At 45.2% G+C, this 72089-nt stretch overlaps 1 protein-coding gene and 1 long non-coding RNA gene across 2 annotated transcripts in view; both read left to right on the top strand.

Annotated features, from left to right (window-relative positions):
• Positions 1 to 14684, top strand: part of LOC138297006 (guanine nucleotide-exchange factor SEC12-like) — a 26000-nt gene extending 11316 nt beyond the window's left edge. The window contains exons 3-4 of the mRNA XM_069236524.1: positions 9586 to 9806; positions 14589 to 14684. Of these exons, the coding sequence (XP_069092625.1) occupies positions 9586 to 9806; positions 14589 to 14684 (317 nt within the window). The remainder of the gene's footprint in view (positions 1 to 9585; positions 9807 to 14588) is intronic.
• Positions 14685 to 22821: 8137 nt separating this feature from the next.
• LOC138295468 (uncharacterized) lies at positions 22822 to 44885 on the top strand. The gene is made up of 3 exons (XR_011203605.1): positions 22822 to 22931; positions 42556 to 42729; positions 44822 to 44885. It is a non-coding gene; the product is annotated as an uncharacterized lncRNA (long non-coding RNA).
• The last annotated feature ends 27204 nt before the right edge of the window (positions 44886 to 72089 follow it).

The following is a 72089-nucleotide window of genomic DNA, read 5'->3' as shown; positions in this document are numbered from 1 at the left end:
AAGGGATTTTTTTTAAAAAAGATTTGGCTTCGATGGCGGATGCGCCATTCATTGTAAATATAGTATATTCTATACTTAAGGTGCTTGGAGACAACCCCTTTCAGCCATTGATTTGTTTTGTTTTGGGACCTTCAGCCATTGGCTTGCTATATTGTCTGTCACATCTTGAATTAGTCCACAGGAGTATTTTTCTATTGGCTCTTCATGCGTGTCCTTCCTCTTCGATTAGAATGCTTGAGGGACTGTTTTATAGTCCATGAGAGGCGTGGCAGCACTGGGCAGTGAGCTACAAAATCAACTGAAAAGTTATGCTTAAAAAAATAAGCAACGATCTTTCTGTAGCATTGATTTTCTTTTTTTTATTATTTTTCCTTCAGAAGCTTGTATCACGCAGTACAGTTATCAAACATATTGGCTTTGCTATATATTATTTTTGTTCTTGCCGCTTCATTTTGAAATCAAATGTCAGTTTAGCTGTTCTTTCTTGAAAAGCACTTTAGTTGTCATAAGGCGTGTAATACAGTTTTTGTTCATCTTTAACATTGCCCCTTATTCAACATATAATCACTTTTGCTGCTGATTTTGGACACCATGAGCCAAAGAAAACCAGTTGACCTCTGTGCACTTTATAATTATAGTCTAAAAGTGCACTATTTAAGCAAGTAAACAAGTATTAGCTGTCAGAAAAACTCCATAAATAGACTCTTAGTGAAATGTACAAGGCACGTTATTTCTGCACTATTGCCGACAAATCTACACGGTATGCCACTGAATGCAGGTGTATGCTAGGCATTCCTTACCTTAGGTGCAGCAGCCTCAGAGAACACACGTTTTTACATTTCTGTACTTTTTACTAGTCCCTTAAACCCAAGCTAATATTTGGGGCCTCTTGCACACATTTGATTTAGCAATAACCTTACAAAATTAGAAAAGGAACTTTTGTCAAATTTTGTGGCAGCAGTGTCAAAGCCACCTATTTGGATCAAAATGCCGGCTAACACAAGGGAAGTACCACTATGCTTTGTGTTTTTTTATTAAGACCATAACATATTTATTGTTCTTGGAGTTCGAAAAATCCTTTTAATGCCCAGCTCCCTTCTGATATACCCCGGATCACATGAAATTTGCATTTCCCCACATTGATTACCCCATACAGTGAATTTGGAATCTTGGACCATATACGCCTTGGTCTGTGCTGCTAAGTCGTGTCCTTCATATGTAGCCAAACCTAAGCCAGTGTCCTGCTGCCTCTTGTAATCTCACTGCTTGGTCGTCCACCAGTGCTGGCAGTCCTCGTGTGACGGCTGCCAGCTGACTGTTCTATTAGGCTTGCCTGGAGAACCTCTAGGTGAAAGATGGCCATCGGCTTTGAAGTGTACCTACCACAACGTTGAAGTCGCTTAAGCCCCACCATTCTTTCTAACAGTTCAGGTGAATCATTGTATAAGTGGAAAACGGGCTACTAGATTTAAGAAGGGGCTATTATTTGTAAAGCCAGATGTGTCATTGTCCTAGCCTAGTGCTTAATTTGTGTAAGAGAGAGCGCCAGTGCCCAAAGCTCTGCTCAAAAGCCTGCAAGTGGTGCAACAAATCATCAGCCAGTAGTCTTTAATCCATTGCCAAACACTGCTGGCCCTTTTTCTTGCCCTGGTAGGTTCCTGCTTTATCTTTGTGACGGTTTTGCCGTCTTTCTCTTCCTCTTCCTCCATCTTTCCAATATGCATATTTTCCCCTCTTTTGCCGTCAGTAAATATCTGCTACAGGAAAAATAACTCCCAGTCCCCAAAAATAAGTGCTGGTGCACCCCACTGGCAACCACCAGCTCAAATTAAGCACTGTCCCAGCTGGCCTATTGATTACACCAACCAGTTGTGAAATGCCCGTGGCTTTACTATTAGGCAGTCCAGCTTTGGCTGTATAGGAAAAGATGTTTCCAAAACCAGATGATAACAAGGCCTCGTTTTGGACTCCTGGATCATCAAGTACACGGAGACAAGGTTTGTTTTGTTGGATGGCCAGTTCCATCATTGTTGAAATTGGGTGGTAGCGTGCTCCGATTCCAACATGGCATGGTGCTGATTTAGCATTGCTACAGGGTGGCGACTCAACCCTCCAGGCCTGAGTGGATAGGATAGCCCATGCCCTTTCTTCTTCTGGGGACTCAGGGAGTGCCAAGATTTTCCTGTATGGCTTGCCAAGCATCTGCCGCCAGCTTAGAGGAACATCTGCGGACTGTGGAGTGCGAGACAGTTCTCAAAGTCTTTGTACCATAGAGCACCCAAACACCCTAGGATTGCTGAGGTCCATGGACATGTGTGTAGTTGGGTTTGTGCTATAGAAATACTACGTACATAAATAAACGGCATTAGTCTGTAGCACAGGGTCAAAGACAAGCATAAAGTCAATGAAGGATGAGAGGTAGCTAGTTTGTGGACTGTTAATGCATTGTGATGTAGCGTGCTTTAAATGTGTGTGTCCTAATCAGGATCCCGCAGGTCCTGTGTGTGGTGGCAGCCCTCAAGTGGTGACTGCCAGATCATTGTTCCGTCAACTGGCCCTGCGGGGCCTACAAGTGGAACATAGTAATCACCATTGAAGTGCACGTACTGCAGTGTTTGGTATCGCTGGTCTGCCATTCCTCCACCACAGGGATTATCCTGCAAGTGGCTGTGGCAGGAGAGTGGTCAGAATGCTGAGGTGGTGCCTCTCACCCAGGTCTAAAAAGGGCCCATTGTGGTCTCACATTCCACATACTGGCCTGCCCAAATACTCTTTAAATTGTAAAATAGTCAAATGAAGATTAAATCAAGATTGTTAAATAAGTGCTTCTGCCCTTCATCAATGAGATACTGCTATGCTCAAGCTTACACACCATCTTACGTTCTTGACGCAAGAGTTGCTCTAATGGAACTGCAATTAGGTAGTTTAGCACAAATGCTGGGAGCCGAACCGAAAGAAATCAAGAGGATAGAAAGTATTTTTAGAAAGAGTTAAATTACTTAAGATCATTTTTATAAAGTAGGCTTGGCATGGCCTGTCAAACATTGTGAGTTTTTTGAAGTGAGGCGTAAACCTAGGTAGCTTTTCAGTTTGTAATTTATTGGAATCGTTGTCTGAATAGATCACTTTCACAGTCAGACTCATCCAAGTCTGGTCAGATGGCTAAGACCAGACTCGCTAAGCAGTCCTCCGAGGCAGGGCTACAGGTCCCTGCCTGTCTTAGTCCTTCGCAAGGCTTTACCTACAGATCTACGGAGGCCACGTGGAGATTCGCTTTCACACTGGAGAACATCAGTTTTCCTACCTTATCCTAACAACACTTCTTGTATCTCCAAACTTCATGTCCACTCTCTCAAGACCCTCGGTGGTGGCCACAAAATATCCATAAAATTACATAGAAGAGAAATATTAATGGAAATAAAACCATCAAGCCTCTGACCAGGGGCAAAATGTGTGTAATTCTGCTTATTACTCTAAACAAACTATTTTTCTTGTCACATAAGATACCACAAAAAGTATATTCAGTTTCTCATTATTTTCATATCTAACATCTGTATGGTTATTTAGAGATAATTGTTCTGACTTGGGAGGCAGATTCAGGAGAGGAGAAAACAAATTTAAATTAAACTGGGATAGTTTGTTGGTGTTTTAAAAAAAAAAATGGAATACCAATATCTTTGTTTATAAAGTGCACAGCACTCCTTACGGAGAGTTTGTGTGCCTTACAGGGTTGCAGCAGCACTGCTGTTTTCCAGTTGCTGTTTTCCACTTTATTTTTTATTTTTTATCACCTGAGAAGGATGGTAGCCGCAAAATAAGGAGTTGCATGTCTGCAACCTGTCTACAGCGCTGATGGCGGAAAAAGGTTCTTGCTCGTTCCCAGTTCGTTTCATATTTCCTTTTGATCTTTTTTCGGCTGTTATTGCAAGTAAGGACAGCGACACCTGGAAAGCAGCTTCTGCAAAAAAGACAAAACCACTAATTACGAATAGAAAATAATAACTTTATGCCAAGTTTTGAAAGTTAGTGTCGCATATCTTTATTTATATTTTTCAGAAGGCCTTGCACAAACTGCTTTGCCTCCTTTGCTGTAAAGCCGATGAGACTGAAATGGCACAGCTCTGTTGCCCCACTCCCCCTCCAAATCAAAAGCATAAATCCCTGATGATGCAATCTATTATTTTGTGAACAAAAGATAAACTACTTGGGGAATTAAGATAACTAAATTCAATCTTCACTGAGCACTGAGGGGTCATAGTTGAAAAAGATAGACATTTCATTAGGCCATAGACATAGCAAAGGAAAAGAAGTTGGTTTAGTCTGTCTGTTATTGTGGAGAACAGCTTCACCCGTTCCTAACACAGGCGAGTTTGTCACTGAGTAGTGACTTCATCTTATAGCCTTGTTTAGACCATTTCTGGTCTGTTAGCTAAAGTGCTAAATTGTATGTTTTGGTTGTGTTTGATTGCTTACTATATTGCATTATAATTTTGTGATGTATTTTATTATATAACAATCAGGATTGTCTGTCGGAGAATACAGCCTTAAACTGTGCTTATCATCTGCAACAACATCCGTGCACTTTTTGCATTCACTGTTTTCATGTTTTCTTTTACTTGGTTGCTGTTACATTGTGCTCTGTGAGCTGGTTTGGTTGAGGTTTGTGATGTTAGTTATGAATATGGCTGACGTCATAGCATTCAGGCCCATATTTATACTTTTTGACGCTAAACTGCGCTAACGCAGTTTAGCGTCAAAAAATTTAGCGCCGTCTAACGCCATTCTGAAGCGCCATGCGGGCGCCGTATTTATTGAATGGCGTTAGCCGGCGCTACCAGACCAGCGCTGCCTGGTGTGCGTGGAAAAAAACCACGTACACCAGACAGCGCCGGCGTAGGGGGAAAATGGCGTATGGGCGTCTTAAAATGGGGCAAGTCAGGTAGCGTCGAAAAAATCATCTTAACCCGACTTGCGCCATTTTTTAACGACGCCCATCCCCCATCAACATGACTCCTATCATTGTAAAGATAGGAGTCATGCCCCCTTGCCCAATGGCCATGCCCAGGGGACTTCTGTCCCCTGGGCATGGTCATTGGGCATAGTGGCATGTAGGGGGGCACAAATCAGGCCCCCCTATGCCAAAAAAAATTATAAAAAAAAAAAAAAAAAATACTTACCTGAACTTACCTGAATGTCCCTGGGGTGGGTCCCTCCAGCCTTTGGTGTCCTCCTGGGGTGGGCAAGGGTGGCAGGGGGGGTCCCTGGGGGCAGGGGAGGGCACTCTGGGCTCATTTTGAGCCCACTTGTCCCTTAACGCCATGCCTGACCCAGGCGTTAAAAAGCGGCGCAAATGCGCCGTTTTTGGCCACGCCCACTCCCGGGCGTCATTTTTGCCCGGGAGTATAAATACCACGTAAAGGCCTGGGAGTCATTTTTTAAGACGGGAACGCCTCCCTTGCATATCATTAACGCAAGGAAGGGGTTCACGCTAAAAAATGACGCATACTCCGGGCACTTTGGCGCCCGAAGCGTCTAACGCCATAGTATAAATATGGCGTTAGTTGGCGTTAGTTTAGCGTCGAATTTGCGTCGAAAAAAACGACGCAAATTCGGCGCAACCAGAGTATAAATACGGCCCTCAGTTCTTTCTGCAACAGTTGCTGACTGGTCTGTTCGAAAAATGTGCCCCCTATATGGTTCTTATTTCTTTGTTGTAGAGCATTGACCTGTTGCCTGTTAAAGTATCATACTGAATCTTCCTAATATTATATCAGAGATGGTGCATTTTTTTAAGTTGCCATTGAAGATGTTATAAAATGTTGATTATCACCGTCTCAGTGAGACTTAAGGCATGTGTTCACTGTTGCCTGATGCCCATATGTAAACATTTGACCCAGCTCCTGAATATAGTACTTTTTACTCTGTCTTGTTTCAGTGTTTGCTATATTTCTGAGATTGTTGCCATACCTGTTGATCTGGCTTCCTGAACAGTGTATACACATTGCTAATCCCACGGTGTAATTATTCCCATAGTTTAATTTATGGATTTTGTATGGGATTACAGACGCAATGTTAATTTCCTTAAAGAATGTGCGCTTTACAAGTTTCTTTTATTTTTTTCCAGGTATGGTTTTATTGCTTAGCTTTGTTTTAGGGTGCATCTATACATACAGAGGGCAGGGAAAATAATACAACCAATGACATTCCGTGAGATGATTTGAAGCATATAAAAAATATGTTTTCAGTTTTCAACCAAGATATCTTTCGTGGTCTTCTAATACAGATCAAACCTTTATTTCCCTGGCTTAAAAAAAATACACAAAGGCCTTTTTATTTCACTACAGCTCCCAATTTCGGGATTGTTTGTTTGGTATTGTCAGTCTTCCTCAGATGTTCTTAAGTTTCATTTTGCTTCAGTTTCCAGTCTCATTCTTTTCATTTTGACATCAACTTTGACATTTTCCTTCTTTCTGTGAGATCCTACTTGTGGTGTGTTTGTAGATTACTCACCCCCCTTTCCCGAAAGGGTTCTCTTCACCCCAATTTGTCATTGCCCATATTTTTTGTATGTCTAGCATGCCTCATTTAAATATTTGCTTCCCATGTGCAAATATCATTCATTGGGAGTGTTTCCCCTTGTCCCTTTCGTTGATGTCTGTAGCTTATGTTTGTTTTTCAGATTCCTGCCATGTTGTTACTTTGTTAAAGTAGTGCTAATTTTAGAACCTCATCTCATTCTCATCTTGTGCCAGACAGTATAAAAGCTTAAGTAATCATTTATGACTTGTTTCCTAATGCCTTTTTTTTCCAAACTAGGACATATCCGGCGCCCCTCCTCTTTAAATTCAATAAAACATATGTATTTTGTTCTGACCCTTTTTAACCGTATCAGATTACAAGCTTCCATTCCGGGAGTGCCAGTACCCCCAAGAATCGTTCTCTTTTACCAACACCCTCCATGTCCCCTCAAAACAAAACCAGCTTTTGAATTGAAGTTCTTTTCAGCCCTTTCTTCTCTGCCCATGATGCAGATCTCTGTTAAGTCTGAGTTGAACTGTTTTATACTTCAAACTCCTTGCATCTCCTCAGCTTCCGTTGTTGGAATCTAAAAAAGCCTTCCTTAGACTTGCCAACGGGCACCAGGTAACCAAGACATCTTTGCCCAGCTCTACTATTTAGGTAAAAACATTTTGTGTGGTAGGTGTAGCCCCAGACCTGTAATAGAAAAATCATGTGTTCATGTTTCATTTTAAACTCTTAAATATAGTGTCTTTTACTTTAACTTTGAGTGGCCGAACTTTGATCCACAATGCTGTTTTATTATTTCTCAACATTTATTAGCGAAAAATGTAAGATTGCCGTTATAGGCTGACAGACAGAGTTGGAAAAGTTTAACCCACCAATAAAAGAAGACCATGTTGCTGGCATGTTGTGTACAAGCGATGAAATACCCACATGCATTTGAGGGGATTTTCTCACCTCCCTTTAACACTACTTTCTCTTCATGCCATCTCCATTGTTTGTGGCGCTTATCTTCAGTCTTCCATTTCATACTTTTTCTCACTTTTACTTTAAGTGATAGTCTTTCACTTTCTTTCTTGATCTCTCACACTTTTACTCTCCCCAACCCCTTTCTGTCTGTCACACACTGTCCCTTTCGCCCTGTCTTTCTCACTACCACTGTCAATTGCGTGGTGAAATATTGTTCAAACCAACAAGGCCATTGATGCCTTTGAGTTTCAACAAAGTGTTTTTGGTAGGGAAATGGAATACATATTTCTACCCTAACAGCATATTTTATTATCTGTGGGGGAAGGAAGTTGTTCCACCTGTATTTCTTGTCATGATGGATACAGTGAACATTCCTGGGAAATAAAGAGCAGCTGCCGAACAGGGGTTTCTGAGATCTCTACTTTCAAGACCGAGTTTCTTCAGCAGGGACTTAACCCATGCCCGTTTCAGTAGTTTGTGAAATGTACCCTGAGAGAAGTTTACATTTTGCTGGTGTAAGTGGAGATCCTGCCTACTTGATATTCTGGTGTTATGAACATCCTTACAGTGTCGACCATTAAACCATAAACAATATCATCACACGTCACATAGGTTGAGTTGCTCCTGAGCCATCTAGGTGGACTTACAAGATCTCAGCTGCTGCCAGCGCGCGGGTGTTGTCCCACTGAGCTCCACCCTTTCTCCACTGAATCTCAACCCTCACTTGAAACCACTCTGAAGCTCCCTCCACAACCACAGAATCAAGCGTCACCAAAATGCGAACAAGGCGATGTGTACTTGAAACAGCTAACCTCCTCAGGGAAAATGTTTCCATCATCCAATGATAGTATGTGCCTAATCTGTATCCAGTGTAGACAGACTGTACTTTCATCATACATGGTATAAAACAACTCCAAATCTTTCTCTCCGGTAACAAGGAGGAAATATTCACTGCACAGCTTATAGCAAGCCAAGTGATGTGGTGTTTTTCTGTAGATTTCTGATTTCTCCTTGAGCTCTATGAAGAGTGTTTTCCATGTTGGTACATTTCTATTCAAACTACTCAAGAAATTGTCCCTTTGTAGGTGCTTTGCAAGTGGCAGATGATGATGATTATGAGCCATCTGCATTGCTACCCCAGTGCCCCTGATTTCAAGATGATCTTTAAAACATGCTGCATCATACACAAAGCAGCAGCAAGTATTTCACCCTCCAACCAGCCTTTAAGATCATTTGTAGCCAAATATATCAACAGACTAGAAGGGAAGTGCTTAAAAGAAAGAAGCCAGAGGCATGCTTTCTGTAGTTTCTTTAGTTCAGGACAGAACTTAAGGCACATTCCTTGAAAGATCATGTCATTGATCATCACTAGGGGCTTCCAAGCTCCCACATGTACTATTCCGATGAGATTTACTCTCCATTCTCTTTCAAGCATCTGATTTACAATCTCGTTTTTTCTCCTCAAGTTGTGCACCTATTTCTTCATCACTAGCTAGATTTGTGCTATGTAAAAACGAATACACCCGTACACTCGAAATAATCAACATTTTGCAGCTCTCCAGCAACTTTCAATAACTTGGTTGGTGAATGGCAAGCCATTCAAGATCCACCACTAAAAAGAATAGTGTACAAATCATGCCTTTAACAAATGATGTTTTAGTTTGTAATTTGTCCTTGCCTGTTTTTTCTGAGAACAATGTATACAGATCTCAAAAATTCTCATTGCAAATGTATATTGTTTCTGTGAATTTGTTGCGTAAATGTAAAATCATTTATCCCGCAGGTGCTTGATCAGTCAGGTTATTTCCTAATGGCCTACCTTTTGTGACTTGTCACCTTTATTTTGTACAAAGGTGCAAGATAGGCTAAGACTATATATACTTGGCAGTTGTATCCATGCATGTTACTGTGTGCTGTTTGACATGCTAGCAGAAGAACACAGTATGAGAATAAGACAATATTATGTGGCCATACCAGATCACATAACAAAAACAGGCGGAAAATATTACTACCTGTATGTTGAATCAAACAATTATATTTCAAAATTATATTTGTTTCCTGGGAACCACTTAGGTACAATGTTTCTGTTTGCAGGAGGGAAAGAGAAAGGGCCCAGGAAGAGAAAGCCATCATCTAGCGCTGTTAAAGATGGTGGAGGAGACACAAAGAATGAGACTACTCAGGTGACGGTGGAGGACTTGCAAGTGGTGCAGACTGATTTCAGCCCCGATTCCTTGCAGAAGTCTGTGTGTTTCAGCCCCGACCGTTCCATGATTGTCACCGGAGGAGTGGATGGCTTTGTTCTAGTCTGGGAGGTAACTGTTTAGTTGTTTATGATCACATTTCATTGGCTTAGAATGTATTTCTCTAAGAGCATGGTGTTATATCATTCATGTAAATGAAAGACTGGTATAGAGCTTTTTCGGTAATAAGTAGCCTTGTACACCCCTGCTGTCCTCCTTCAGTTTCAGCTAGTGCCAGGCTTTCATGGCACATTGATTTCTATGTTGCTGCTGTGTAATGCTTGGTTAAAGTTTTTGAGTGTGTTTCAAACCCTGTATTTTGTAATATGCTTTACTGTGAGCAGGCGGAAAGGACTGTTTAGTCATTATGGGATTTCCTCTGGTATTTGTAAATAGCAGAGTAGCTGTGTCATATGCGGATTACCATAACACATTTTGAATTTTGAAAATGATTTGAATGGAAAAAAACAATAATTTATTTTATTTTTCCTTAAAAATGCTCATGGTACCTCTATGTCCTTTACAAGGTTTCCAAAAGCCCTGCTGGTATTCAGTTGATAACGTGAGATATGTTTTATCACCTGAAAAGGTAGATAAGTGCCCTGAGGAGGTAGCTGCACATTTTTAACGTCTCCAGTCATGCCAAGTCCGTCTTATTAAAGCGCATTTGTCAGAAAATGACATCTAGGAAAATCATTTGAAGAAGAAGAGGGAAATCTTGCCGCTGAAAAATGACACTGTCCTCTCATTCTCAGCAGGGCCAGCAAGGTAGTTTGTTTTTTTCACCTCTCACTGTGCAGGAATTTCTTAACACAGCAGGCTTCTTTCTGGATTATATTTGACTGAGAAGTGACTTTGTGAGGTAAGGTAGTATTTGTGTTACCACCGTCCTTCACTGTTTCAGCATTTTTTTTGAAAGGTAGTTGCCTTTTTTGTGTTTTTCTGTTGAGGTGTCTCTCGCCTTTCTGCTGCTAAGACTCCACGGCAGCTCCCTTTGACAAGTGACCTTTTTTCAGATGGGAAGAAGCCTTAAAGGGGAAGTATGACATCTGTGTCATCTGCTTTCCAGAATTTCATACCACCAAGACTTGCTAGGTCTGTCATGGAAAACCATGCTTTGGACAGAGGGATGGGAGGGCTTGGCAAAATTATTTATGGGCCAAACCCATACTCACTGATGTGATGAACTTTAATGCCCAGATTTAATGCCTTGCTTAGTTCCCCCATTGCATCCCCTGGTTTCATGCCACTTCCATTCAACTTTGCCTTGAGGGTATTAGAAGCTGTCAAACTCTCTTACCACCAAGATCTTGCTTGATGTCCAGTTCTTCTGTGTCACTCAGGGTGATGCAATCGATATCTGTGACATTAAGAACCCATTTCTCAAAGCTGAGCATCAGGTCTTGGGGAAAAAATCAGAAGTATTCACATCTCTGGTGCTTACTAAGTTCTCTACTGAGTTGTAGAAGTTGAACTCAAAGTTAAAGGGTCATCCAGCACCTTCCCAGCTGTGTATGCAGAGTCTAGCATCATAGAAACGATGTAGCCACCTATAAATGTGCCACAGACTCCTTTCGTTGCAGTGTTTTAACACAACAGCGAGTAGCTTGGGAGCTGCTAGTAGCTCACCAGCACCCTTGAAGTAAAACTCATAGATGTAGCCAAACATAGCAGCTCAATTTGAGGTTGTGTGTTTATGAAAGAAAGCAGCTTTACTCAGTTAAGAAACCTTAGAGTTTGATTTACCCAAACCTAAAAGATAAGACAATATGGTCTCAATAGCGTTCTATGGTCCACTTGCTTCAAGGCATAACAGACGAGAAACTTCAACCACCAGGGGAAAGTAAAACATTCTTCTGAGAAATGTACTAATCCCAGACATTTGCAGTGTGATTGCCTACAGACTGAGTCATTATTTTTTCTAAGTATTACCGCATACAGTTGGACACTAGGAAAGATGACGTTGTGGGCCAAGGTTCCCTATATAATGTCAGTATTTTTGTAGACATAATGATAGAAGGTCTTCCTCTTCCACAGTAAATGTTAAGTTTACTATTGTGCCATTTATAAATAGAAATAACACACTTTGTAGAAAGAAAAATTACTTATCTCTGATCCAAGATTTATTTCATGGATATTCTAAAATCATTAACTGCCTGCCTGTCTTCCCTTAGGCCAGAAACATAGTTTTGGGTTAGAAGTCTATGGTGCTTCCTATAATTGACCTGCAAGAAATACCCGCCAGAATGCTCATGCAGGGCATGATGAGGCAGTGCAGCTTCTGGAACATCTCATGTGTCAGCTTTTACTCTTAAGTACAGCATAAATATAGGGACATCAATCCTGTTGTTTGCTTTACATTTTAATTGTCTTTTTGGGCTGGTGTTTCCAGACAGAGGTCTGTTATGATAATATTGCTCAATACAGGCATATCTTCATTAGTTAAATAATTATCAGACTGGACTGGAAAATTACTTTTGCAGAATGTCTACCAGGCTTCTGCACCTGAGTCGATATATTGTATTGTTTATGACTTCCATGAGAATAGTAATGATAGAAACCTAGAATTACAAGGAAGAGCCTGATTTCAAGTTTGGCAGAGGGGCACTGTGTCATAAATGTGATGGATTTCCTGTCTGCCTTATTATGAGTGCATTAAATTGTCATCCAAATTCTAAATTCTGCTCTAAGTGTAATTGGCGTACTTCTGGATAAAGAGGTTCTGGTTGTCCCTCAGAATGACATAAGTAAAGTGTTTTTTTCATTTAAGAAGATTAAGGAGTTACCTGCACTTAATAATTAGACTTCTTACGAACAGTGTTTTTCCTGATGACGGCTGTAAGAAACGATAGGTAGCCAAAATGCTGTGTAGACCATTATCCTCATACAATATTGGACTGGTGGCATCTGGTTGAAAAAAAATGATTGTACTGTGTCTGTTGCAATAACATCTTACGGACAGATAATATTTTGATTGTAGAATGTTAGGTGCTTTGGAACAAGGTAATAGGTTTAAGAAGATAGCGTAAATTAGTAATAATGAATGTGTATTTTGATAGATTTGATGCTGTGAAATTTCTGTAAATAAATTGATCATACAAAAGAATAAAAGATGGGAATAACTACTCTGATGAGACTTGACAATTGGTCTGAGTGCTTCTAAAGTAAACTATCTTTCACTGCATCCCATTTCCCCTCAATCTCCGGATTGTGCACAGTGACAGCTTGATATAGCAGGGCTATCTGCCGTGATTACTAGATGGAATCTGTTATTGTAACCACATTAATATTTGTTTAACAGAGATTTCTCAAAGATTCAGACCATAGTTAACTGAGTGTCTTTACATGCACATAACCAAGATGAATGAGTGTGTTTTAAAGGACGAAGATGGAAGATAGAGTTCGGATCGGCTACTCCTGCAATGTACACAGGGGCATATTTATACTCTGTTTGCGCCGGAATTGCGTCGTTTTTTTTAACGCAATTCCGACGCAAAACGAACTCCATATTTATACTTTGGCGTTAGACGCGTCTAGCGCCAAAGTCCATGGAGTTAGCGTCATTTTTTAGCGTGGACACCTACTTTGCGTTAATGAGATGCAAGGTAGGCGTTCCCGTCTAAAAAAGTGACTCCGAGGCATGTGCGCCGTATTTACACTCCCGGGCAAAATTCACGCCCGGGGAGTGGGCGGGTCAAAAAAAATGACGTTCGGCCGCTTTTGCGCCGTTTTTTAGCGCCTGGTCAGGGCAGGCGTTAAGGGACCTGTGGGCTCGGAAGGAGCCCAGAGGTGCCCTCCCATACCCCCACGGACCCCCCCTGTCACCCTTGCCCACCCCAGGAGGACACCCAAGGCTGGAGGGACCCATCCCAGGGACATTAAGGTAAGTTCAGGTAAGTATTTTTTTTATTTTTTTTTGTGGCATAGGGGGGCCTGATTTGTGCCCCCCTACATGCCACTATGCCCAATGACCATGCCCAGGGGACAGAAGTCCCCTGGGCATGGCCATTGGGCAAGGGGGCATGACTCCTGTCTTTGCTAAGACAGGAGTCATTTCTATGGGGGTTGGGAGTCGAAAAAAATGGCGCAAATCGGGTTGAGGCGCAAAATTTGCCTCAGCCTGACTTGCCCCATTTTTTGACGCCCAAGCTCCATATCCCCCTACGCCGGCGCTGCCTGGTGTACGTCGTTTTTTTCCACGCACACCAGGCAGCGCCGGCGGCTAACGCCGGCTAACGTCATTGCTTAAATACGGCGCCCGCATGGTGCTTCAGAATGGCGTTAGCCGGCGCTAATTTTTTTGACGCAAAACTGCGTTAGCGCAGTTTTGCGTCAAAAAGTATAAATATGGCCCTCAGTGTTGCAGCTAGGGTGATGCTAAAGGTATCTCAAGGCTCATGCAGTGCTACCGAGATAGCATTGATCTGTGCAATACTGCTCTAGGGCTGCCAGTGTAACCGTATAATATTCTGTTACACTTAGCTGAATTAGAATTAGCCTAAAAAGAGGCACCTATATTAATTTATATTAAATTAATCTGTGTTTCTTTATTTCATTGTTTGTCACATATTGACAGATTTATAGTTGAGACTCTAAACTAGTTGCTTTCATGTCTATGCTTTTCAATACTAGTACTCTAGTATGGTTAAAAGTGTGGTACCAGAAACGTCTGAAGAAGCACATATGATCAGTCTTTTGACTGAAAACCATCTGACTACACCAAGTGGAGGCATTGGTGGACCTTGAATTGACATTGTGAGTGTTTTATTATTTGGTCAAATGCTTCTTATTGGCTGTGTGATCACTGTGTCTAGTATTCTGTCTCAGCTTCTCACTCTGTGTTTTTCCATTCAGTATCCCAGTATGAAGAAAATGCTGGATTTCAAAGCGCATAATGGGGAAATTGAAGATCTTGCTGTAGATCCAGGAAATAAGGTACAACCGCTTTAATGACAACTCCGCGCTTCACATAAAAGGACTTCATGAGATCCTCTAAAGTGGCAGGCTGCTGGAACATTCACTGTTCCTGGATGAGGTTGCAGAACAGTGACTTTCCATGATGGCAGTTCTTTTCATATTCATAACTATCATACTATACCTACTTCTGTTCAAATTGAGATATTGCTGTAAAGAAATGTTCCTGTTTAAAGGCAAATTGCTCTTAGATTTATCATTTCACCTTAGAAAATCCAGTAGCACTTTTTGACAAAAGGGGTATCCTTTGGACAAAAGGAGAATTCTGGGAATACATTTTGGAGATGATGACTCAGAAATTGAGTTTGCACGTCAATGGTTGAAAATCGCTACCGGCGGTCCATAGAATTTGCAAACCTTGTTCAGTGGGTGTGGAGTCCATTGTTGCAAACTTGTTGGTAGGTATTCACAATTAGTATCTTGCTGATAGTTCTCAGAGAATAGAACACCTACCAACTGATCATGTTCAATTAAAACTAAAGAGAGTATACAAGTGAAAGGATTAACGTATGAGGTCAGGTAGCAGTACCAAATGCCAAATGGGTCATTGTAAACATTGTTTTTGAGGGTGTGTTGTATCACTGGATTGTTTAGAGAGTATATCATGGTGGTCAGACCCTCCACTTAGGATTCTTCTAATGCCTTGTCATCACTAGAATGGTCCAAGTGTGTCTTTGTGCCTCACCCTATCATCTTGTCATGGAATCACCCTAATCATGTCTGTCCTTTATATTCAGATTTACAGGCAAGATGTCTTATTCCATTATATGAGTGGCAGCAAAACTTCTTTGTATTAAATTCTTGATTGTCGTCAAAGTTAGGGTGACTTTGATCAAAGTTCTTGGGTTTGTTGGGCAGAGGACCAAACCATCTTGAACAATGTAAGCTAAGTTAATCATTCTAAATTGGTAACATGACTGTTCATTTGTAACAATTTGGTCCATTTGGTGAGTAGCATGTCATCATAATTTGCAAAAATAGATTGAACAAAAGAAGGGGGTACTTTAGTTGCTGACAGGATAAAGAGATCATCTGGCTTATCACAAATGGTGTATGTTAGATGTTATAGTTACAACTAAGCTAGATCAATAAGGTTGTCTTGATTCAGATACGGGCAGAACAGCCTTGAAAGAAGCCTTGCTCTCATTTCTCCTAATCTACTGCCCTTCGAGTCTTAGGGGTAAGGTTAATGAAAACATTGGGTTGCTTGAAGCGTGAGTATTCTTTCAGGTGCCTCTTCACCCAAGTTCTTCCTGACTCGAACAGCATTATTACTTGTGGAAGATGATGCAGTCTGTGTTGCTACATTGTTGTTAGTAGAAGAACAGGTGAGTCTACAACAATTTTCCGAATATGGAGTAGCTATGTACTCACAGCACTGTAATGTGAAGTAGGTCGAAGAGACTTCGGTTTTCATTACATGTGATTAAAAGTATCAGTAACTATGTTATTGCCCCTGGGAGTGTTGTAATCCATTTGGTACCTCAGACCATCAGTTTCAAATTCTTCCTATGATTCAGCCCCTAAAGCTTCCCAGCATAGTCACTTAAATTGAACTGGACCCCTTCCATTGATACACTTTCCACATGCCCATCACTGGGGTGGGTACCTTTATTCATGTAGGTGGTGGAAATAAACTTGGCAAGTACTACAAGTTTTTTTATTTTATTTTATTTTTTTATTTAATTTATCCTGGTTACCAAACTGCTTATAGTTCAGTGTTACCAGTGACAGAAGTACCAGATTTCGTACACCAACAGTTGCTGGTGCAATGAAGTCAGAGGTCCACTTATCATAATTAACCAAGGTGCTTTCTTTATGTTGGATACGTTTTAATTCTTTCCCCCAGGAAGCTTCTATCTCCAAAAGGATTGTGTGCTTCTCAGCAGCTATAGATCAATAGCTGTCAGTAACCGTGATAAAATCACGTAGTTCACACAAGAATTGACACCCATTGTAACTTTATATTTATGCACTCAAATTAACAGGTATATCGCATTTGTTTGTCAATGAGTTCAAAAGCTCATCCAGGAGCGGTTTAACTCAAATGTTATAGGATTAATATTCCGTGTATTTGTCTTTTCTGATGTCCTGTTTTGTTTTTTTCCTCACGTGATTCATCCAGTGTCGCCGGATATACAGGGTTACTCAGGTCTGAAGGCTTCGGAGGCAACAATAGTCAAGAATAAGTCCTTCTTCTGAGTGGGCTAGCTGGCTACTCAGATAACGTTTGCTACATCAAAGTAGACAACCCAATACTACAGAGCTGTTCTATTCCATGTTCAGGCAACGATGCAGGCAGATATTTCTTTTGAGCACTTCCTCATGCATGTGGCCCCCCATGGCTGCTGACAAAATGGAGTGTTAACTTAGGACCTCAGTCCTGCCCCTTAATAACTCTTTCGGTTCCTGCCAGCAATTTACCATGTATTCATTCTAGACCACTCCTTGGTGTTTGAAGCACAGTGTAAACACTTCTTGTCTGCCTGTGCATCTTTTCAGAATATTAGAGAATTGCTACCAACTGTGCCTTCTCACTATTTTGTGGTGCCTTATGGTGCACATACCCCTGCTTGAATGCAGATTCCACACAGAGATCCAAACCTTTCCAGGCAACACAGTTTTATGGCCTTTATGAAATAATAGTCCTTACTGAAGCTCCACTGATACCCTCATGCTAATTCCAACTACGCTCATTACATTTTGTGATATGGTGAATGTTCAATGACATGTAAAGCATTGTGTTCCAGTCGCCAGATCCATGGCCCTGACAGTGGCTGTTTTACTCTCCTGCTGCAGTTTGCAAAATCCCACAACATTTAGTAGCATTTAGCATCATACTGCTTTTTTGAACCATTTTGTATTCTGTAGACAACACAATTGTATATGTCCATGGTTCCGCACCTTTCAGCGTGCAGCATTTGGTGTACTCAGCGCACTCGGTCCCAAGTCCTGCAAGCTGCACTGGGTGGCACCTACTTCATCCCACAGGTCATGTGCTTGTCAAACCATCTTCTTGGGGGTGGGTGGTGGGTAGGTGGTGGGAAGGAAGTGTCTGTGTGTCTGCTAGGAATGCCCACTCAGAGGTAAATACGCATCCATGTCTAGCTCTTCCAAAGTATGGAAAGAGGAAAACAAGCAAAAAGAAGATCTTTGTAATTCTTTTTATCCATCTTGTGAAAATTATTATTGGTCCTAAGTCCATTGCGCATTTAAATAAAATGGACATGTGCATGGATGAGAAGGCTAAACATTGTCACTGGGATATCTGTATTTCAGATTGGGGTATTGTGGCTTAGTAAGATGAAAACCTAAATTCAGTAATGATATAAGGACAGAAGGGTAACTGACTAAAGTTGGTAATGGAGACAATATAGTTACCAGATGTTATTTTAAAAATTTGTAGAAAGTGCAAATACCCTAAAATGGCATTGTGGTGCTTGGGTTAGCGTAGCTGTGACAGTTCCTCTAGACCTTGGAACTGATTAAAAGATTACTGTTTGAAAAAACAGGTCTCCAGCTTTTTGCGAAATGTGAGTGGACATGGTGTGATTCTAAGCTAGGGAGGGAGAATGATTCACAGCTTAGCAGCAAGATTGGAAAAAGTTTACCTGCCTCATCTGGAGTGGAGATTTGTGAGGTAGAAAAAGGATAAGAGACCAGTGGCATTTCAGTTAGTTTGAAAACGGTGTACCAGCAATGGCGTAATGAGCTCCGGGGCTCCACCCAGCTTGTACCCTGGCCTGAGAGCTCCTGACTGAGTCTGGGGGGGAGAGACCCTTCCATGTACTTTGAAGAGGGGGAGCTCAAGTTTTGTTACATCACTGTGAACCAGGCAGTCAGGCAATCCAAGATAGAAAGAGTTAACATGGTCCAATCTAGAGGGAAAATGTGTGTTCAGGTCCCCAAGATTTTGAGGAAGTTGGTTGGTAGGGAAAGAATTCCTTTGATAAAGGAGAGAGAATCATCAATGAAAAAGACAAGCTTTTTGGTAGATCTGACTGGTTGGGGCCTTATTCTACTGTCCACTAGAGAGGAGAATAAGGCAAGGTTGACTTGCCAAAGACTTCTGCCTCTGTTTTGTTGGTGTTGAGCTTTCAGCAGTTTTATTTCATCCACTTGGCTTTTGACATGCAGCTGGAGAATTGAGGATTGTTGGATGTGGTAATGATAAATTGTGTGTCATTGACATATCATATATAGGCGGTCATTCCAACCGCGGCGGTCGCCGTCCGCCATGCGGTTACCGCCGAATGACCGCGGCGGCCATTCTGGCTTTCCCGCTGGGCCGGCGGGCGACCGCCAAAAGGCCGCCCGCCGGGCCAGCGGGGAACCCCCCCTCAACAATGAAGCCGGCTCCGAATGGAGCCGGCGGAGTTGTAGGGGTGCGACGGGTGCAGTGGCACCCGTCGCGATTTTCAGTGTCTGCAAAGCAGACACTGAAAATCTTAATGGGGCCCCCAGGGGCCCCACGACACCCGTTCCCGCCATCCTGTTCCTGGCGGTAAAAACCGCCAGAAACAGGATGGCGGGAAGGGGGTCGGAATCCCCACAGCGGCTCAGCGCCGCCATGGAGGATTCCCTGGGCCAGGGGTAAACCGGCGGGAAACCGCCGGTTGCCCTTTTCTGACCGCGGCTTTACCACCGCGGTCAGAATGGCCCAGGAAGCACCGCCAGCATGGACTGCCAGGGTCGGAATGACCCCCATAGTGTTGAAGACAAAGCTGCGTTCTGAATAATCCAGAGGAGAGACTTATATGTTAACTGTAGTAGGTCTCAGGGAGGAGCTCTGTGGTCCCTCGCAGGTAAGATGGGATGGATCTGAGAAGTAGGTGCGGACATTCTTTCCATCACGGAGCAAAGCCATATTGCTTATTCCTAGGTTAAAGACTCTGGCGAGGAGGCTGGAGTGTGATACCGTATTGAAGCAGCTGATGGATCTAAGATCTGAGTGGAGGAGCCACACCGTACTAGGGTCATTCTGATGTTATTGATGGCAACTTGGTGTTGTGCAGGGCACAAAAACCGGAATTAAATTGTTATAGAAGAGTGCTATATTCAAGGAAATTGGGCAGTTGCTTATTGACTAGTTTCTCTAGAATACTGGAAGAAAATCAAGTTAGAGATAGTTGCTCAGTTGTTTGGGGTTGGCATTAGGTTTCTTCAAGATTGGATAACATGACTCCTTCCAAGCTAAAGGGATGGTAGGGGTGTGTGTGTGTGTGTGTGTAAAGAATGTGTGAGTGGTAGGGGACTGAGAGGTAGCCAGACTCGATGGATATTAGAGCAGGAATATATGTATTCTTCAGTAAGGGGCTGGAAGACTGTGGGATAATTGAATGAGGACACTATTGGGTCTTATACTACAATGGGAAGAACTTAGGTATAGGACCTGGCACACCTCTTTGATGACTGTGTGACTACCAGACCATAAGGTGAATGTCACCCTGGATAGGTTCAGCTGAAAACATTGAAGGTAGGAAATCCTTGTCTTACCTGGTGTGATTTATCCACGTATCTCTAGAAATAGGCATTACTTTACAGCTCTGAAGAATGCCCTGACCATTTATATGGCACATGGATGAGAAGAAACCTTTTGCACAGCAATATGATGCTAGTGTTATTGTACCATTAAGCATCCACAGATAAATGTTTTTATCTTTTTTAATCAAACCAGAGGTACCACCTACTAAAGGGCCTTTCTGTGTTATATTCTTAACTCTAACTGGATCCTTGTCTTATCCAGTCATTAGATAACTTAAGAACTCTTTCATAAAGGAGTTCTATCTTACCTGAGTAGTACGAGGTGGCCAGTGGTGAAGCATGCACCTCACATGGGTGAGGTCTCTTCATCCAAATATGCAATTACTTTTTGTATTTTCTGCCCCTAGGTATTTGGGATAGGATAGGGAAATTATACCCTTCCTGCATTTTCAATCACTGTAATTTTAGATATTAAGAGGAAAGGATGTGCCAGCAGTAAGATTTATGTTAGTGAAAATAGGGTCAAACAAATGACCTGCAACATGAGATGAGCAGTGACTATTTCAGCAGAGCCAAGGCGCGACATAGAGTCAAACTCAAAACATCATTATTCGGCCAAGATTTGACCATAAGAGAAAATACATACCATTTAAAAGGACATTATAAAACAATAAATATTGACAACCAAATAAAAACATAATTCACATTTTGTATAGTAGCAGCATTAATAATCATAGCAGCATGCTAAAGGACTGATAGCTAGCTGGCTATTCCTGAAATGAGCAATAAAAATAATTCTATAATTTAAAAAAAAAGTAAAACATTAGATAATTGCAAATGAAGTATCACTTCTCTCCATTTATGGTGCCCCAGTTCATTTAATAAGGGTTTAAGAAAGTATCTGAACTGAAGGTTAAAAATGTTTACAGAAAAGCATAAAATGCAGCAACATTTGGTAAGCATGACCATCAAAAGGACAAGGCGGAACTGTACGCCTGAAAGGGCTGCTATCGCCCCAGAAGCACAGGAGCCACCAAACTGTGCCTGCGCTAAAACGAAAGCGAAGGGACTAAGAATCAGAAAGCATGATGGTGTTGCAGGAGGGCGTATGACCAGGTGAAAGTTAAGGTTGTCTAGCATAGGAACATGAGAAGCCTTAAGAGCAAAAAAATGCAAGATAGTCTATTAAAAGTGAGCTCCAATTGGCTCTAGTGCCTATGGGCCTGCAAATAAGCATTTTGAAATTACGTCGTGGAGGCACTGAATTGGAGATTATATAAATGAGGCCTCCACACATAGGTAAGTCATTGCTCTCTGATAGTAGGCAAGAGAAGGGGAGCGAAGGACTGTTGTGAGGCTGCCTTCACAGCTGTAGACGCGGTTGCTTCAAATAGTGAAGTAGCTATGAGAAATGGCTAATGCCCGTGTGGAGGAAGAGCTCTCCTGAAGCCAAGTCTCTGTAAGAAACAGGGCGTTGGGTTGGTATTCCATTATAAAATTGGCCATGTGTATTTAATTTTTAGGGAGCGATCACACATTGATCAGAAAGCCGTTAGTTTTGGTAATGGAGGGAGTTTGTACAAATAATGGGAGTGGATGGGGCAGGATTAGGGTTGGCAGGGAGGGAGGTACGTCTGACATAGGGGAGGGAGATAGCCTAGTTGCATTTATCACAGGATGGAGATTTAGAAGAGGCCGATGGAGGGGAAGAAGAGCTTTGCATTGCTTTCCTGGAGACTTGAGGTCAAGAATTTGGCTCTGCACGTTGCCTGAGCCTGACCTTTTACGAGAGGTATAGGTGTGCTGGCCTTTATAGATAGGACCTGTCTGGTGATGTGCATATACCATTATTTGTACATTATGCCTTGTAGAAACTTTGTAAGCACTGTGGACGTTTCCCCCTCCTCTGGTAACATGCATCCCTCATTCCTAACCCATAACTTGCTGCTGCAGAAAATTCCCAGTATTGATGGATTTATTAAATACTAATTCTGTGAATCACAATTTCGGAATTCCAACCTGAAATGCAACTTTTTGCAGGCATACTGTAAGTTATACACACAAAAGTTTATTTGTGACCATTATAAAGCATTAATAGAATTTTATACATAATTTTGGAATTATAGCTAAGGTTTGATTGTGTTTTTGGGTTTGACCCGTAATGGGAATGTACCATTCACACAAACATACTGTATTAAACAGTACTCTAAAGGATTTGGTACCACCTCCTTCAACCATTGGCTTCTCTAGTGTTAGGATCTTTTAGTCTATTGTTTGAGAAATTGTCAACTACATCTTGGATCAGTCTAGAGGATTATTTGAGTTTAATCTTCTGTTGGTTGTTTGGTCTATCCTTCTGTGTCTATCGAGATGCCTGCGGGACATTTTTATAACTGACAAGTATGCTCTGTTGTCACACTTTTAATTCTTTCTCATCCATATGTTATCTACCCAGAGCAGGGATTTTTATTATTTTGCCAGTGCTCGAGTGCCAATGTTTGCTTATTTCATTCTCTTTCAATAAAGTTCCCATTTGATCTGAATGAATGCATTCACTTACAGTCAGAAATATGAACTTCCGTCTGGGAGATCTTTATCAAGCAATGTCTGATATTGCCACAGATCGTCTCATGACTTCCAATGCTGTGTGTGGAAAAAGGATCAGCTTGTAACCGCTCTTCAATGGAATGAGAACCTTCCCGCAGTTCCAGACAAAGCGTACCGGTACCAAGCATGCAGGTAAGCATCTCATGCTCAGTATCAAACAGATTCAGACCTAATTCACCTTTTCACTGCCATTGAGTCTTCCTGCCATAGTGAATAACCTTTGTGATCAGTTGGCCATAATGATGCACATTGTATCCATTAGCCAAGAATTTGCTCGCTTGACCTCATTACGCCTGAGACAGTATCTGACTTCTAAGGCTTTCATCTTTAATAAGCTGGCAAATTGATCTGCTGTTCTTCTGATTTTTATTTATTTAAGAACTTGTAAGAAGTCTGGTAAGTGGTCTGATTTAAAGATTGGCAGAGTAAGCATGTTTCACAGTTTTTCAAACAAGACATTTTCTTATTCCATAATAAATGGGCAGGGGTCAAACACCCTGGCCTGGCCACACTAACATAATGGGGTAATGTAAGTGAGCCAGTTCGTCCTTCATAGTGGGAGACCCTAACCCATTACCATACTGTATACTTGGGATTGTTCAGGGCAAAGCTGGTTTGTTCATTTGATAAATCCAGGGGTAATCCGAATCTTAGTTAGAAGTATGGCACATTCTCAACGAGATGCATCAGATTGAATTGTATTTATTTCAATGCAGATAGATCCACAAAACTCGCAAAGAAACTCTCAGTTAAGAACAACCAAAACGTGTTTCGCCCCTTACTGGCATGGAAGCCTGGGGCTTTTTCAAGGCTGTCAGTACATATCACATATTAAAACACAGTACAAAAAAAACACTGAAACAGGAAGATAATATTGTATCAAAATCCAAATATACCCAGAACCAGGAAAAAAGAAGGGAAAGATCAATGGGCAGATCGAGGAAAAAAGAGAGAATGACAGTAAGAAGAAAGGAGAAATAAAATAAGACATTAGAAAAAATGTACAATCCGTTACCAAAATCATTTAGGAATGAATGTAACAGTAGATACAATTTCCAAGTAAGCACAGTACGGTAAAAAACATACCCGGAGCACCGGAATCAACCATGTGAGTCAGAGTATTTTTTTTAAGACAAAGGGCACCCATCAAAACTGACCAATAGTATCACATCTAATCATTTTCTGAGTCTAGCCAACTGTAAAACACACAGTTCTAAATCAGACAACCATAATCAGTGAGTTCACATGTATTTTGGCGTTCCATAGTTGAGTAATATCAAGAAGATTTATGTAAGTATATAAATATGTAAAATAAGACATCCAGTCATACATGCGGTCCCATGTGTAGCCCAACATGGTATGAATGATGGTGTACGGTATCCAGTCAAAAGTGATAAACAAGCATAAACATCACAGAGACAAAAGAAAAATGAAGAGTTGCACATGTAAGTATAGAATTGTCATATTGAGTCTGCGGGCAGAGGGGGGGAGAACGGGGGAGGGAGAAGGAACCTGAAGGTTTGTCAATCCAAAAGTGCTGGATCCGGATCACCACGGTGAAGTGAATCATTCTTTGTATTAGGCCCGTGGTCTATAAGAAAGTAATGATGATAGTCCTCAGTATCCATGTAATCTTAGCAATAAATTATGGGAAAGGCTCAAGGGAGCAAGAAGCCACAAAGTTTACTGCCTGGTGTTAAGCGCCGCAGAAACTACGGCATTAAGTCAGACTGGGCAAAACAGAAAGGGCCAAACACTGCAACATAGAAAACAGTATAGTTGTAAGCACAAAAAAAAAAGCCACATATAAGCTGCACTGGTATTACGTACTGGCTGGTCCGGAAGACATACCTTATGGCTAGACAAAATACCAATGCTGTCTAAAGCAACACTGCTAAAGGTTACAAGTCCCACAAGCCTAGAGAAGAAGGGTAGAAGGGGGAAAGGAAACATGCCTTACTGAAAACTGTCCCTAGGGGAATCGAAGTGGAAAAGGAAGTGATTAGGATCAATCAGCAGCCAGTATGTGTGGTCCATGAAGTGACCTCTAAGGTCCTAAAGCCACTGCTTCCAGTTCTGGTAGTTTAAAGGAGGATGGGTGTGATGACTTAAAGATGGTGGAACTACCTATAGTGAAGCAAAGCACTGGAAAACCTGGTGTCAGTGGACTTGAAATGGAAGGTTCCTATTGGTGTAGAGGTGGGAAGGAAAACCAACATACAAAGTAAGGCGGCAGACAAGAAGGCGTTCGAAGTAGTTTGAACTTGTATTGCAGCCTCCTACAGTATGCAGATATTGACCTCCGTAAAAATCCCCAAAGCATGTCATGTATAGTTGGCTGGGCTTTACTTGTGTATACATCGTAAGCTTCCTTTTACAGCATGAACAGTCTGCAATAACCCAATATGAAGAATTGTCATGTAATAAGTTAATGTGTCACATGGATTTCCACTTGGTAAAACATTATAGATTAGATACAAGTGGGTGTAACAGAAACACTATGCACCAGACTCCATGACGTAGGAATCCGCGGAACAGCCCTGAAATGGATCCACTCCTTCCTCTCCCGAAGTACTCAGAGGATCAGGCTCCCTCCCTACACATCTAACCCACAGGAGTCAGCTGCGCAGTTCCCCAGGGATCCTCTCTGAGTCCAGCTCTTTTCAACATATACATGACCCCACTTGCAGCCATTGTCAGAAATCACGGAATGGATATCGTGTCATACGCCTATGGGACACAACTCATTATTTCCCTCACCGAAGACTCGGAGACGGGCAAAAGGAATTTCCACTCGGGGATGGAAGCGTCACCACCTGGAAGAGAGAAACCTGCCTCAAGCTCAACTCTAAGACAGAGCTCATCATTTTCGGAAACGCCATCTCAGCATGGGACGACTCCTGGTGGCCCACATCTCTCAACACCCCGACTTCACCAACTGAGCACACCTGCTCCCCTCCCCCTCCAGCGCATTGAGACCCTCACGGGTGAGTAGCCACACTCTACAAAAACTGATTGATTTAAACAGCTGATGATGATTATTCATAATTTCACATTCATAAGCCACTTTTTGCTGTTTCTTTTCAATGTGATGCAAAGTGGATTATTATTTCTAGGTTTTCAAAACTAACAGCAAAATGTGAATTTAGAGCACCCGGTTTATAAAGCCCACCTAAAGAAACTTACTTTCTAAATCCATGATAGCAAAACCTACTAGTACTACATAGTGTTCTATGAACATTGAAGGCAATTCAGAACAGATGGATCTACAACAATTTTCCAAATACGAAATAGGAAGGTATTTCTGTGGGGGAATACTTGCATTAAATGGACATTGTTCTGGAGAGTGCTTTGGAGACCACAGGCAATAGTTGCTTATTATGATACATTTTTGTTTCCATGCTAACTATAGTCTTTAGATGTGCTTAAAACTAAAGTTCCATCCCCACAGTGTTGTGTAATTAACAGTCCTGTTCCTTTCAATGAATGAGTAAACAGAATTTGAAATGTCCTTGCACAGTCTACTTAACTGCATGTCGACCTAGAGCTACAGGAGAAACGATGGCTACCCTAAACTAGTTATTACAACTCCAATTCATTGACCAAAATCAATATTGGTGCCTCATTTAGTGGCCGTGGTTCCCAAAAGAACCTGAAAATAAGTCGTTAAGTTATTTAACATTTCTATTAAAGCATCGAGTTATCTTTTGAGTCTCCTGAGTTTCTGAGGCATTGAAAGCAGATCACTTGTGTCGCTATTTCCAGAAAAGGTTAACATTGCAAAACAGTAAATATGCCGATTTTCCCTCTTTTGCGATGCCTGTTTTCTAGTAAGAAGCTTTACAGAATGAATGTATGACATCGGTTTAGCTTTCATAGAAACATTGGGGATTTGGATCACAGTTTTCTAAGCAGGGCTAGCTCCTAAATAAAGATTTGGGGGAATTTCAACCACAAAGAGGCACAGAATATACTCTGCTTTTGGACAGACTTAGGAGAATGATGAATATTGATTCATTCAGTACCACTGACCAGATTCACTGAGCTGGTGTTCGAAACTGTGATCTCAAGTGGTTTGGTTCCATATTGGGTAGCATGATACAGTCAGCAGATCAGCTACTTGGCAGTAAATGGTGTTGCACGCAGAGCTCCCTGAAGACAAACTCTTTCTTATATTTATTTTCCATGTTATTCAAGTCCTTTCTCTTGCCTAATCGACTCACCACTTATTCTTATTGACACCCAAAGAGTCCTCTACATGGATGCATCTGCTTTCCACTGTGTCTGTTGCTAACACAGATGAGCTGCAATAGACAGGACCTCAATCTACTTTATATCTTAGCAAATCGGGTTTTTTAACATTGGCTTGCATTTGTAGTGGGCAGTCATAAGCCAGTAGCACAGATGAGTTAGTAACTATTTGTATTCAATTAATTAAAATCTTTCAAAGGAAAAACAATGATTAAAATTCATAAAAGGGCGAAGGTATAAAACATCAAACATTTATGCTATTAAAAATTAAAATACAAAAGAACACGAGTTTGCCTAGTGACCTCGCCCAGACCTGGTTTAAAGTGCAGGTGTATAACTAAAGTAGATTCAACACACTGTTCCATAAAACTTGATAAAAGTCAGCAAATGTCTTTGTGTCAAACATGCAGCTTTGTCTTGGATTTCCAGAGTGCCAGGATAGCCCTTGGTATTGATAATTAGTAACTGTGCCCCAGCTAGCACCCTATTGCGCTTATGACCGCTTATTCAGAGGACCTCTGGGGGCCATAGGTGACTTAAGGTTCAGACCTGCAAAACAGATGTTTTAAGTGCATAGGTGCTGTCTGGTGGTTGCCAAGCCCATGGCTTGACTAAAGGACCCCAAGGACCTACTTCAAAGTGCAAATATCCAAAAAATTTAAATGTTTAGCAAACAGTTTTAAATTTGTAAAACATCACACAGTTGTTATCAAATCCAACATGCAACTTTGTTGTAGAAATCCAGAATGCCAGGGCCAGGATAACACAGGGTTTAATTTAAGAGTCTGTTCCGCCGACTAGAAGCCTGGTCCAAGGTTTATCATACTTATATTAGTGGACTTTTCCAGGGAAAACAAAGGGACCAGGATAGCCTGGAGATTTGGTGTTGGGAACTGATTCCCAGCTGACTGCCTGGCCCAGTTTATTTTGATTTTATCAACAGGGACCCAGGGTGCCCCAGGATTTGGATGACTGTGTCCAACCCTTTACTTTCTTAGTTAGGTTTTGTTCAAATGTATTTAAAAATGTCAAGTAACTGCAGTTCAGTATGGGGTCGTCTGGCTCTAAACAGGATATAACGGCTTGCCTACATGTGGGGGTGCCTCCTCTCCAAAGCCAGCTCTGAGCAAATGCAGTTCAGGTACAGGAGGTTCTTGTTGTTTGTGGCACATAAACAGCAGCCTCTGTTTCCGGGATTCAGCCATGCTGGTTTTTCCGTTAGTGAGGGTGGGCAACCCAGGCGACGCTGCAGCAGCTTAAGTGTCAGATGTGGCGAATATGTGCAAGCTAGGTATGCCGTTCGCATTAATTTAGAGTAACTGTTGATGACCATTTAGGCATGACCTCTTTTAGCAAATTCCTCTTTATCCTTTAGAAATGAGATTTTGGCAATTGCAGAGTTCACTAATGTTTTAAAAGCATTATGTGCAGGTGACAGAGCCCAGAGGTTTTCAAGGTGCTGCTTCTTCAACGATTGGTCCAAGTATTCTTTGAGGCTGCTGCTGGGATTGCAGCTACTGCCCCTGTTGTCAATTGCTAACCACAATGTTGTTTAAAGTGTTGGGTTCAGCATATTTTAATTCGAAGCAGCCCTTGACTATTGCTCCCTTCCACCTGATAGATTGCCTTTTGACGCCGAACTGCAGCCGAATTCGACTAGGAGAGGAATTATGTGTTAAATGAAATACATAGTGGTAAATTTTTGTTTGGAGTTTGTTCATTAGGGCAGAATAACCGCTGTAGAGGGCCTCATTGCCATAAGATGAGCAAGGAATGCTCACGTTCGATTTGAAGCTTGGAACCCCATGTCCATATAGTATCAAACAGCTGCTTCTCTCTTTTCTGCTTGTTTTTCACCCCGCTTGACTATGGTAATGGTATAATAATTTACGGTATAATAATTTATTGTACAGATAATAAAATCCAATACAAATAAGCAAAGCAAAAAATAAATAAAAAATTAATAACAATCGAAAATAAGTGCCCTCACAAACTGAGTTCAAGCTAAAAGCACACCATAAATTGCGCATGCAACATATTAAAAGACAAACCACCCAACCTGGAGCCCGCATAAAACACAAAGCAATGTACATAGGCACAGCCCTAAAGTGCATGGTGCATAAAATAATATTTGCACTAAACATCAACATATACTGTTAGTGTACCTCATCCTAACCAATGACGGAAAAAATGTCAAGAGCTTTGAAAGAGTTCCAACTAAACTTGTTCATTGCTCGCAGTGCCATTAAATTTAGATTGTGCAATTTTAATACATTTGGTCAGTAACACATTTAACATTGGATTGCCTGGGTCCAGAGACTGGATGATTGCCTGTCGACAGGAGCAGATTCCCAATTCATTCCATTTACTCCGGAACAAAAGTCTACGTTCCTTTACTAAAACTGGACACAGGCAAACCACACGATCAATGGTTCCATCCGCATTGCTACAGCCTCTACATGTCACACTGTCCCCAGGGGATAGCTGCCATTGGGATAGATGTTTTTAAAAAAAAACAATCACCCATCCTTAGGGCCAAAAAGGCCTTTTTCAACCAAAACCTGTATGTACAAGAGAAAAAACTGGAGGACATACCTGGCTTAAAAGAACCAATTACTTCCCAGGCATGCTTCCTATGGACAGAAGAGAACGGTCTGAGTAATAAGAGTACAGTTAAATAAGCCTTTTAATCTCTGATTTAAACAAGGAATAGAGAGGGTTGCTTTCCCAAAGATCCCCTACATCCAGTCGCCGTTTACATTCAACCAAAAATTGGGAGTAAATGCCCTTTGGTTTTAGCCCTCTAATTTCTTGCCACAGGACTGCCTCCAGGTGGCCGTCCGAGGCCTGACGCAGTTTGTAACACAGCTTCAGGAAAGCACCAGCGTCAACTGCCACCAAATCCAGAAGCCCGAACTCTAGCCGTACCTGCGCGGGTGATGGCAAATGCGGAACATGAAAGACTCTTTTATAGATTTTATTAACCAACCTATTTAATAGGCACAAGCCTTTGCCCAACAGAATTTCTTGACCATAAGCCAACGAAGGGGTAATCTTTGTTCTCATGACTTTCATTAGGGGCAGAAGGGTCGGCCCCTTTAAAACTTTAGCCAGTTTAAAAAGGCCACCTGCAAGGCCACAGCTTTAAGTTCGATTTCCTTTTTATGTTTAACAAAACTGCCCCTACTGGTCAGAAACAATTTTATGTTTTTTATAGTACCAGCTGAAGCCCGAGTGTTTTTTTCCTCCCAAAGGGGACCACTTTTGTTTTCAACAAGTTAACTTCTAATTGGTTTGCGGAAGTATACATCGCGAGTTCGTTAAGCAACCGTTGAAGACCGATCTTAGTACAACTAAACAAGGCTAGATCGTCAGCATAAAGCAGGTGACTAAGCCTGAAGCCACCAATCTTGGGGGATGTGAATTGACGGCGTCAAGAGATGTTGTCATATCTGCAATAAACAAATTAAAAAGAAGAGGAGCAAGTACACAGCCCTGTTTCACACAATGGGTGGTCGGAATTTTCCTAGCTAGGGAGCACCCATCGCCAAGCTTAATGCGGACCCAGGTGTTAGTATGGAGTTCAATAATGGCACCTAAAAGTACTGAAGGGATGCCCCAACTTTGCAATTTGGCCCATAGGGCACTCCTAGGGATCCGATCTAATGCTGCCTTGAAGTCCACAAAACAGCAATGCAGCTTCAGGCTTGACGAGATCGCCCTGTCAATCAAGATCGAAAGTGCTAATAAGTTGGTTGAAGTTCCTGAGCCAGCAGAAAACCCCATTTGAACTATGTGGATTACACCCTTCAATTCGGCCCAAACACGGAGATCCTGCAGCAAGAGGCTGGCATAGAACTTAGCCTCATTGTCCAGCAGGGCTATCATCCTGAAATTGGCAGGATCTGACCTTGAGCCATTTTTGTATAAAGGATGAAGGACGGCACCACGCCAGGACTCAGGAATTGTTGAAGTTAAGAGGCAGTGTTCAAACTAATTTGCAAAATGATTGACCCAAAGGAGAGGATCCTGTGGAAGACCATTGGGGCCAGGGGCTCCAAATTGCTTAGCTTTCGAGATAATATGGGGAGGCGCAATTGAAAGGACTTCCTTACTCCCTGCGAGGAGATTAGAGACCCTGTAGATGAGGGACACATTTTAAGTAAAGCTGGAATAAATCTGCGGACCACCTCATCCAGTGATTCTGCATCCTGCTTACTATCCGAGAAATGGGTGGTGAGATAAGATGCCCATACTCCTTCTGAAATGTCAACAACGCCCGTGCCCCTTTGATTACTGTTTAGGTTATTAATAAGGGACCAAAATTTCGTGGAGTTTGGATCTTTGCTTGCGCTAAAAAGTTTAACCCAAAAGTGACTAAGATATATCTGATAGTGATCATAAACAGCCTTCCTATAATCTTTCCTCAGTTGTTTATATTCAATAAGTAGACTCTCAGAATCAGGCCTTTTCCTAATTGCCCTTGCTAGCCTATTCCGTACTTTCTTTAAATTCTTGGTTTCCCTGGAAACAACAAAAGACCGAGATGGGGCACAATTACGCACAAGGTTGGTGAAATTTTAAACATAAAAGGTAAGAAAGTATCACCCATGACTTAATTGGGGACGCACAACCCAATGCCTCAGAATTAAAAAAATTAATACATTCAACCAGTACTGTGCCACTAATAGAAGCATTCCATTTTATACGCTTTAGTGATTCGAAACAAGCGCCACCACCCACTGTCCTCATGACATCATAAACAGGAAATCTTGATTTAATAAATACAATTTGTGGACGATGGTCGCTCTCACTCCGAGAGGAAATCAGAAACCTTTCAATGTGGGGAAACAATTCAATGTTACAAATGGTGTAATCTAAATAGGAGTGAGATCGACCATCGGACCTTGTCCACCGTGGGGGGACATCATCACATAAGCGGCCATTCAAAACTTTAAAACCCATACTGTTGAGATGCATTACTAAGTATTCTCCCAACGGGCAGTGCAAACAGCCCTGGGGCCTTGATTGTTCAGGAATTAGCTGGCAGTTACCACAATCTGGACCCTCAAGAGCCTCCATTGAATCCTGGAACAGATTTGTGTTAAAATCGGCAGTTATAAGGTAACTAGCGTGCGATTAGTCCCCCACTAGATTGGCTACAATCTGCATCAACTGAGACAATCTGCTCCTTTTTCCCTTAGATCCGGGGGCAATGTAAACATTAATTATTATAAGTGTCTCCTGCGCAGTCCCATTCCTAATGACAATCCCCTGGATCCAGTTATCCTCCCAAGCCAGAGGTAGTATACTCCCATCTAGCTTAACAGTCACATAAATGGCTAAACCGCCCTTGGCACAGCCATTCTTGCTCGTTCTATCGGCAAGCTTCCATATTTCTAAGTACCCTGGCAGTGGACAGCTGTGCTGAGCCCAGGTTTCCTGAAGTGCAATTATATTGTGACTATTGAAAAATGTTAAGAGGTCGGCCGAGGCAAATTTATGTACAGCCCCGTTGATGTTCCACAAACATAGGGACAGATATCCAGGTGTTAGAACAGAACCTCCCACCCGTAATGGTCAATGGGGGCAGCTGTGCACAAGAGTGGACGGCAACCAGTCCTGACTGGAAAACCCCCTTGAACCAAAACCAGTGTGGGAGGTACCAGTAAAAGTGGAGGAGCCACCCAGGGCACCTTTCAAGATTGAGAATGGTTTCGAAGCTGTGGGAGCCATCAAACATTGAGGTTCTGCTAGTAACACAGGATAGCCAGACTCTTTAAAGGGAGTTATTACAATACCCCTAGAGCAAAATAAATCTTTCCTGGCAAGAATAGACTCATCTATTGTGGCAGAAATCAGTGTGACCAAAGTAGAGTCTCTTGGATAAGGCCCCCTAGAGTCCAAGAATTCAATGGACACAATGTCCTTAGAACCGATGTAGTTGAGATCCGAGATAGCGTTAAAGAGTCTTAAAATATTCCCCCTGTTCAATATGTCGTGGGGGCCCCTCGAGCAGTATTCTGGGGTAAACACAAGTTTTAAAACTGAGCGTTCCACTAGAGTCATTAGAGGATGCATGGGAACTGGAAATTGTGGCTGTTCCTCTACATTCGGTAGACCTGCAAAGGCCCCCAGAACCACATTTTCAATGGGGACGGTCCGAAGGCTTGGTGGCAGAATTGCAGGAGAACTGCTTCTGTTGGCAGACGGCAATTTAGAGGAATTGGGGGAACCAGGATCCAAAGCATTGCCATTCATATTCCTGTGGACAGTTTTGGATACAAGCTGTGTGGTGACAAGGCGAGCAGAACCTCCACAACCCTGGTACGGGGCTGCCGAACCCAACACACTACCAGGGTTGCATTTCTTTCCTGGAACCAGATAGTCCTTAAGAGAAGAATGGGTTTCTTGCACAGTTGTTCCCACCAAGGGAACATTGACAGGCACAAGCTGAAGGGGATTGGGAAGTGAAGTCACCCTAGGTGCTTCTTGGGACTGCAAAGGCAGCTGCACCTCGGGGTGAGCTGATGGTCGGACATTTATCAAAGATCCTTGAAGGAGTTGGCTCCGCCTGCTGTTCCGTTGTTTGTGGAGTCTTTTTTTTTCCCCCTCTTGCTCAACAGAGGTTGAGCCACAGAATCAACTCGTGAGGATGTTGGTTGAACTAAGACAGGTTGTGCAGGGGTGCGAGGAGGGTGAGAAAAGGCAAGCACCGCCAGCTCAAGTTCGGGAGAAAAAGGAGACGTAAAAGCACCCTTAACCTCGGTGACCAATTCCAGGGCTCCCAAAGCAGCTGAACGAGGAGGATTGGTCAAAATTACACTCTTGAGAAGACAGAATTTATCTGATGTTTTTGGTTGGGTGAGCCCCCAAACCAAATCCGAGGGAACACTTGGATTCGGCGGTAGTGCCGAGGACACGTGCACTGAAGATAGCCTCTTAATTTCACATACAACTAACTTAAAAAGGTGGGTAAGGATGACAGACTTTCAATGACTGGAGAACAGCAACATGTCGGTTGAACGTAATTGGAGTTTGTCTGTGCACTACTGAGCTGGTTGAGATTCTCAATTTTTTTATCAATACCAGCTACGTAAGAGGCCAGTGTGTTCAGCAGGTCAACTTGAACGTCCAGTTTGTCAGAGTGATAATTCAAGGCCAGCACAGTGGATTGAAGAGTTTGCAAAAGCTAAGGGCCAGGCCGAGCTGACTTCCGTAGGCGTAAGACGGGGCACAGGGTTAGGATCCTTGGCAGCACCACTCCGAGAATCAGATTGAAGACAGGAGAGGTCAGGGAGTGATTGGTCGTTAAGCTCACCTTTAAAGAAGTCTATTTGAGAGCTATAAGCGGCCCCACTAGAAGACCTTAGTGGTAAAATTGGATGGATGCTGCCTGTTGAACTCTGGATCCATTGGGCTGCCGGGGGACTGGGTGGTAGGAAGGTGCCATGGTCCTGCAGTGAGTCGTGTCAACCTACAGTCAGCCCATCTGGCCCGGCCAACCGATGGGGACCTGAAGGGGAAACCGCTGAAGAAGGCACCCCCTGCCCTGCATTCAAGGAGTTGTCACTAGACATAATAATCGGAGAGAGTTCGTATTTTGGCAAAAGTGCGGCCCGCTGGTCCTCAAGGGGTGGTGAAAGGCTCACTTCGCTCTGAGATGCTAACTGGTGGAAAACATGTGAAACGGGTGCGGCTGGACGAAAAACTTGTGCTACTGTTATGGAGTGTCCACAAGCAGTAGGTAAGGGATCAGTAATTGCAGGCTTTATAAGAACACTCTGGCCTAGCTCCGACTTAGTCTCCCCACCATTTGTCAAGAGTTTCAATTTAGTTTTTTTCTTAAAATATGACAGTAGGGAGGACTTGCAAAGCTTCGAAGGACGAGGATATGGCGTAAGAACAGCAGAAAGTTGAGGCTTCAAAGTCTCTGAGCTGGTTGAATCAGCAACTGGTGAAAAGAGAGCCGCTGTAATTACAGAGGCTGATGATGAAGCTGGTGGTGGAGGCGGGGAGGCATTGCCCACATTGACGGTACGGCAAAATTTCTTGCGCTTTTGAGGGTTTGGATGCTCCTTCCTTATTTTACCAGACCTCATGGTACAGCAGAATCCTGGACCTTCCTTAAGACAAGGACGGCTTCAAGGGGGAGAGGTGATGCTCATCGTAGGAGGATAAACCTTGAAGAGAAGCTTGAAGAGACACTTTCACGGCGCTCGTTTGAAAAGTCAGCGCACCAATTGAAGACTAACAGCCTAGGAATGAAGGGATGAGGGAGTCCTAGTTGAATTGTAAGACAAGGGAAGGCAGGAGACAAGGCACGGGTAACACGGTCCGGACAAGCCGCACTAGCGTGGCGCCAAACGCTTCTCTCAGAGCCAGGTGCCTGCAACCTAAGTTATAGTTTGTACACTGCCCAGCTCGGGCAACTTGTAGGATGTCAAACACTTGCCAGAGGCCGCCGTCTCCTGCAATGCTCCTATGTTACACTTATGTTGCTCCAATGTGACTCCTAAATAACTCCTAAGCGGCTCCCGCCCAGCGGATCTTACAGTCCTGAGGGTTCCAGGGAGGTCAATATCGGTATTGGCCCAAAGTTCTCTTGTACGGCCGCCCGTCACAAAATGGAGAGCAAAAAGGAAGGCAGTGGCTAACCTAACGCAACCCCCCTCCGGGCCCAAGCTCCCTGCACGCTGGCCCAGGAGCCAAAGACCAGCAACAACAGCCCAGGAAGTCAAGGATGGCCAGATGGTAGAGGGGAAGGGGGGGAGACAACCGGAGGCCAACCCACTGCTGCTTGGCCGCTGAACAGCACTCCCCAAGCGCAACGGCTGATGTAATTACCCCCGAGAGATAGGCTCTCTCTCACGCAGCCTCTCTCTCGTAAGGTGCAGGTGTAGACTTACTTCAATCCTCCTCAGTCCTCCATGGCCCTCACAATTGACCCCCGGGTCCTACGCCGGCACCGGCTCCTAGTTTCAGCCGCCAGATGTCTCTGCGGCGTCACCTCTCAATGTGCACCGGCTCCGATACCGGCGGCAGCGTCCTGGCAACCGGCGGACGCTCGGCAATTCAGAGGCACTGCCTCCCTGGATAATGCGACCTCTCTGCGTCGTCCTGCGCTGCGCTGTGGATGCATTGGGCGTTCTCTCTTTCTTCAAAGTCTATTGTAATGGATTGTTCTGGGCTGCCAAATGTAGACTTATGCCGAGCATAGCTTTTCATAGACTAGTAAAATTCTGTTGTTTTCCTTTATAACATATTTTGTTTAATCAGTTTTAAACCATACTATCCTCTTGTGCTTAAGACATTGTTTAACAGCAGTCTGTTTTTTTAAAACCCAGATTTTGCTGACATCCAAAGACGTCTGAGAGGGGAAGGGATACTTTTCTCACATGTACAATGGTCAATATTGCGATGAGAAACCATGCCAAGTAATCAATGTCAACTGAGAAGTTTCCTTGGTCGTTCTCGATAAAGAGAGTTGCTGTAGTTCAGTGGTGAGCTGTCAAGCCATTGAATCACTGGAGCAATGTGGATATTCTGTATATAAAAACAGAATCTTTGAAAGTCTGCGATAAGACAAACAGAACTTAATAGCATAGTTGGCTAAAGGAAGTATGTTTGTCTGGTGTGTTCTTTCCATCACTATTTACAACCGTTAGAGTAACTCCCACCAGTGAGGAGGACATCTGGAGCACTTTTGATTAATGTTTATTAAAATAAGAATCGCTTTAGTTTTTTTCTTTTCTTGTCAGGGGCAGAGAAAGTCACTGTAAAAGTGAATGAACCGCCATTCAAACAGCTAGAACCAGTGATGCCAAACATTTTCATACCAAGACACTCACTTCACTCGTTTAAGTTCTGGCTTGCATCCTAAGGAGGGTGATACCATTCAGTCTTCTCTGATACTTTTGGGGGGTGGAGAAATGGCTGGGTCCAGGATGAATATGCTAAAGATACCATGGGATAGAACTGTGGTTACTGAGAAGTAGTAACTAATAAGAATTGACTTTTAACACAGTAGACCAAAAGCATAACCGTGGCTTTATTAAAGACACTTTGTGGAAAATAGTTTGATCAGGATAGATTTTTGGCTCATTTGCTTTTCTTGAATTAAAATTAAGCCTGCTGATGACTGTTATGCATCAGAGTGACTGGGATGAATTCCTATACACCACACAATTGATAGAGGCACTATTGGACCTGGCCATTTTTGCAGGGTTGTCCCCAAGCTTTTTGCCTCCCTCCTCCTGTTTTTCTGTCCCTCTTTTTGTTGGCGTTAGGACTCTGGGCACTTTACCACAGCTGATCAGTGCTAAAGTGCATGTGCTTTCTCCTTTTAACTTGGTATGATTGGGGTACACCTGTTTGGCACATTTAATGTACCTGGTAGTCCCTTGTATATCCCATTTACACAGGGCCTGTAAATTAAATGCTACTATTGGGCCTGCAGGGCAGCTTTCACCGACCACAGAAGTAGGCTTTCAAGCCTGTCTCCAGTCTGCCACTACAGGGCCTCTGTGCGCATTTTACTGCCACATTGACTTGCCATTTAAAGTTTCTTGCCAATCCTGAAGCTCCCCTTTTAGTACTTATAGGTCACCCCTACGGTAAGCCCCAGATTGCCCTATGGGCAAGGTGCTCTGTAGTTGAAGGATAGGAATTGTGCTTTCAATGTGTGGCATGTCCTGGTAGTGACAAACAGACTATTTGGTTTCCAACTGCTGTGAGTGCTACTCCTCTCATAGGTTTGCGTGGGAAATTTCCTTATATATGTCTAAGTGGTAATTCCTGATCTGTGAGGAGTAGTGTGGGCATGTTTGGAATGGTAGTGAGAAATCCTGCTTATTGGTGCAAGGAGATTTTTTTATTACTATTGTAGAAATTACACTTTTAGAAAGTGTGCATTTCACTGTGCTTACAACTCTTGTGTTTTGCAGCCTGACTCCAATCCAAGTCTAGGGTAGAGTGACACCTGGGCTTTGTGCATACTTTCCAGACAGCCATCACACAGGGAGGGTGGAGGTGTAACAGGGTTACACCTGCACATTGAATGGTCTTCCTGGGCTGGGAGAGAGGGAGGCGGGCGTACTTACATTTTTGTATAGGCTGTGTCCTGCCCGCACACAGATGGTATGTTTACCCCCTGCTGATGTCTGGAGCCAGGGCTGGGGCTGAAAGGGGCTGATGCGCACTTCTAAAGTTCTTTTGAAGTGCCCCACTAGATCAAAGACATTTTGAGTTTAAGTATAGGGGTTGTACCCCATGTTTAGAGACACTGTATGGACTTATAACCAGACGCTGCTGGCTCTTCAGACTGCACCTTGCCAGGGGACTGCCAGGAGGAACCACCATTGGATGTAGCTGCTTTTGTTTGCTGTCCTGCTGCCTGCTAGGCAGAGAGAATACTGCCACCTTACTACAAGGACCCTTTGCTGGCCTAGCTGCTTGCTTTTGGTGCCCTTGTGTTTACCAGGGGCTCAGAGGCTTGTCTCCCCTCCCCCTGCTCTTGTGAGGGGTTTTCTGGGGTCCAGTAGGACTCCCTGGAGGTTTCCAGCGTGTGGTGAGCACTGCTGTAGGCAGTGCATGGGAGGCGCTGTGACCAGGAGGAGTCGGGATGATGAGTGCTCCCCAGTTTATTATGTAGCGTGTGTTCTTGGTTCCTTTCTGATGCCTGGGGCGTGTGGAGCAGTGTGCCAGCAGCGTGGACAAAGCATGCACAACTTAGTGCCCCCAGGGTACAAGCAGGCACCCACTCCTGCTGTCGGAGCCCTAAGTGATGCAACGGTGCGCCGATAAGCTGTTGTGCTCTCACCGCCGCGCTCACCAAGGCCCCCTCAGGCTGTGTTCACCCCCAAAAGATAGATAAGCGTTGTGGCCTTCCAGCGGGTCCCGGGAGGCTGAGGCCAGAATCCTGAGCAGAGGAGGTCTCAAAACACCTCTTGTGAAGGCAGCCACACTGCGTGTTCACGGTCTGCTGCCTTGGCTTACTTCCTGTGGGGGAGGGTGGGGCAGCGAGGTCTCCCTGGGTATCCTGCAGCATGTAACCCCCCCCCCCATTGTGCAGTACCTGTGGGAGAAGGCACGCCCAAGTACTCTGGACTGAGTTGGAGGTGGTCCGGAGTGCCGGGCTTCGCGCCAGCCGAGGCCTCAGAGCTGGCGGGCTCATTCCAAGTATTGTAGTTTCCCCTAGTGGGAATGCCCGCATTTCTTGGCAGCAATACTAGAGTGGAGATTGAGTGTTCTGGCTGCGTTTAGGAGTCAGTCTGCAAATCAACGAAGCTATTGTATAACATGTAACAGGAGTGTAGGTGTACTACACCCTAGGTCCAGGGGGGATACATGGCGATCTAAGCATTAATGTGAGCTGTGATGATTGACAAGTACTTCTCTAGCTATTCATGTAACACAGGGGATTTGTGCTGACTCCTCTGATTTTAGCATCTGCTGCAGTGTTGTCCTGATGTTCTAGTATGTGTCATACTGATTCCTGCATTGTCAGGGTAATGAGTCTTGGTTCAGAATCTGCCTAATATGCACAGTAATGGTGTTTTGATGATAAGTGCAACATAGAAATATTTATTTTATTGCACTCCCTGTAACAATTGCAGCGTTGGCAAAGTTATTATTGATCTATGTTTTATATGCAGTGCCATTAATTTTCATATAATAGTGTGTGGAGTCTCTTGTGCTGTACTTTATTGTGTCACTGGAGTGTGTGTATTGTGCAAACACTTTATACATTGCCTCTGGGATAAGCCTGACTCCGAGCAGCAAGGGAGTGAGCAGGGGTTATCTTCGGTGTGTAGCTCCCTTACACTAACTAGAGTGGTGGGTTCTGCCTGGCTTAGGTGCATATCCTAGCCAACCAGGAACCGCATTTCTAAGTGCAAATGCTGCAGAGCTGAGGTAACATAGCTGGTCTTTACATGAACATTGAATAGGGGAATGTAGACCTCTGAAGCACATCACAGTGAATGGTTCATAACATCTGCGAGAAATGATCCAGCATTCTTCTGTGAACTGTCTCTGGAGAAAAACAAGCAAATTAGGCAGGAGCATGAAAACCAGCCGTAACTTCTTTAGCAGAGTAGATGATGACAGCAGTGAAAAGCAGCTAAGCGAATCAGTGGCATCATCACAGTGAGGTGTATATGGTCAATAGATGTGTACCAGTTCTTTACCACTTCAAAATTCCGTTCAGCATGAATTAAGAAGGTAAAAGGGATCAATACTATTTTGATAATTGTTGTGAACAGGGCATTGAATCAATTAAGCTGAGAAAGAACCGGAAGATGAGACAAGAAAGTGACTTCAGAAGATATCTAGCATTTGGTCTTTTAAAGAGTTTTTACTGAGCACAGGTGTCCTTCCTTTACATAAGTCACACTGTGCTATTCACAAAGACTTAGTGACCTTCATTCACAAACACACCCAAAACACAGTGCTTAATTTGTAAATAAAAAGGTGCCGGTGCCCAAAGCCCTCCTCTTAAATACCAGGCTGCTGAAATTAAATGTGTGAACATGAAATATTGAGGCATCGTAATCCTGAAGCCATCTCGGGCCTCTTCAATCCATTTACAGCCACTCCCTGCCCCTTCAGCTCACTCTTGCAGCTTTCTGCTTTCTCCCTTTGTGACGCGTTTTCGTTTTTCCCTTTAGCCGTCGTTCCCATATGTGACTTTTGCTCAAAGCAAATGCTTGAGGCTGAAAAATAAGCCCCGGCCCTCAATAATAAGTTCCGGTGCTCAGCACCGGGAACAACAAGCTCAAATTAAGCACTGCCAAAACCTATATTTATTGGTATAGTTCCAAACATTTTGAGTTGTGGCCACATTAGGGCACTTCATAGAAGGTAAACTGTCTGGAAGAATGGATATATTTAGAAGGCAAGTGCTGTGATACTAGAAGCGGGATCTTCAGTTGACAGTAGATCTGTGTAGCAGATACGACTTTTGGAGTTCGACATGGAAAAAGTGATGCTCAGCACCGGAAACAACAAGCTCAAATTAAGCACTGCCAAAACCTATATTTATTGGTATAGTTCCAAACATTTTGAGTTGTGGCCACATTAGGGCACTTCATAGAAGGTAAACTGTCTGGAAGAATGGATACATTTAGAAGGCAAGTGCTGCGATACTAGAAGCGGGATCTTCAGTTGACAGTAGATCTGTGTAGCAGATACGACTTTTGGAGTTAGACATGGAAAAAAGTGATGCCCTGCAGGGTACGCACTGCTCTCAGTCACATTCTGAGAAGCTCTAGTAATAGCAGGGTCTACTCAACCACCGAGTCCCTGGGCAGTGCCACTAGTAAAACCAACAGTGGTTCCTCGCGGTATAAGTATTCTCAATGCAAACAGTATAATCAATAATAGAAAATTAATTTCATTCATGTAACCATAATTCATATGAAAAATCACAAAGCAACAATTAGGGAACATTCAACGCTGTTGTTAATGTCATTATTTTTATAAAGAGAAGAAAAGCTGAAAGTGCCTAGTGCTCAGGTGGTCACGTGAGTGAAAAGGCCAAAAAACAAGGTGTGTATGTACATCAACTGACAGTAGACCATACAAACTCAACCCAAAGGCACAGGAATAACCCAGTGTAGCACAGATACTGAGAACATGTAATGGGTTAACTTAATATCTACATCAATGTCTTTTCGACTTCCATTTCTTCACTGGCCAATCATCAGGGCAATAGCGTTTTGAGAAAAATTAGAGCTGATTTCTGCCAAGATGTCTGATTTAGCTTGAGAAAGCATATAGTACCAAATCGGTGATGGCAGTATAACACAAGGTTCTGCTTGAATGGAATTTATTTAGCACTTTCTTGCCCACAAGTGGGCATCGTTGCACCGAGAAAAGTCTAGCACTGAGGACAAGTGATTGAGACAACTCTAATCTTCAGTAGCAGAGACCTAGATATGGACATATTTGTCTTCGTATTAAGCTAATAAACATGTGGTATCTCACCGGAACAGTAGAAGTCCTTTGGTGCAAGCAGTGTTCCATGGTTATCATCTCTAGTGCTGGTTTGCTAGCGGGACAGAATTCCAAAAGCCATAATGTGCTTCTGATTCATTGACACAGTTACTGGTGACTTCTTCTGCTGTAAAACCTTTTAATTCGTTTATACGTTATCAGTCTGAAGTAGAAGACTCCTTTCCTCTTCATAGTGCGCTCCCCCATTGACGCAGAATTCCTCCTAGCATCACGGGGTGACATATTTGAGATCCACTTTGCTAGTAGGACATAGTAAAGGGACTGAGAGGTGATGCAGGAGGGTGGGTTTGGGATTCTGCATATGTCTTTATCCTCTTCTTAACTTTCTCATCAATGGAGGTTTTATTTACAAAAGGTGAATGATTGTGCGTACCACACCTCTTGCTCCTAACTGTGATACATATCCCGCTATCTTCCCATTGGTGTGTGCTTGAATTGATGTTTGACGGCTATGAAAATTGAATTGTCCTTTATTTATCACCCAAAGATTTGGAAAGGTGGAGGATGATAAGGATGTGCTCCGCCTCTACAACGTACAGATTCCATACAAGAGGGAGCGCAAGCCCCCACCGTGCTACATCACAAAGTGGGATGGAAAGAGCTTCCTGCTGCTGCTCACACAACCGTGTGGCAATTAAGTCATTTCCTGCCTCTCAGTCAGGTAACCAAAACCTCCCTGTGCTTTGGCTGTTCTGTGCTGCTCCCAACTTTTGGATCCAAGGTGCTGGTTTATTAAAGTCATTAGAACAATACATTCTGCATATTGTTTAGTGAAGCACAGTTGGGAAACACACAGGAATGTTAACAGGCTTGGGAATTTATTTGGGAACTGTTAAATTTGTGGATATAAGATTTCTTTCAACGTGTAATACTTTGCGACTCTTGCAGTGACTGAGCAGTGCAAGTGCCTGTGTTTGTATGTCCTATGCCGCCTTTGCCTGCTTCATATTTTTTGTTGTATTTAATTCATTTCAAAGAAACTGCAGAGAAGGGCAATGTAGGTTCTTTATCACACTTGTGGAAGCCATAGTGCTTGGTGCGACATTATGGGATTCGCTTAAGGCTCACGTGTGTGTGGTTTTAATGAACAAAGTGAAAAATAGTTATTGAGCTCACTCTACAAAGTGGTGTCTCAGCACAGCTCTAGCCCACACTGGCCTGAGGAAGGATTTAGAAAAACAGCGCAGATTAGACTGACAATCTGAATTGACTTCAGTGTGGTTTCTAACATATCTGTTTCTAGAAAGAGTTCCATAATTTGAACCTTAGACTGAAAAGGTTTATGCTCTCCATAAAATTCAAGCAAAAAGGTGATGTTGGGGCGGTCATAGACTTGTGATCTGCTTGCCGATGGAGTGAGGATTTATTTCCCCTGAGGTAGGAAGGAGCAGTACCCTGCATTCTTCTAATCAGTATTTAAAAGTGTGTTCTGTCTTCCACTTGAAGTCAGTGCAAGTTTCCTCTGACATCTGAGATTCAGTTCTGTGTTCTAGATGGGCTGCAACAATTGTCACAGTCTGCAGATAATTTAGCAGTTCTTTATTAATGCCTACATTTCGTGTATTTCCATATTCATGCCTGTGGCGGGTTAGGGCTTCCACCACCCCAGCTCTCATGGACGGTGGATAGGAGAAGATGAATGATTTTTCTGAGTGAGATGATAACAAAGTAGATGCTACTGAGAACCTGTGCTTTATTCCTTAGATTAGCATCCAGTGTGACTCCTTAGCGCTTTATTTTGCTTAATGGTTGGAGGCGTTGGTCAGCCAAAGGCAGGATTCTAAGCCGCACTTGTGACCATCTTGGAGGATATTGTATCATAAGTTGTCTTTTTGCTGTTGAGGTGAAGGTGGCTAGATTAAATCTATTCATTGTGTTCTGGCGGCAAGCCTACATATTCCCCAAATTGGTCCCTGTATGTAGATTGACTATTATCTGTGCGTCATCAGCACAATTCTGAAATGAAATGCTCCTGTTGTGGGTGACCTTACATGTAGGGCTGATGTAAGTATTGAGGAGGCATGGTGAGAATGGAGTGCCTGGATACCTTAGTTTAGATGGTTAGTAGGAGTGCTTAGTTTGTTTGAAAAAAATGTAAGTGCCAGGGTCCTTCTCAGGAGCCTCTGCAGCCTGCACTACCCATTGCCCCTGCCAGTGCTGCCAATAACAGAACCAACGCAACTACTAAACATCACACTCCAACAGTGCCCACTACTCCAGGCCACCCAGAGCTATAAGAATTGTGTGGAATAGTCTGAATTGTCATTTTTAATGTATATTGAATTATTAAACACTGTTGTGCTCATTTCATAAATTAGACAGACAGTGCCAATACATGGCAGATTGTCGTTATTGCCGGTGTTGGGAGTTAAGTGTCAGTGCTGAGCACCGGAAACCATCAGCGCAAATTAAGCACTGTTTACTCGGTATTTGAATTGGCCTCACTTGATCGTTGTATGTTTGTTGAAAGGCAAGGATTAAAACATTTTTGTGTACAGACCTGCATGCATTTGATCATGAAGGTACATACACTTGTACTACTACAGCTGAGAGAGACAGAGACTCCTACCATATTAGTTGTGCAGTCGCTCTCACCTTTCGGTTGCTTGCACGTTAACACTGAGGTGCTCTGCCGCAGAGTGAATGCTGCTGGAAATAGATGTTTGGCGTGTACCACTTCTCCATGAATGTGAGTGATGTTTCTCTTGCACCATATGATGTTCACATCTGAGATTGTATTTCTTCCTTCCTAGTGACTCTGGGACATTCCTTGGTTTGGGGACAGTGAAAGGATCTGTTGCAATTTACATTTATTTTCACTTCAGGTAGAGTACCAGATCTAACATTTTCCGTCAGCCAATAAAATGCTATTCTCTCTGCCTAGCATTGCTTTTTCTGTAGTGTCATCATTGTCATCTGTTACAGCCTTTTAAAAATGTTTGTGTGCGTTAGCCACTGCACATTCTACCAACTACCCCTTCAACCGAAACTTGCATGTTTACTTCTGAATCTTATGAAATGCAATTCTGAATGCTATGAAAAGTACATTTATTTTGTATTGTTTTGTGGATGTTAGTGGCTCTGACTCCGTGAAGCAGGAGTAAGTCAGCATTCGACAGGGACAGAAAATAGAGCTAGGCGCTAAAATAAAAGTGACCCTCATTAGTGAATCAGATGGCTGAAAAAGTGGCCCATGTTTGCAAATTGGGGCTGTTTTGAACTTGCCAAGCATTTATTCAGTGTGTCTTTACAAAGTATGGAAGACTGCATGGATTTGTGCTTGCTACTGCCAATGTTTGTTTTAATATAGAGGAATTAAAAGTTAAGTAAAACAGGCCGACAAAGACCCATAACTCTGGCCCACTCTCTGATCTGTCAGAGCAGCTCACTGGGCACTGTCTGAATGCCCTAGAGGACAGTCCAACCCTGCATTAATTCATAGCATTTGTTCCCTTTATTCACTGTGACATATATCACATTTCCCTGGACCTTCAGTAATGGTCACCACAATTTTATGGGTCCCCAGAAGTTTTCAGGTTGTTGGTCTTAGATGTTACTGTTTCTCTAAGGCAGACAGTTCCAGCACTCTAGAGTTATATCTTGTTTTTTAAAAGGCACTATTTTATGGTAGTTCAAATAAGAGGGGTTAGTAAACCAGACAGATGTAATTCCAGTGTAAAATGGTACTTGCTTCATAAATTTAATGCTATTCAGATGGACGTTTAAGTCCTGTTTTGTGTGTGCTTTAACTTCATAAGAGAAAGGATTAAAATCATGTCCTCATCTAAATAGATTTTTGTTCCAACTTCCTATGGGTTCCCATTAACAGAAACACCTTCATTAGCTATACTTTTGAAGAAGGCCAAAAAACTCTTCCTGTGGCCATGTATTTTTTTTGTTTCTGTTTTTTTTACTGAGCATACTTATACTGTGGAGCATCAAAGAGCACATTCATGTAGTTTTTCCTCCTACAAATGAGTTTTTGAAAAATCCATCTTCATAATAAGCAATTTTGTTTTTGCTGTGTAGAATGTAGCTCGTTTCCCAACAACCAGTGTAATTGTGCCTTCTTGTTTGTTTTGCACTGCATTGAGCCAAACCTGAGTCAAGAAAACAAAGCTGTTTACTTGCAACCAGTCTCCCTTAGCTGTTTTGACAGGTTTTGCACAGCTTTGTATCAGGCTAGTTTCACCAAAGAACAAAAATCCTTGCTTATTCTTAAGATATCTTATCTGCATTTGTCAATGTTCCCTTGTCTTCCTACAGAAGCTCTATTACGTGAGGGAAGCCCATGGCATTGTGGTTACTGACCTTGCCTTTGTGCCCGAAACGCGGTGTGGACGCGCGCTCCGAGGAGAGAACGAGGCAGCTATGCTCAGCGTGGCTGTGGATAGCCGATGTAAACTGCACCTAATAAGCAACAGACGTACGTTCAACCGAAGAGTATATTAAAACGCCATCTCTTCCAGTTTGCAAACATTACCTAGCTGTAGTTTATTTAGTCACTGGGTGAGAGCGATTGTGACTTTTGAGTGAGCAGAGAAATGGGCTTATTGTGCGTTGTAGTTGCTCTGGTTCTTGCCCCTCCTGTAATACAAGAAATTGACATTTAACTCCAAAACTGTGTCCTCCGAGCTTAAAGTTAGCTTGGGCTTTCTTTATGATTCACACCTAGAAAAGTATTAGGAGCACTTCCTTAAATCTGATAAACTGTGGTTTTTAACGTGTCCCCAGACACATCACTAATGAGAGCATGGTATGCACAAAGTTGGGCCTTTTTAATTGGAATTCAAGCAAAGTTTGCACATGCTCAGACACACACAAATGCTGAGGTTTAAATGTATGATCCCAGAACACAATGTGTTCTGGCTGCCCTGAATAAGGAGCTGTATCTCATAATCACTTAATACTGGCAGTAGACCATGTGCTTTTTCTCAATTCATACACTTCAAAAGTGGTAGGCTTAGTGGCAAGAAACAATAGCAGATCTCTGTTACTCCAGTTCAGCAGAACTATGTGTTAATATCAGTTAAAGGCACACTTAACTAAGAGGAGTCTGTGTTGGGAAAACAAGCACCACTAGTTTCAGAACATTGCTGGCACAGCCAGCTAAGGCTAGTCTAATCATGTTTGTGCTCCTGTATCCTGATGGGAAAGGTAAAGGGACAACTGCAAATGATCTAAAATCACTCACAAACAATTCCTTTTCTGGCACTCGTAGCCCAATAGTACTGCTAGCACTATTAGTTAGTTCACTGGTAGTTTTAACAACCCAAGAAGAGCTGAGCTGACTTGACCTGCTTGGATTTAAACATGTGAACTGTAGGTTACACTTCTCTGAACCACATGCTTATAGTTGAGGTCTGTGAGAACATTTAAACCAAGATGTAGATGTGTATGAAAGGAAGAGAACCTGCATGACCACTGAGCTAAGATAAGAATGCTTACATTACCCTTGACCAACATAACATCATGAAAGGTTGTTGTAGGCCTAGGCTGCAGGTAAATGTTTCCTTAAGGCAACATCTAGGCAACATCAAGTAGTGGTAGGGCCCAGGTTAGACGGGTTACCCATTTGCTGCTAGACATTGTGTGTACTTCATCTCCGAAAAGCCCTTCTTCGTCTTTGGATATTGCCACTCAAAAATAAGTATTGTGTTCAGAAGACTGATTCTATCCACAGACATTGTGATTAAATCTAGTCTTTTCTTTTGTTTTTTTAATGTATTGGTTTCCCAGAATTTTCAAGCCAAATCTAGCTGTGGTGTTCTGCGTTCCTTTTATGTTTTTTGTCCTGAGGATTTGGCCCAGAGGAGCAATGTTATTTCTTTAGTATAGCAGGGACTCCTTCTTAAGAGAAGTTTCACTTCAGACCATAATTCTCTTAGACCTTCATGATCACCTTCATAATGATTGTATTTACTGCCTTCACCAAATTCATGTGCCTCAAGATGATACTGCATAGGTGACTGAAATGAGGATCATTGTCTTTGCGTACTGGAGCCTGCACTTCAGGAGAAACGTCTGATGCCTCCTGTTTTACCACAGGTAGTAATATAAAATTGTTTAGGAATCTAGCACTGGTGATGAGAGAGAGAGAGAGAGAGACAAATAGCAAGGAATACCCTGGCACCCGCTTTTCATAGACTGCCCTCTTCTTCAAATACCCGTCGTATATCTTCACTCTCTAACAAAACACTAACTCCAATTCAAGTTTATTGCTACAATTGACACGTCTACAGCATCAGCAGCAACATCACTCTCCTTCACAAAAGTCATGTCAACAACTTTAGTGCCAGCAGGAATGCTGTCTCATGCGTGTTCGTTGTCGACAACATCCTCATCCACTAACAAAGGCCACATTAAACATAGTTTAATCATCAGGAGAATCATCCACCACAGCTCCATCACCAAGTCCACCATCAATGACTGACAACAGTTGCCACCTTGTCAGAGTTGGCTTTAGAAGTGAACGAGAGGCCCTCGTCCACCAAGAAGCTGACCTTGTTGACTACACATATTGTCAACCTCAACCTCATTGATACAGAGTGGCACTCAGTTTTCGCTGCACTCAGCGGGATCTACTATTCTGCTCACTCATACATCACCAATTAACATCCTGGCAAGTTTACCAATTAATATCATGGATGAAAATCTAGTGGTCATGTAGTGCACTAAAGTTGAGCACTCTGATTATGCCCCAGTGTACTGTCACTTAAAACCTAAAGATAATGTTCATCAGGACAGTCATTTTCTCTCCAGATGTTAATCCCAAGGAGAAAGAAAATAACTTTTTTAAGGAGGAGGGAACTGGGGATATTTTCTTCCAGCACATACAACAGTGTATTTGTTTTAATATGCATCCAAATTGCCGGTCAATATGGACTTAGTCCTATGCCTCAAACATGTGAACTCTGCCCCCCCACTGCATTTTTCAAGATCCCAACCACCTTCCACCCCACACTCATACAGTACTCCTGTGGGGAGAGAGAATGGCTGACAGAAAGTTCTGGCATCCAGGAACATAAGAAAAGCAACTATCAGAGAATGAATGGGAATGATAAGTTGCCCTGCAAGGTAATTACACTGGACTCTCCCTCCGAAGAGTTCTAAACTTTCATTGCAAGTACCTTCCCCTTCCCACTGTGAAGAAGCACTGCTTCATTTTTAATTTCAAGGATAAACCGCTGAAGTCTAATAAGTTGAGTCCAGCGCTGAACTACTGAATATAGCCCTTGCATACTTAATTAGACAGACAAAGCTTGACTTAGTCATTTTTAAAGGTCCGCAGAAGTGCTGGAAGAAAATGGTGGTGTCTCTGAAAGAAATCAGACACTCAGTGAAAGCTCATTGAAGTCTAATATATGTTTAATGGAAAAATAGCAGGCACACATCAAAAATATTCTAAGTGCTATTAGCAGTTCCAACTGACTATTCACCAGTGAGGTAGATAATATTAAATTATTAAATTCCACACATTTTCATGCTAGTGAGCAGGTTCCTGGCTCTTCCTGTGGGAGGAATGTGAGACTGCTTTGAAAAAAGATACAACAATCTACAGTAAAAAGATTCACTAAATCTGCAGTTACTGCTTTGTTGGATATTCAGGCAAAAGGCGAAAAGTCTAACATGGAATAGCAAGATGGCAGTATATTTAAAATAAATTTTAATGTGCAATAATGCTAGAGCTCTCTTAGTACTGTAAGAAGTACAAAAACAAATTGACATGTTATTAATGACAACGCGGTGTACACGCCCAGATAGATTCCACCTGACAGAAGGAACTAGCTGGGATGACAAAGACTCATTCCCTGGTCCCATTGTCATCGTGTGTAACACATAAGCAGTTCTAGGCTGCTATGTTTTCCGAATGTGGAAGGGCATTTTATTTTTGGGAAATTAGCCCTTTGGAACAGAAAGCGAAAGTCAAAGCATCCGCAGAGGTGAACAGTGTGGTAATTTATATTGTACCTCAGTGGTACCCCCACGTTATCATTACTGGATCTCGGGGACCCCCACTGAATCATTATTGGAATCAGGAGACCCTCCCCCGCTCAGTCAGTACTGAAAGCTGGGGACCTAATCTGTTAATCTTATTTAATATTCTAGGCAGCCATGGACTCCCATGAGGAGGCTTCCGGACCCCCAGGAGTCCCCGGACCACAGGTTGGGAACCACTGTTGTAGCTCATTGATGCTACAGTCCTCTGAAGGCATCTTTGTGGGGGGGTTGAAAGGTCAACCCAGGGTGGGCACTTGCTCACAATCACCTGATGATTCTTTAGCTGGTTGGGCCACGTGGTCACCGGCCGTAGGGTGTCTGGTGCAGGGTGGTCAGGACTCGCGTGTCTGGAGGTGTGCCAGAGTCCCTGGATGTTTCCTTCTTGGACAGGGCCACTGTCCACTGCAGTTCTTGGTCCTTTTGGGTGCAGGACAGACTTCTATAACTTGGTCGAGGTGGCTAGCCCCGCTGGATGCCTCACTGTTTTTGTGCAGGTTTTTTGAGGCAGTCAGTTGTCGTTGTCTTCTCTGCTGGGGGTTTAGCTCAGCAGTCCTCCTTCTTTCTTGTCAGGTCAGCCTGAATCTCATGAGCTGGGTTCAGGTAAGCCCTTAAATCCTGGATTTATGGGGGTTACAGGGGTCAGATGGCAGTAGCCAATGGCTACTGTCCCAGAGGGTGGCTACACCCCGTTCTTGTATCCACTCCCTTTGGGGAGGGGGACGCAAACCTAACCCTATTGGTTTCTGTTCTCCAAACTAAGATGGATGATTCTGCAGGAAGGGGGGGGGGGCAACCTCCGCTCTGGACACCCTAGGGATGGCCCTAGCTTTGGATGGCAGCGGGAGGGGTGAGTTTTGGGGGTCACTCCTCCCTGCTTTCCATAATTTTCCTGATGGACTTGCTGCCAAAAGTGGGGCTTTGTCCGTGTGCGGACAACTCCACTAGCTGGAGTGCCCCATGGCACTGTAACAAGAGGCTTCAGCCTTTGAGGCTCACCATCAGCTCCTGCAGGTGTGATATTGGAAATGGCCCTTTTTGCAGGGTTATCCCCAAAGTTTTGCTGCCTTCCTACAATATTTTTCTGGTCCGTTTTTGATGGTTTATTGTCTGTGCACTTCACCACTTCTAATCAGTGCGCAAGTGCTCCCTATAGAACTTGTACCGTTGATTGGTTTATCCATGAGTGTCATATTTGATTTACTGGTAAGTCCCTAGTAAAGTGCACTAGAGTTGCCCAGGGACTGTAAATCAAATGCTACTAGTGGGCCTGCAGCACATTAGTAGCCCTGTAACCATGGCTCGGACCTGCCACTACAGTGTCAGTGTTTGCAGTTTTAAACTGCCAATTCGACTTGGCAAGCTTACCCACTTGCCAGGCCTAAACCTTCCCTTTTACTACTTGTCAGGCACCCCGAAGGTAGGCCCTTGGTAGCCTCATGGGCAGGTTGCAGTGTGTTTAAGGGAGTACATATATGTAGGACCTTGACTCTGTATATACTATTTCAAATTGAGAAGTAGTGTGCACAGAATGCAAGGGTTCCCCTTAGAGGTAAGATAGTGGCAAAAAGAGATAATTCTAATGCTCTATTTTGTAGTAATGTGGTCGAGCAATAGGCTTATCAGAGGGTAGTGTTAAGCATTTGTTGTACATGCACAGGCAATAAATGAGGAACACACACTCAAAGACTTACTCCAGGCCAATAGGTTTTTATATTGAAAAATAGCTTTTCTTAGTTTATTTTAAGAACCACAGGTTCAAGATTTACATCAAACACTTTAAATGCAAGGTACTTCATGTAGATACTTTAGGAACTTTGAATAAACACAATATCATGTACAGTCTTTGTAGAAATGGCAATAAGCTATTTTAAGTGGACACAGTGCAAAAATCAACAGTTCCTGGGGGAGGTAAGTAAAGGTTAGTTTTGGAGGTAAGACAGACACTTACAAGTCTCAAGTTTGGGGCATAGGCAGCCCACCATTGGGGTTTCAAGGCAACCCCAAAGTTACCACACCAGCAGCTCAGGGCTGGTCACGTGCACAGGAAAGAGGTATCCAAAACACATAGGCGTCTATGGGGAACAGGGGTGCTCTAGTTCCAGTCTGCCAGCAGGTAAGTACCCACATCCTCTGGGGGGGCAGACCACGGGGGTTTTGTAGAGCACCGGGGGTGGGGGGGGACACGAGAAGGGTGCACAAGGTACACCCTCAGCGGCACCGGGGCGGCCGTGTGCAGTGAGTAAAGCAGGCATCGGGTTTTAGGTTGAAAATAATGGAGGAACCGGGGGGGGGGGGGGTCACTCTAGCGTTGCAGGCAGGCACAGCAGGGCTTCTCGGGACAGCCACCACCTGGGTGGGCTCGGCAGAGGGTCACCTGGGAGTCGCTCCTGCACTGAGGTTCGATTCCTTCAGGTCCTGGGGGCTGCGCGTGCAGTGTTGGTTCCAGGCGTCTGGTCCCTTGTTACAGGCAGTCGCGGTCAGAGGGAGCCTCTGTATTCTCTCTGCAGGTGTCGCTGTGGGGGCCCAGGGGGGTCGTCTCTGGCTACTCACAGGCTTGCAGTCGCCGGGGAGTCCTCTCTGTGGTGTTGGTTCTCTGCATCTCGAGCCGGGGACGTCTGGTGCAGAGTGTAGTGTCTCACGCTTCCGGCAGGAAATGTGCAAACTTTGGAAGTTGTTTCTTTGTTGCAAATAAGTAGCTGGTTTTGAATAGGGCCCCTGTTCACAGGAGGTTCTTGGTCCTTAGGTTCAGGGCAGTCCTCTGAGGCTTCAGAGGTCGCTGGTCCCTGTCGGATGCGTCGCTGTTGCAGTTTTCTTTGAGTCAGGCGACAGGCCTGTAGGGCTGGGTCGAACGCAGTTGTCGTCTCCGTCTTGTCTGCAGGGCTTCAGGTCAGCAGTCCTTCTTGGTTTAGGTTGCAGGAATCTAGTTTCCTAGGTTCTGGGGAGCCCCTAAATACTGAATCTAGGGGTGTGTTTAGGTGTGGGAGGGCAGTAGCCAATGGCTACTGTCCTGGAGGGTGGCTACACCCTCTTTGTGCCTCCTCGCAGTGGGGAGGAGGGCACATCCCTAATCCTATTGGGGAATCCTCCAAACTCAAGATGGAGGATTTCTAAAGGCAGGGGTCACCTCAGCTCAGGACACCTTAGGGGCTGTCCTGACTGGTGGGTGGCTCCTCCTTGTTTTCCTCATTATCTCCTCCAGCCTTGCCGCCAAAAGTAGGGGCAGTGGCCGGAGGGGCGGGCATCTCCACTAGTTGGGATGCCCTGTGGTGCTGTAACAAAAGGGGTGAGCCTTTGAGGCTCACCTCCAGGTGTTAACAGTTCCTGCAGGGGGAGGTGAGAAGCACTTCCACCCAGTACAGGCTTTGTTCCTGGCCAGCAACATGTCTGGTCTGTGGCAGGCTGGCAAAAACTAGTCCACCTACACTAGAATTCTGGTTGGCATTCAGTGGGCATCTCTAATATGCCCTCTGGGTGTATGTTACAATAAATTGCACACTGGCATCAGTGTGCATTTATTGTGCTGATAAGTTTGATACCAAACTTCCCAGATTTCAGTGTAACCATTATGGAACTGTGGAGTTCATGTTTGAACAACTCCCAGACCATATACTCTTATAGCTACCATGCACTTACAATGTCTAAGGTTTTGCTTGGCCACTGTATGGGCATAGTACTTATGCCCTCACCTGTGGTAGAGTGCACCCTGCCTTAGGGCTGTAAGGCCTGCTAGAGGGGTGACTTACCTATGCCACAGGCAGTGAGAGGTAGGCATGGCACTCTGAGGGGAGTGCCATGTCGACTTAGTCATTTTCTCCCCACCAGCTCACAAGCTGTAAAGCAATGGGCATGTGCTGAGTGAGGGGTCCCCAGGGTGGTATAAGACAATGCTGCAGCCCATAGAGACCTTCCCTGGCATCAGGGCCCTTGGTACCAGGGGTACCCGTTACAAGGGACTTACCTGAGTGCTACGGTTGTGCCAATTGTGGAGACAAAGTTACAGTTTAGGGAAAGAACACTGGTGCTGGGGCCTGGTTAGCAGGGTCCCAGCATACTTTCAAGTCATAACTTGGCATCAGCAAAGGCAAAAAGTCAGGGGGTAACCATGCCAAGGAGGCATTTCCTTACAACATCCGAGAGATTCCCCTGATGCTGCACCTACTGGAACTTCAGGTCTCACTGCAGACACCACATATGCCTTCTTGCATGATTTATCAGCAGGATGCAAGAGGCCATGAGGCCCAGCAGCCTCAAAGTCTGTCTCACCAAACCCAAAATAGAGGCCAAAACATCGGTATAATAACCTGAATATCCTGGACACGCTGCGCGGGAGGATTAGGCCGAAACTGCACTGTATCCACAATACCTCTGATGGACGAGTGTTTCAGAGGGAGTCAGGTGTGACTTTGGTATGTTTATAGTGAACTCCAGCGAATGCATGGAGGTCTGCTGTAGTCTGTAAGTGGGAGAGGACAGTCTGGGGCGAGGGATGCCTTCAACAGCCAGTCATCCAGGGAGGGGTAGACTGAATCCCCTGACCTGCGCAGTTGAGCTGCGACTGCTGCCATCACCTTGGTAAACACCTGAAGAGCTTCTGTAAACCACAGTTAACGTCTGTGGGCAGGCAGGATGTGAATGTAAAAAGAATTTGCAACCCGTAAGTCCAGTGCTACCAACCGTTCTTCTTGGTCTAGGGCACACAAGACCTGAGCATCTTTAATTTCTCCTCCTTGAGGAAGAGATTGTCGATTAGGAGGTCTAGAATAGGGCGAAGACCCTTGTTGTTTTTGGGTATCGTAAAGTAGCGTGAATACCAACCACTGCCTACTTCTGATATGGGGCCCTTTCTATAGCTCCCTTGGCTAAGAGCTGTAACTTCATGTCAGAGCATAGACAAATGATCCTTCACCAGCCATTCATATGCCGGTGGTATTGGTGAGGGAAGGATTGAAAAGGAAGGGCATAGCCCTTCCGAATTATCTGCAGAACCCAAGCGTCTGATGTAACAGACTGCCAGTGGAGGGGATGATGCTGAATTCTACCTCGAACTGGGCATGCATGGTAATGCAGAATCAAACTAGGCGGATTTTGAGGTTGCAGCTGCCAGGGGCATGGTGGCAGACAGCTTCTGTCTTCCAGACCCCCTCGTTCTGAAGAAACAGCACCCACGTCCTCCCTTAGCTTGTAGAGCCAGCGCAGGATGGTGGATGGCATAGGGCTGGTGTGTTGGTACGCCCCTCCCATGAGGGATGAAAGGCAGACTGTGTATGAGGGGTTACTGAGAGGCCCAAGGACTTGGACGTAGCCCAACAGTCCTTGAAGCGCTCCAGCGTCGAGTCAGCCTTCTCTCCAAACAAGCCAGTCCAGTCGAAGGGTATGTTCAAGGTTTGCCTGAACATCCCTCGGAAAGCCAGATGTTGTCAGCCTGGCGTTGCACCATAAGTCCAGCATTGACGAAACTGCTCCTCCCAGCGAGTCAGTCCTATCCAGTACACACCTATCTTCCGTACCTCTCCAGTCTTTCACTGCTTGGGGGAGGTTGGCCCTGGCCGCCTCTGTGACCTGTGGCAGTCCTTGTCCAACCATATCCTCCCGTAAGGTATCTTAAAAACAGGGCAAATAGTATGAGGTGTGCACAGACTTCAATGCCAGGCTGATGGAAGTAAACATCTTGTTCCCAAGCTGGTCTATCATCTTGGATTCCCTGTCCAGGGATGCAGAAGGGAATGCACCTGGTAAAGTAGAGGCTGGGACTACCATGCTGTAGGGAGCTGTGTTCTGTTTGCTGTACCCCCTCTCCCCCCCTCCAACTTTTTGCCTGGTTTTTAGATGCAACTTAGACTGACCTGCACTATGTTCCTGCTAAGAAGATCCTCGGTGCTAGTGTTCTTTGACATAAAACTGCACAGTTGTTTTTGCAATTGGCAGAACCTTTCACTATCACTCTAAGCCCCTAGTAAACGGTACCTCTGGAACCTTGGGCATGGGTTCCTAAAGAAAAGCCCGGGAGGGCTGCAGCACAGACTGTGCCACCCTCGAGGACCCTGTCACCAAGTGCACACTGCACTGCCATTGCAGGTTGGTTGCTTGGTGAGGAATTAAAAGAGAAGATTACATGGCACGCAGCATATGTGCAGTGTCCCCTAACACTGCATGCACTATATGCAAGTCACCCCTCCGTCATGCTTTATAGCCCTAAGGCAGGGTGCATTATAATAAATGTGACAGCGTGAGCAGATATGCCCCATTATGTCATTGTTGATTCTCCGGCATAGCATGTGACCAGGGAAGCATTTAGGTACATGTGCTGGACACCGGTAATTATGTGTTCCCCAGCTACATGATGGCTTCACTGAAGATAGTGATGTTTGTTATCAAACATCTTGTATTGATAAACCCTAACTGAATCCTGTGATGAATGTAATAATAAATGCACCCACAGGGCACCTTAGAGGTGCCCCCTACAAACCTACTGTAGGAAGCTGGCTCTGTCTGTACAATATCAAAATGAGACACACTGTGCACGGAGTCCAGGGGTTCCCCAAGAGGCTTGACAGAGGCATTAATAGATAATAATAATGCTCGGTTTGTGGTGTGGTCGAGCAGTTAGGCTTATTAGAGGGTAGTTGTAAGGGAATGCCTCCTTGGAATTGTTACCCCCTGACTTTTTGCCTTTGCTGATGCTAAGTAATGATTTGAAAGTGTGCTTGGACCCTGCTAACCAGGCCCCAGCACCAGTGGTCTTTCCCTAAACTGTACCTTCGTCTCCACAATTGGCACAACCCTGGCACTCAGATAAGTCCTTTGTAACTGGTACCCCTGGTACCAAGGGCCCTGATGCCAGGGAAGGTCTCTAAGGGCTGCAGCATGTCTTATGCCACCCTGGGGACCCCTCACCCAGCACATGCACACTGCTTCACAGCTTGTGTGTGCTGGTGGGGAGAAAATGACTAAGTCGACATGGCACTCCCCTCAGAGTGCCATGCCAACTTCACACTGCCTGTAGCATAGGTAAGTCACCCCTCTAGCAGGCGTTACAGCCCTAAGGCAGGGTGCGCACTACCACAGGTCAGGGAATAGTTGCATGAGCCCTATGCCCCTACAGTGTCTAAGCAAAACCTTAGACATTGTAAGTGCAGAGTAGCCATAAGAGTATATGGTCTGGGAGTTTGTCAAACACGAACTCCACAGTTCCATAATGGCTACACTGAAATCTGGGAAGTTTTATATCAAACTTCTCAGCACAATAAATGCAAACTGATGCCAGTGTGCAAATTATTATAACATATACCCAGAGGGCATTTTAGAGATGCACCCTGAACGCCAACCTGACTTCTAGAGGTAGGCTGACCAGTCCCTGCCACAAACCAGACAACTTGCTGGCCAAATGGGGACCCTGTACTGAGTGGAGGTGCTTCACACCTCCCCCTGCAGGAACTATAACACCTGCTGGTGAGCTTCAAAGGCTCACCCCTTTTTGTTACAGCACCACAGGGCATACCAGCTAGTGGAGATGCCTGCCCCTCTGGCCACTGCCCCCACTTTTGGCGGCAAGGCTGGATGAGATAATGAGGAAAACCAGGAGGAGCCACCCACCAGTCAGGACAGCCCCTAAGGTGTCCTGAGGTGACCCCTGCCTTGAGAAATCCTCTATCTTGAGTTTGTAGGATTCCCCCAATAGGATTAGGGATGTGCCCTCCTCCCCACAGGGAGGAGGCACAAAGAGTGTGTAGCCACCCTCCAGGACAGTAGCCATCGGCTACTGCCCTCCCAGACCTAAACACACCCCTAAATTCAGTATTTAGGGGCACCCCAGATCCCAGGAATCAGATTCCTGCAACCTGAAGAAACGAGGAGGACTGCTGACCTACAAGCCTCCAAGAAGACTGGCGACCACAACTGCTTTATCCCCAGCCCTACCGGCCTGTCTCCAACTTCGAAAACCTACAACCAGCGGCGCATCCATCAGGGACCAGCGACTTCTGAAGACTCAAAGGACTGCCCTGGACTAAAGGACCAAGAAACTCCCTTGAACAACGGCCCTGTTCAAAACCAGCTACTTCTTTGCAACAAAGAAGCAACTTTCAAAGACTTTACATTTCCCGCCGGAAGTGTGAGACTTCACACTCTGCACCCGACGCCCCCGACTCAAGATCCAGAGAACAAACACTACAGGGAGGACTACCCGGTGTTTGCGAGCCAGTGAGTGACAAGAAATGACCCCTCCCTGAGCCCCCACAGCGATGCCTGCAGAGAATCCAGAAGCGCCCCCTGGCCGCGACCTCCAACAAGGGTCCGGCGCCTGGAACCAACACTGCACCCTCAGCCGCCAGGACCTGAAGGAACCGAACTTCAGCGCAGGAGTGACCCCCAGGTGACCCTCTGCCTTGGCCAGGTGGTGGCTGTCCCAAGAAGCCCCCCCTGTGCCTGCCTGCTCCACTAGAGTGACCCCCAGGTCCCTCCATTGAAACCAGACGCCTGCTTTGCACACTGCACCCGGCTGCCCCTGTGCTGCCGAGGGTGCATTTTGTATGCCTACTTGTGCGCCCAATCCTCCCTCCATGCCCACCCTCCATCCCCCCCCAGTCTGCCCCCTAAGGACGCAGGTACTAAATTGCTGGCAGACTGAAACCGGAGCACCCCTGTTCTCCATAGGCACCTATGTGTTTTGGGCACCACTTTGACCTCTGCACCTGACCGGCCCTGAGCTGCTGGTGTGGTAACTTTGGGGTTGCCTTGAACCCCCAACGGTGGGCTGCCTATGCCCCAGAACTGAGCCTTGTAAGTGTTTTACTTACCTCCCAATCTAACCTTTACTTACCTCCCCCAGGAACTGTTGATTTTTGCACTGTCCATTTTGAAAATAGCTTATTGCCATTTTTACAAACACTGTATATGATAGTGCTTTTATTCAAAGTTCCTAAAGTATCTAAGTGAAGTACCTTACATTTAAAGAGTTAACTGTAAATCTTGAACCTGTGGTTCTTAAAATAAACTAAGAAAATATTTTTCAATATAAAAACCTATTGGACTGGAGTAAGTCTTTGTTCCTCATTTATTGCCTGTGTGTGTACAACAAATGCTTAACACTACTCTCTGATAAGCCTACTGCTCGACCAAACTACCACAAATAGTGCATTAGTATTATCTGATTTTGCCACCATCTTACCTCTACGGGGAAACCTTGGAATTTGTGCAGACTATTTCATACTTTGAAATAGTATACACAGAGCCAACTTCCTACACATGGCCCCAGAGGTTCACACTCCTACTAAAGTCTTCTGCCCACCTCAAGGACCGATAGGTTTTGTGAATCTTAAGGACTTGCGGTTCTTACTCCCTATCAGTTGGTGGATACTGCTCAGAACTCCGAGGCTACAGCTCACTGTTAGGTGCCTTTGGATTCCAGCTCATCTTCTGATCACCTGATTTCATTGGGCGGACTGGATAAGAACCAGTTTCTTCATCCATACAATGTGAGTCATAAAACTTCTTGGTGCTAGAAATTGTTTATCCTCCAAATCCAGAGGGTAAAGTACATTGCATATTTTGTTCCTCATCAGACAACCACATGAAGTCTTGTGTTTTTCCTTCACTTTCTTTTGCCTGTCATTGAAAGTCTTACTGTTACAGAAGCGGCAGCCTCCACTTCATATGTTCTGGAGAACGTAGCAAGGGTGAAAAGGACACTTTGTGATTTCATACCTGAAATGCCCAAAAAAGGCTCAAACATGTTGTCATTCTAAAGTCTGACCTAAGCAGGGGAAAAGGCTGTAGAGTGTTGTTTGCTGCCCCCAGTTCCCATCTCAACCAGACCTGTATTTTCCTACTTGTATCTTGTTGTATCGTACAAAAGTTAAGTACTTCGAAATTGACTGAGGTTTACCTTCCATTAGGGAAACCTTTCAAAAGTCTGTGTATGGATACCTACCTTCCATAAGCCACTACTTTGCCATGCAATCATCCACAACATTTTAGTTCCACTACTTGAGGAAATCGGCGTAGTGACGTCCGTTCTTTTCTGTGCCACACACTGATCTGGAGAAGAGATACCCTGTTAATTTTTTAAGTGTATTGGACCCTTTTGTCTGTTTTTTGTGTTGACCCTTGGCGCATCATGATGTCCCCGAAGAACGGGTTCAAGCCTTGCGAGGCCTGTCACCATATGATGTCGGGGACAGATCAGCAACCGGTCCGTTTGTGTTTGTAGTGCAACCCGAAGTTGTGCTTTGAGTGCCAGGCCATGCACCCGAAGGCTTTGAGGGAGCGGTCCCTAAAGCTCATGAAGGCCCGACGCTCGACTCTGCATCGTTCATGGTGTCACTCATGAGGAGTGTCTTGAGACTGTTCGCGGAGTCACCACCACTCATCATCATAATATTCGTGTCATTCAGGTCAGAGAAAGAAGTCGTCAAAGAAGGCCAGGCGTTTTCCAACTTCACTGCATCGCTCAGCCGATGCGACGTGGGAGGAGTGTCCTTGCTGTGCTCCACACCTCCCCAATTTTCCGTGAGCCAGGGCGACCCTTGCCAAAGTCAAGGAGTTTTGAGGCCATGCGCCTCATATTTGGGCATTCTGACCCTTCTGTGGCACATTCGAGGCCTAGGGGTTCATATGAGGGCCCTTTTGGTTCCACGCCAGCGTCTTTGGCCTCTGCCCCCAGTGGTCCCTCCGGATCCTTGCTGACCCTGGTTGTGCCATCGCGACCCTCCCCGACACCAGCTAGGTCATCAGTGCTTCCGACATTGATGGTGCACACGATCGACGTTGACCCAATTCTTACCCACGATGACCCGGAGAAAGAACGGCGCCTGCCGACGCTGCTTCTGACTTCGATGTGGTTCTCACCCCAGATTGGGGTTGGACCCTTATTACTATGGGTACCAATACAAGGAAGGATAGGAGGGGACACTGGACCCTTTAGAATACCAGCTAGATAACCCTGATTTGGACTGGGCACAGGAATAGGGTGACGCTAATGGTCTAGATACTTCTCCAGACGCTGGCATGCATTCTCCTCCTACCGTGGCTACTGCGGAGGGAACCTCTTATTCTGTTGTGGTCAGTAGGGTGGCTGAGGTCATTGACATGGAGCTGTCCACTATAGCGGTCAGGACGAATCTCCTGACGGAGGTGCTTCAAGCTGGGGCTTCTACCGCCGAGCCTCCCCTTCAATGAAGCCCTCATTGATGTCCTTCCGGGTACTTGATCCAGACCCAGAACATGGGCTCCTGTAAACAGTAGAATCGCTCGCCCCCATCAGCCTGCTCCAAACGACCCTAAATTCCTGGCCCAACACCCCTCACCTGAGAACCTTTTCATCTAGGCATCATTGTCATCTGGTGCATTACTTTCCACTCCCCCGGATAGAGAATCAAAGACCAACTTGGTAAGAAGATGAGGTTTTCTTCCTCCAGCCTGGCGTTGCGGTCGGTGAGCACTGCATGCCTTTTGTGCTGCTTTAACCACTGCTTGTGGGATACGGTCGTGCAAGTTCTGCCGCAGATCCTTGAGAAGGCCCGGGCTAACATCTCCCAAGCCTTTGCTGATGGGAGAGATGCAGCTAAGTTCATCATTCCCCGTGAAATGGACACAACCAATTCTACAGGTAAATAGGATGCGTTGACGGTGGCCTTGAGGAGCCATGCCTGGTTGAGGGCATCTGTTTTTCCAGGAAATGTCCAACAGACCCTCATGGACATGCCCTTTGATGGCACCTGTCTCTTTGGGGACAAGGCGGACTCGGCGCATGAGAGGTTTGAGTGCCGGGCTATGGCTCGATCCCTTGGCCTCTCTGTTTCACCTCACCACCAACAGTCCATATTTTGCCCCTTTCGTGGCAACGGAACGGGCTTCCTGTTGTGTCCCTTTTACAGCCACTGGGGATGCAGAATCCTGCAGGCCCATGGGACAGGAAAACACAGGTTTGCCCACTCCACCCTGGTGCAGCCTCCAAACCTTCCTAGTCCGTGCCCACCCTCATATACCAGTTAGTGGCAGGATTTGCATTCACCTGCCCCACTAGGAGACCATCACGACAGACAGGTGGGTTTTGCATATCATACAAAGGGGGTAATCCCCACCAGCCATGCCTCCATCTTACAGCCCCTTACCAGATGATCATCTGGCAATTCTCTGCTAGAAAGTCACGGCTCTCTTCTCCAAAGGTGCCATAGAGAGGGTCCCTGTGCCAGAAGTAGGTTGTAGTTGTTGTTCCTGCTACTTTCTGGTGCCCAAAAAAGGCAAAGACTTATGTCCTATCCTAGACCTTCGGGCCCTCATTCTGTTCTGCAAGAAGAAGTTCAAAATGCTCACTTTGGCTCATGTCTTGTCTGCCTTAGACCCAGGAGACTGGATGGTAGAGTTATACTTGCAGGGTGCTTGTTTCCATATTCCCATCCTGCCTGCCCACGGGTACTGTCTACGATTCTTAGTAGATCACGAGCACTTTCAATTTACTGTGATCCCTTTGGGCCTTACCAGCACCCCTCGGGTGTTCACGAAAGTGATGGCGGTGGTTGCAGCTCATCTGCGCAGGTTAGGGGTTTCGGTCTTCCCCTATCTCGACGACTGGCTGTTGAAGGCAGACACGCCCCAGAAAGTTGTCTCCCACCTTCAGACTAAGGCGAACCTCCTGCATACATTGAGGTTCACTATAAACATGCCAAAGTCTCACCTGACTTCCTATCAGATGCTCCGTTTAATCTGGGTTGTTCTGGACACAGTGCAGTTTCGGACCTATCCTCCCAAAAAGCGAATCAAGAATATTCATGCTATGATTCTGATGTTTCAGCCTCTATCCTGGCTTTCGGTGAAAACAACTCAGAGGTTGCAGGGCCTCATGGCGTCCTGCATCCTACTAGTGACACATGCCAGATGGCATATGCGGGCTCTTCAATGGGACTTAAGTTCCAGTGGGCACAGCATCAGTGTAATCTCTCCGACATGGTCTAGATCTCGGAGGGGACTGTGAAAGATCTGCTGTGGTGGCTTTGGAATCTGGATTTCTTGCTTCACCAACAAGATATCTCAGTAGTGACAGATGCCTCACTACTGGGATGGGGCGGCCACATAGGAGAGGCGTAGATCATAGGCCTCTGGTCTCATGCGGATTCTGGGCCCAACATCAACCTTCTTGAGCTCCAGGGAATCACGCTTGCATTGAAATCCTTCCCTCTCTCAAAGGGAAAGTAGTGCAAGTGTTCACAGACAGCACTACTGGCATGTGGTACTGCAACAAACAGGGTGGAGTAGGGTCCTGGACCCTTTATAAAGAGGCTCTGTGATTCTGGACATGGCTGGCACATCAGGGCATATCACTGGTGGTTCAACATCTGGTGTGATCCCCAAGCGTCAGAGCAGACAAATGCAGTCATTGAGTCAGTCGATCTAGAATGACGTCTACATCTAGAAAAGGTGCAAGGTCTCTTTCACAAATGGGGAGAGCCTTGGTTATATCTGTTCGGCTCTGTAGAGAGCACTCAATGTCAGCTGTTTTGCATGTTGAAGTTTTCATGACTGCAGTCGCTCTCCAACGCTTTTAGTCTTGAGTGGATCTCGGGCTTCCTTTACGCCTTCCTGCCAATACCACTTCTGGCCCAAGTAATCTTTGTGGCTCCAGACTGGGCACGGAGAGTACGGTATCCAGAGCTATTGAGCATGGCCACTGATCTTCCAGTCAGACTGCAAATTAGGGAGAGGGATGCACTTCTGGTGCAGCAGCAGGGGATGGTTCTCCATCTGAAGCTGTCCAATCTTCGCCTTCCATGTGGCGATAGAGCAGCGGCAGTTGACGGCTTTTGACCTTCCACACGAAGTCTGTGAGTTTATCTTGGCAACCAGGAGTCCCTCCACCAAAATGGTATACGCTTGTCGGCATCAGTTTGTGTCATGGTGTAGAAACAAGTCTCTTGATTTCCTCCACCGGCCCCCTCCCCCCACCCCTGCTTCTTTCTCTGCAGTTCTTTGGTTCATCATATCTTTCACCGAGTAGGGCTCTGCATTGGCACTGTTTAAAGGTTACTTGGCGGCTCTCAGCCTCCCTAATGTTGGTGGACCAACATTCTCTTTTTAAGTCTCCTCTTGTGGGTAGATTACTTAATGGTCTTACCCATTTGTAACCCCCCCTCCCCCACTTTATCACGCCTCAGTAAGACCTTAATGTTGTTCTTACTTAGCTGATATGTGCTTCCTTTGAGCCATTACACAGCTGTTCTGTGCGGCTCCTTATTCTTAAAAATGCATTTCTGATGGATACAACTACCTGTGGATTACTCACCTAATGAATTCTCCCCATGCGCAGCATTCAACGGAAACTTCTCTCTAGCTCTGCACGTCGGCGAGGACATCACAATTGCCCGGCTCCGCGTGACGTCATCGTGGCAATAAGAGGTCCTCGCCGCCGTGCTGACGTCAGTTCACTTTTTTCCGTGCCTTCGATAACGGTTACTTTTCTGTTACCTGTATCATTAGGTCTTCAGAAGGTATACTTTATGTATTTCCAGGATGTCGGCTCCGAAAAAGTCGGGGTTCAAGCCTTGCAGGGAATGTGGAGGTTGCATGTCTGTGACTGATCCGCACAACGATTGTCTTTGGTGCCTCAGTTCCGATCACGACTTCCAAGAATGCGGATCCTGCCAAAAGATGAATACGAAGGCTTTGAAGGAACGCGAGGCAAAGCTTTTCTTGGCAAGGTCCAAGAAGGAGAGGAAGCGGCACCATCGGTCCTCTTCTGGAAAGTCATCCCATAAGAAGTGACGTCATCGTGACTCCCGACGTCAGTCCAGAAGTCGGTCGAGGTCTCCATTGTCCCGGCACCAAAAGTCTTGAGAAGTGAGTCCGACTGTGTCCCCCTCAACCTGCGACGCCGCAAACGTCCCCGGCCCCGTCAGTCTTTGAAGTTGTGGATCCTCAGTCATCTGGCTTCGCCGGTGCATACTGAACCTGAAGAGTCCAGCCCGGCACCGGCTCCACAGGCTTATCCTTCGTTCCCGGCTCCGGGTACGGATCCTGCGGCATTCCTTAATGTCATGTTCCAGATTTTTCAAAATATGGCTCCGGGAGGTGGTGCGCCGGCTGGCCCCACTGGTCCCCTGGCTTTCAAACTCGTTCCAGCTCCATATAAACCGACGCCGTTTATGCCATTTTGTTTGGCTGGAGATTCAAGTCAGGCCCCTCTGCCGACAGTGCAGCCCTCGACGTCGAGGGAGAGACCTTTGATGCTGGTGTTGGAGGTAATGGGGCCGAGAGGTCGGATGTCGGCATCGGATGCGGGTGCCTTCTCCATGGCGCTGATGGATCCATCTGCGGCGTCGGTGGATCCGGCGAACCTGTCATGACGCCTTCCTGGCGCCATTCACCGACGTTGCTCTGCTCCATGACTTAGACTTTTAGAGGAGAGGGAATATCAGCAGCATTTCCTCGAAGAAGGGGAGATCACTGACCCCCAGGGTGATTTTCCTGGGTTGGACACAGCAAGTGGTCTTGATACCTCTCAAATATGATCTGGCCTCCCCTGATGAATATACAGAGGAGGCAGCCTCTTCCCAATCTTATTAGGAAGGCCGCAGCATTTCTGGATCTTCCTTTACCGACGGCGCAGGTGAAGACCAACCTTTCAACTGAGGATTTGCATTCTGCTACAGCCATGGTGGATCCTCTTTTACCATTTAATGAAGCCCTGATGGATCCGATCGAAGAGGTTTGGAAGAAGCCTGTTTTTTCTTTGGCTGATAGTAGGTCGGTGGCCAGGCATTATAGATCTGCGCCTGGGGACCCGGAGTTTTTATCCAAACACCCTTCACCAGAGAGCTTGGTGGTGCAAGCATCCTGCTCTTCGAGGTCGGCCCCTGGTTCGTTTCCGGGAGTACCCTCGGACCGGGAATCCAAATGGATGGACCAATCAGCCAGGAAGGTGTTTTCTTTTTGCAGCATGGCTCTAAAATTGCCAATGCAACATGTATTCTGGGCAGGTATATCCATGCCATAATGGATGCGACGAAGACTGTATTTCCGGACATGTGCCGGGACTTGTGTAGTCTTCTTTCGGACGCTCGGGTGGCGGCTACACAGGTTATTCAGACAGGGCTGGATACCACGGACTCTATTGCAAGAGCCATGGGGACTTCCGTTGCCTCTAGACGGCATGCGTGGTTACGCACTTCCGGATTTTCGACAGACGTCCAGTCTATGTTGCTGGATCTGCCCTTTGATGGGGCAAAACTGTTTGGTTCAAAAGCGGACTCTGCGCTACAGCGCTTTAAAGAATGTAGGGCCACAGCTAGATCTTTGGGTCTGCAGGCTGCTGCTACCCCATTTCGATCTCTTAGACGGCTGCATGTTTTTGGAAGAGGTTCTTCCTTTCGTGGGAGATCGCAGCAGTCCTCCAGCCTCCCTTATCGCTCATACAGGGGGCGGGGTAGAGTCGGCACAAGAGGTGCCACCCAGCAGCAGCACCCTTCCTCTTCCGCTGGAGGCTTACCTCAAGGAAAGAAGCCCTAGACCTCTCACCATTGTTTCTTATACCTCTCCGGTAGGGGGGAGGCTTTCACTCTTTCTTCCCATATGGGAGTCCATAACAACAGACTTCATCAGTTTGGTGAGAAGAGGTTACGCCCTTCCCTTTCGGGAGATTCCGCCTCACTTCCCTCCCCGTCTTTCCTTTTTGTTCAGAAGATCATCTCTTGCTGTTACAACAGGAGGTTCTCTCCCTATTATTGAAAGGTGCAGTGGAGTTGGTTCCAGAGCAAGAAAGGGGTCAGGGGTGTTATTCCAGGTACTTCCTGATCCCCCAAGAAGGATGGTCATCTGAGGCCTATTTTGGACCTGAGGATTTTGAATTGGTTCCTCAAACAGGAGAAATTAAAAATGCTGACTCTATCACAGGTGCTTTTGGTGTTGGACAAGGAGGATTGGATGGTGTCGGTCGACTTGCAGGATGCTTATTTTCACATTCCCATTCTCAAGTCGCGCAGGAAGTATCTCCGGTTTGTGGTAGGATCGCAGCACTACCAGTTTGCGGTCCTTCCTTTTGGTCTTACTTCCGCACCAGGGGTCTTCACGAAGGTGATTGCAGTTGTTGCAGCACACCTCAGGAGGAAGGGAGTAGCAGTATTCCCTTACCTGGACGAATGGTTGATCAAAGCCGAGTCTCCGGGGCTTGTGCTGCGTCATCTGCAGCTGACAACCCAGTTGTTGTTCAGTCTGGGTTTTTCAATAAATGTGCCCAAGTCTCACCTAGAGCCCTCTCAACGTCTCCTGTTCATAGGGGCAGTACTGGACACAACATTGAATCGAGCCTTTCCTACGCCACAGTGGATATGGGACATTCAGGGGCTGGTTCCAATGTTTCAAGAAGGAGCAGTAGTTCCGGTCCTCAAGGTCCTTTGTTTGCTCGGTCTGTTCGCTTCTTGCATTCTGTTGGTCACGCATGCACACTGGCATATGAGGGCTCTTTAGTGGTGCCTCCGCAAGCAGTGGCTTCAGCACAGAGGAGATCTCGGGGAATCGATAAGGGTCTCCAGAGACACTGCAGCGGATCTCCGATGGTGGGCTGTAGAAGGCAACCTTTCTCAAGGGAAGCCGTTCTCGCAGCCAACTCTGGTGGCCACGGTGATAACGGATGCCTCCACCGTAGGGTGGGGAGCTCATCTGGAGGATCTGGAGATCAAGGGTCGTTGGTCTCCAGTAGAGCAGAGGTTTCATATCAATCTGCTGGAACTGCGGGCGATTCGTTTGGCCCGCAAGGCCTTCCTCCCTTCCCTTTGCGGTCAGTCAGTTCAGATTCTGATGGACAACACGACTTGGTATATCAACAAACGGGGGTGTAGGGTCGTACCTTCTTTGCAGAGAGGCTCTGCGACTCTGGTCCCGGGTGCGGGACCATCGGCTTTGTGTAGTGGCAAACCATTTGGCCGGGGTCCTAAACGTACATGCGGACAAGCTCAGTCGCTTCTTCTCGGACAACCACGAGTGGTGTCTGCATCCGGATCTAGTTCTTTACATCTTTCGGATGGGGGGTTTTCCCTGAATAGACCTCTTTGCCACTCGAGAATGCGCACTGTCAGTCGTTATGCAGCCTCCAGTATCCGATGCAAGGAGCGTTGGGGGGGGTGTTTCAGATGTCCTGGTGCGACCAGTTGCTTTACGCGTTTCCTCCCATACCCTTGATTCCTTGGGTTTTGAGGAAGATTCGGCAAGACCGGGCCCAAGTCATTCTGAAAGCTCTGGATTGGCCATGAAGGGTGTGGTATGCAGACCTTCTCCGACTCACTGTACCCGCCGCTCCGTCTCCCTCTCAGGGCAGACCTCCTTTCCCAGGGGCAGGTTCAACACACCACCTCCAAAGCCTGCAGCTTCATGCCTGGCGATTGAACGGGGCAACCGGAGTTCCTTTGCTCTCCCACCGGAGGTGGTGGACGTTCTTTTATCAGCCAGACGACACTCCACCAAGTTGGTCTATGCAAGTAGGTGGGCTAATTTTGTTTGTTGGTGTGGGGAGAAGAAAATGTATCCCTTAAGTGCCCATCTTTCTGATGTTTTGTTGTTCGCGTTGTCATTGGCTCAGCGTGGTTGTGCTTTGCCCACGGTTAAGGGCTATCTTTCGGCCCTTTCGACTTTTTTTATATCTTCCAGATCAGCCCTCCCTATTCAGATCTCCTTTGGTTGGAAGAAGCCTGTTTTTTCTTTGGCTGATAGTAGGTCGGTGGCCAGGCATTATAGATCTGCACCTGGGGACCCGTAGTTTTTATCCAAACACCCTTCACCAGAGAGCTTGGTGGTGCAAGCATCCTGCTCTTCGAGGTCGGCCCCTGGTTCGTTTCCGGGAGTACCCTCGGCCGGGAATCCAAATGGATGGACCAATCGGCCAGGAAAGTGTTTTCTTTTTGCAGCATGGCTCTAAAATTGCCAATGCAACATGTATTCTGGGCAGGTATATCCATGCCATAATGGATGCGACGAAGACTATACTTCCGGACATGTGCCAGGACTTGTGTAGTCTTTTTTCGGACGCTCGGGTGGCGGCTACACAGGTTATTTAGACAGGGCTGGATACCACGGACTCTATTGCAAGAGCCATGGGGACTTCCCTTGCCTCTAGACGGCATGCGTGGTTACGCACTTCCGGATTTTCGACAGACGTCCAGTCTATGTTGCTGGATCTGCCCTTTGATGGGGCAAAACTGTTTGGTTCAAAAGCGGACTCTGCGCTACAGCGCTTTAAAGAATGTAGGGCCACAGCTAGATCTTTGGGTCTGCAGGCTGCTGCTACCCCATTTCGATCTCTTAGACGGCTGCATGTTTTTGGAAGAGGTTCTTCCTTTCGTGGGAGATCGCAGCAGTCCTCCAGCCTCCCTTATCGCTCATACAGGGGGCGGGGTAGAGTCGGCACAAGAGGTGCCACCCAGCAGCAGCACCCTTCCTCTTCCGCTGGAGGGTTACCTCAAGGAAAGAAGCCCTAGTCCTCTCACCATTGTTTCTTATACCTCTCCGGTAGGGGGGAGGCTTTCACTCTTTCTTCCCATATGGGAGTCCATAACAACAGACTTCATCAGTTTGGTGAGAAGAGGTTAAGCCCTTCCCTTTCGGGAGATTCCGCCTCACTTCCCTCCCCGTCTTTCCTTTTTTCGGCAAGACCGGGCCCAAGTCATTCTAAAAGCTCTGGATTGGCCATGAAGGGTGTGGTATGAAGACCTTCTCCAACTCACTGTACCCGCCGCTCCGTCTCCCTCTCAGGGCAGACCTCCTTTCGCAGGGGCAGGTTCGACACACCACCTCCAAAGCCTGCAGCTTCATGCCTGGCGATTGAACGGGGCAACCGGAGTTCCTTTGCTCTCCCACCGGAGGTGGTGGACGTTCTTTTATCAGCCAGACGACACTCCACCAAGTTGGTCTATGCAAGTAGGTGGGCTAATTTTGTTCGTTGGTGTGGGGAGAAGAAAATGTATCCCTTAAGTGCCCATCTTTCTGATGTTTTGTTGTTCGCGTTGTCATTGGCTCAGCGTGGTTGTGCTTTGCCCACGGTTAAGGGCTATCTTTCGGCCCTTTCGACTTTTTTTATATCTTCCAGATCAGCCCTCCCTATTCAGATCTCCTTTGGTTGTTCGATTTTTGAGGGGGCTTACTAATAAATTTCCTCCCAGGCCTTTTATTATGCCGCAGTGAGACTTGAATTTGGTGTTGACTTCATTGCTGCCCATTAGGATATTTGTTTTTCAAAACGGTGGCCATCACTTCGGCTAGACGTGTTAGTGAACTGCAGGCTCTTTCTGCTCACCCGCCTTTCACCACTTTTTATAAGGATTAGGTGGTTTTGAGGACCAGGGTGGCTTTCCTCCCCAAGGTGGTGTCTCCATTTCACTTGGGACAATCAATAACTCTCTTGACGTTCTACCCTCCTCTGCATCCATCTAAGGAGGAGGAAAGACTCCATTGTCTGGACCCTAAGAAGGCTCTCAGTTTTTATGTCGACAGGACGAGAGAGTTCCGGTTGGATGAACAACTCTTTATTGGATACGTGAGGAAGGGGAAGGCCGTCCACAAGAGAGCGATCTCCAGGTGGGCCGTTCTTTGTATTCAAATATGTTACTCAAGAAGGATCCTCCTGAGGGGATCAGGGCTCATTCCACCAGGGCCAAGTCAACCTCATTGGCTTTGGCCAGAGGTGTTCCGATGGTGGACATCTGCAAGGCTGTGACTTGGTCTTCCCTCTACACCTTTGTGAAGCATTATTGTTTGGATGCAGAGGTGCGAATGGATGGCAATTTTGCGCGGTCGGTGCTGCAGGATTTCCTGGTTTGACCAGACGGACACCCTCCGAGGTGGTACTGCTTTGGGACTCTATTCATTAGGTGAGGAATCCATAGGTAGTTGTATCCATCAGAAGAGCAAGTTACTTACCTTCGGTAACGCTTTTTCTGGTGGATACATTAGCTACCTGTGGATTCCTCACGGTCCCTCCCGCCTCCCCGTTGTCTGTCTGGTCATACCAGGATCGCCTTGGGTGTGCACTTCAGTTTCAATGTTTCTACATATGTATATATGTTTATAGTTCACATTCAAGTTATTTTCAAGTTTGCAAACCATTCATGTTGGTATGTGCCCTTATTTCAAGAACTGTGCAAAAGTTTTTAGATGAAGATTCTCTATAAAGTTTATTCTTGTTAATCTTAAAGGGTGTAGATTGTCGATGTTCTTTATATGTTTCAAAGGCACCTAAAAAATTGCATGAACTGACGTCAGCACGAAAGCAAGGACCTCTTATTGCCACGATAACGTCAAGCGGAGCCGCGTGGAGTCGGGCAATTGTGATGTCCTCGCCTGACGTGCAGAGCTAGAGAGAGAAGTTTCCGTCTAATGCTGCACATGGGGAGAATTCATTAGGTGGGGAATCCACAGGTAGCAAATGTATCCACCAGAAAAAGCATTACCAAAGGTAAGTAACTTGCTCTTCTGGTTGCCGTGATCTGTGCTCGCTGGGTGAGTGAGCTTCAGACTCTTTCTTCTAGACCCCCATTGTTGTCTGTTTTCCCTGACAAGGTGGGGCTCCATACGAGGGCCTCATTCCTTCACAAAGTGGTCACGCCCTTTCATGAAGCCCAATCCATCACTTTCCCTTTTTATTCACTCCCACATTCTTCTCACGAAGAGGAGAGACTCCACCGTCTGGATGCAAAAAGAGCCTAGGCATACTACCTCAATCTTACCAAAGATTTCGGGTTGGATGATGAACTCTTTTTTTTTTGGGGGGGGGAGACGAAGAAAGGGAAGGCGGTGCAGAAGTGTAACATCTCACAATGGGTGCTTCTTTGCATCAAAATGTGCTACGCTTTGGCTAAGAAGCAAGCCCCTGAGGGGTTGCGTGCTCACTCTACATGAGCTAATGCTGCTACCACAGCGTTAGCACCTGGAGTTCCTGTCATTGATATCTGTCAAATAGCAACATGGGCATCTCTGCACACATTTAAAATGCATTACTGTCTGGACAGTCAGGTCCGCAGAGACGGCTGCTTTGGTCATTCGGTC

Source organism: Pleurodeles waltl, chromosome 5, assembly GCF_031143425.1.
Source record: "Pleurodeles waltl isolate 20211129_DDA chromosome 5, aPleWal1.hap1.20221129, whole genome shotgun sequence".
Lineage (NCBI taxonomy): Eukaryota > Metazoa > Chordata > Amphibia > Caudata > Salamandridae > Pleurodeles > Pleurodeles waltl.
This window is presented reverse-complemented; position numbering and strand designations above follow the sequence as displayed.